Here is a 69,998-nt window from a genome sequence, read left to right on the forward strand (position 1 = left end):
TAAAGAAATACCCTTAACCAGTTTTAGGGAGTCACCCTCTTTAAAAACCTCAACATCTATTAAGATAGAACAAATGCTCAATAAGCTAGAAAAAGATAAATCAGTTCGTGTGATTAATAACCCACATGATTCTGAAACACCTTCCTCCACTCAGGGTTCAGAAGATGAAAGTGTTATTTCCATCCATCAAATGGAAAAAGCCTTTCAGAATCTTGAAGTAAAACGTCTTAACGTCAAAAGAACTAATCCTACATCCTTAACCAAAAACTGGTATCCCAGGCCAACACCTCCTGATCTTCAGTTTGAAGAAAGGAATTTCCACTCCCAATTCACTGTCTCTTCTGATAAACTCTATGAATGGAATATAGATGGTTTATCAGAACAAGAGTTATTAAACAAACTCCAACATATCTCCATGGTAGCAAATAGCTATATCAATAATCATGACCTTAGTCAGACTCAAATTGTAGACATCCTTGTCTTTGGATTCACCGGAATGCTTCATTCTTGGTGGGAGAAACACCTTACAGAAGAATCCCGAAATCTAATAAGAAATGCAGTAAAACAAGATGAAGAAGGAATACCTATCTTCGATGAACATCTCGGACGTGGTGTCCCGGATGCAGTCAATACCTTACTATATACAATCATACAACATTTCATAGGAATCCCTTCCAACATCACATCCAGAATTCATGACCAACTAAGCAACTTAAGGTGTCCAATCCTAAGTGATTTTAGATGGTATAAAGATGTATTCATGTCAAGAGTTATGCTTAGAGATGATAGTAATCAATCATTCTGGAAAGAAAAATTCATAAATGGATTACCAAACCTTTTCGCACATAAAATTAGGAATACCTTAGTAAACGAAGAAGGTATTATACCATATGATAACCTAACCTATGGACATATCATAAGTACTATCCAGAAAGAAGGATTAAAAATGTGCATAGATATGAAAATATCTAGACATGCACAATCTGAAAAGGCCATCGCCAAATATGAATTAGGAACCTTCTGTGAGCAATATGGTTTACCACCTATAGCTCCTTCCAACCTCAAGAAAAAATCAACAACCTTCAATAGATCTAAGATTTTTAAACCTCGTCCTAACTACTCCAAATATCGTAAGGGCAAGTATGCCAAACCAAACCCGTTCTACGAAAAACCCAAATCCAAGAGATGGAAAGGAAAGAGAAAATCCTCTGGAAATTTCCATTCTAAAGACAATAATCATAAGGGAAAATGTTACAAATGTGGCAAAGAAGGTCATTACGCTAATAAGTGTAAAGTAAAACAAATCATAAACCAGTTGAAGATTTCTGAAGAAGAAAAACTTCAACTTATCCAAACCCTAGAACTCCAGGATACTGACAATAGTCACTCATCCGAAGACGATCTTGGTTATACCTCATCATCTTCATATCAATCTGCTTCTAGTAAGCACTCTACCCCAAACATCAAGCTCGGATGTCCCGATGCTTGTTGTAAAAACATATCAGTAATAACTAAACAAGAAAAACAAGAAGAATTACTCTTAGAACTAATAAGCAATGTTGAGGATCCTAAACTAAAAAGGTTCTACCTCAAAAAGCTTAAAAACTTAGTCTCCCAAGAAGAAGTAGGCACTAGCCAACCCCAAATCCAGAAACCACAAATCTCTCTTAGCACTACACTAGCAAAGTTCAGTAAGACTAAGAAAGAAATTACGGTCAGTGACCTCCAAAAAGAAATTAATACGATTAAAGATGAAATTAGGCTTTTGAAATCTGGTAACCACGATATTCGTACACAACTCATTAAAGTCAAAACCCCTCACGAAGAAGAACTACTCAGTTCCTCTTCTTCCAGTAGTCACTCTGAGTCAGATTCTGATGCACTTTCAGAACACTTAGTTCTGAACCTCCTTCACAAAATTAGAATCCAAAAATGGTATTCTAAAGTGATGATAGTAATCGAAGATTTTCGTTTCGAAACCATAGCATTAATAGATTCAGGTGCAGACTTGAATTGTATTCAAGAATGACTAATTCCCACTAGGTATTTCCACAAATCAAAGGAAATCCTTAGTGCTGCTAATGAATCTCCAATGGAAATCAAATATGAACTTCCTAAGGCGCATGTTTGCCAAAATGAAGTTTGTTTCAAAACACCTTTTGTTCTAATTAAGAATTTATCTGATCCTGTCATATTAGGATTACCTTTTATAGCACTCCTTTATCCTTTCAAAACTCATCATAATAGGATTACCTCAAAAGTCTTAGGACAGAAAGTCACCTTTGAGTTCTGCTTAGAAACAGACCTAAAAAAACTTAGAAATCTTCAAAAGGATAGTACTTCACGATTCTTAAACATAATTTCTAATAAGACTAAACACCTTCAATTCTTGAAAGATGATATTCATCATAAAAAAACTGAAGAGCAACTCAAACAAGAGATTGTATTTCAAAAAATCTTTAAATTTGAGGAACAGCTTGTTAAGGAAGTATGTTCTGAAATTCCAAACGCCTTTTGGCATCGCAAACAACATATTGTTAAATTACCTTATAACAAGGAATTTAATGAATCAAAAATACCTACTAAGGCCAGACCTATTCAAATGAGTCAAGAAGTAATGGACTTCTGTAAAGCAGAAATCCAAGATCTTCTTAATAAAGGAATTATCCGCAAAAGTAAATCACATTGGTCATGTCCTGCATTTTATGTTCAGAAAAATGCAGAGCTTGAAAGGGGATCTCCCCGATTAGTTATTAACTACAAACCTTTAAATGAAGTTTTGGAATGGATTAGATATCCAATTCCCAACAAAAGAGATTTAATAAAAAGGCTTAGTAAAGCAACTATTTTCTCAAAGTTTGATATGAAATCCGGTTTTTGGCAAATTCAAATCCATGAATCTAATAAGTATAAAACTGCTTTTGTAACGCCTTTCGGCCATTACGAATGGAATGTTATGCCTTTCGGTCTAAAGAATGCACCATCTGAATTCCAGAATATCATGAATGAGATCTTTAATCCATATAGCCATTTTACAATTGTTTATATTGATGATGTTCTTGTTTATTCCAAATCTATAGATGAACATTGGAAACATTTACACTTGTTTGCTAGGATCATTAGATCAAATGGATTGGTTGTGTCAGCCACTAAGATTAAATTATTTCAACTCAGTATTAGATTTTTAGGTTATAATATCCATAGATCTACTATCCAACCAATTGACCGTGTCATCCAATTTGCAGATAAATTCCCAGATCAGATTACTGAAAAAACCCAGCTTCAAAGATTCTTAGGCTCTTTGAATTATGTTTCTGAATTTTATCCTCATTTGCGTCAACAGTGTAAACCTTTGTTTGATCGTCTTAAGGAGAATCATCCTGCCTGGTCTACCATTCACACTTCTATTGTTAAACAGATAAAAAATCATGTTAAGACTTTGCCCTGTCTTGGCATTCCAACTCCCAACTCTTTTAAAATAGTTGAAACTGACGCCTCTGACGTTGGTTATGGAAGTATCCTCAAACAGCAAACTTCTTCCGGATCGCCTGAACAGATTGTTCGTTTTCATTCAGGTGTATGGAATCCTGCTCAAACTAATTATAGTACTATTAAGAAAGAAATATTATCTATAGTATTATGCATTAGTAAATTTTAAGATGATTTATTAAATCAAAAATTTCTTGTTAGAGTCGATTGCAAATCTGCAAAACATGTTTTACAAAAGGATGTTCAAAACATTGCATCAAAACAGATTTTTGCACGATGGCAAGCCATATTATCAATATTTGATTTTGACATTGAATACATTAAAGGCAGCCATAACTGCATTCCAGATTTCCTAACCAGAGAATTTTTGCAGGGGAAGAATGTCTAATAAAAACACAACTTCTTCACAAGGCAGTAGCCAACAAAGGAGGCTTCCAGCCTCATTACCACCACCAAAACAGGAACCTATTCCCGGTTCCTCGGCCTTAGCCATTACCAATAGATTTACTCCATTAGGATCAACTCTAGGAAGTATCCGACCAAATTACCAAACAGCGTTAGTAAACCAGTATGATCCTTTCTCTTCTACCTACAGGCAATCGCCATCTCCCTCAGTAAGCTATACCAAAACATCCCCTTACGTTATTAAACCTTCCAAAGAGTATCTCTTCAGTATACCCCTCAACTACAAAAACCTGAAAACACCTGAGGTCATAGCCAAAAAGATGTTTCCAACCAATTCCCATTTTCAACCAAGTGAATTCCACAAAACCCTCAAATACTATACCACCATACTTAATGAGACTTCATCCATCACCATAAAACCAATTTTCGATAAAACCCCTGGTAACCAAAACAAAATCCTGTACCATTCCCTTACCATTAACAAATTCTTGATAGAATCAGAATGGGGAGTACCTCTCTTTCAACCCAAACCATTTAAAAGTAATACCTTTCCTAGCCACTCAAACCATTATACCTATTTTGATTACATTCAAGCTTGGACTAATATTTTCTTGCACCAATCAGAAGATTTTAGTCACTCATGGTTTATAACCTTTGATCGAAGTTTCAGATTGAATTTTCTTGCATGGTTCCCCAGATGGTGGTCAGATCATGGCCTTATCTCCGATCTCATGCCGGATGATTTCAAGCAAGTCTTATCAGGCATTTTCCAGAAGAAATTCGATAGAACACGTTTTGATGAAGGAATTCCTTTGTTCGCCCTATTCATGGCAAAGTACAAGGTCCCATGGATCCTCCGTTGGAACTACGAGATTGAATCCAATCAAGTCTTCCGACAAAGAATGATCAAGTGGTGGGACAAATTCAACCATCAGAAGATTATAGAAGTTGTGCTCAGAGACTTCCCAGCGGAAACCTCACCAATACCTGCAGTCGCAGCCCCATCTGCTGAAGCCCTACCTGAACCAACCAAGGAAGAAATTGAATCATTATCGGACATTAGTCATTCTTCCTCCCTAAAAGGCAAGGCCAAATCATCCAAATCTTCAAGCAGTTCGAAAAAGAAGAAGACTTCAAAGCTCAAGGCTCTAGCCAAAATCCTCATGAAAGAATTGCAAGAAGAAAATGAAGATAGTTCGGACTCCGACAATTCTTCAGACGCTTCATCCCAGTGCGCAGTAGCTACACAAGGAAATATTTTCCCTCCTGATTCTCAAGACCCTTACGAGTTTTGAGTTTTAGTTTAAAAATGTAATAGCATGTATCCCAATAGGGAATTTGTAAATTGTTTGAAGTACTCTCAGTAGAATACTTTGTATTTTGTAAGTAGTCGCAGTAGTTGCAGTTGAAGACAAAGTCAGCCGCAAGTGAAAGCAGCAGTGGCAGCAATCATTTCGGACAAAACTACAGTAGCATACCAGTTACTATTTATGAATAGTAAAATCACTTTTACTATTCACCTATCATCTCATCCACTCTCGTGATTCTACAGTCCTCGACAGCATCTTCTGCTTTCGGCCTCTTTACAGCAATAGCACATGGCAAACGGGAATCCCGCTGCTTCTTCAATGATTCTGCCGTCTCCCATCTATAAAAAAGGACCTCTCCAGTTCCTGGAGCGAGGAGCTTCTTTGGGAGAGAAAAACTCTGCGTATTCATTTTGAACAGAGTCTTTTATTTTGAATCGAACACTTGTATTTCATTTTGAAACATCTACAATTTAGTTTATCTTCAAAGATGCCTGCGAGCTCCCGATTCTGTTCTTAAAAATCGTCGGTAGACGAAACTTTTGTAAGTCTTTTGATTTTCAATAAATATATTTTCAATCGAATATCAGCATGATTAATTTTAATTCATTATCTTAGCATGAATACTACACATATTTTCAACCTAGTTTTATTTGTTTATGTTCTTATAATTGATTCTATGAATCTACAATTCCCAATTAACCCTAATATGATACTAATCAAATATCTTGAGTTTCTCATTTCCATAAAAGTGATTTTACTATTCATGAATAGTAACTGGTTTGCTACTGTAGTTTTGTCCGAAATGATTGCTGCCACTGCTGCTTTCACTTGCGGCTAACTTTGTCTTCAACTGCAACTACTGCGACTACTTACAAAATACAAAGTATTCTACTGGGAGTACATTCAAACAATTTACAAATTCCCTATTGGGATACAAGCTATTACATTTTTAAACTAAAACTCAAAACTCGTAAGGGTCTTGAGAATCAGGAGGGAAAATATTTCCTTGTGTAGCTACTGCGCACTGGGATGAAGCGTCTGAAGAATTGTCGGAGTCCGAACTATCTTCATTTTCTTCTTGCAATTCTTTCATGAGGATTTTGGCTAGAGCCTTGAGCTTTGAAGTCTTCTTCTTTTTCGAACTGCTTGAAGATTTGGATGATTTGGCCTTGCCTTTTAGGGAGGAAGAATGACTAATGTCCGATAATGATTCAATTTCTTCCTTGGTTGGTTCAGGTAGGGCTTCAGCAGATGGGGCTGCGACTGCAGGTATTGGTGAGGTTTCCGCTGGGAAGTCTCTGAGCACAACTTCTATAATCTTCTGATGGTTGAATTTGTCCCACCACTTGATCATTCTTTGTCGGAAGACTTGATTGGATTCAATCTCGTAGTTCCAACGGAGGATCCATGGGACCTTGTACTTTGCCATGAATAGGGCGAACAAAGGAATTCCTTCATCAAAACGTGTTCTATCGAATTTCTTCTGGAAAATGCCTGATAAGACTTGCTTGAAATCATCCGGCATGAGATCGGAGATAAGGCCATGATCTGACCACCATCTGGGGAACCATGCAAGAAAATTCAATCTGAAACTTCGATCAAAGGTTATAAACCATGAGTGACTAAAATCTTCTGATTGGTGCAAGAAAATATTAGTCCAAGCTTGAATGTAATCAAAATAGGTATAATGGTTTGAGTGGCTAGGAAAGGTATTACTTTTAAATGGTTTGGGTTGAAAGAGAGGTACTCCCCATTCTGATTCTATCAAGAATTTGTTAATGGTAAGGGAATGGTACAGGATTTTGTTTTGGTTACCAGGGGTTTTATCGAAAATTGGTTTTATGGTGATGGATGAAGTCTCATTAAGTATGGTGGTATAGTATTTGAGGGTTTTGTGGAATTCACTTGGTTGAAAATGGGAATTGGTTGGAAACATCTTTTTGGCTATGACCTCAGGTGTTTTCAGGTTTTTGTAGTTGAGGGGTATACTGAAGAGATACTCTTTGGAAGGTTTAATAACGTAAGGGGATGTTTTGGTATAGCTTACTGAGGGAGATGGCGATTGCCTGTAGGTAGAAGAGAAAGGATCATACTGGTTTACTAACGCTGTTTGGTAATTTGGTCGGATACTTCCTAGAGTTGATCCTAATGGAGTAAATCTATTGGTAATGGCTAAGGCCGAGGAACCGGGAATAGGTTCCTGTTTTGGTGGTGGTAATGAGGCTGGAAGCCTCCTTTGTTGGCTACTGCCTTGTGAAGAAGTTGTGTTTTTATTAGACATTCTTCCCCTGCAAAAATTCTCTGGTTAGGAAATCTGGAATGCAGTTATGGCTGCCTTTAATGTATTCAATGTCAAAATCAAAGATTGATAATATGACTTGCCATCGTGCAAAAATCTGTTCGGTGAATCCAAAGACAAGGATGTCTACAATTTGAGTCTGACTAAGGTCATGATTATTGATATAGCTATTTGCTACCATGGAGATATGTTGGAGTTTGTTTAATAACTCTTGTTCTGATAAACCATCTATATTCCATTCATAGAGTTTATCAGAAGAGACAGTGAATTGGGAGTGGAAATTCCTTTCTTCAAACTGAAGATCAGGAGGTGTTGGCCTGGGATACCAGTTTTTGGTTAAGGATGTAGGATTAGTTCTTTTGACGTTAAGACGTTTTACTTCAAGATTCTGAAAGGCTTTTTCCATTTGATGGATGGAAATAACACTTTCATCTTCTGAACCCTGAGTGGAGGAAGGTGTTTCAGAATCATGTGGGTTATTAATCACACGAACTGATTTATCTTTTTCTAGCTTATTGAGCATTTGTTCTATCTTAATAGATGTTGAGGTTTTTAAAGAGGGTGACTCCCTAAAACTGGTTAAGGGTATTTCTTTACTAAGAGGTTTGATCGACAAATTGTCAATTTTTGTTTCAATTTTATCCAACTGTTTTCCTATGGTATGTAGGCTTTGGTTGGTAAAATTGTTTTGTTCAATGACAGGTTTGACACCTGCATCTTCCTTTGGAAGTTTGAACGGTGATGCTAGGATTTGTGTATTCGCAGTACTAATAAGAATAGTTTCTTTTGGCGGGTGACTGGAGGAGACAATTGTCTTGTCTTCTTTAAGCCAATTTTCTTTGGTTATTACCTGTACTTGTTTTTCAGACTCATAATGGTTCTCAACGAAGTCGAAGAAAAATATTTCAAGTCTGTTAGTTTGCATGAAATCTTTCCATGCCTTATGGATTTTTAGTTTTTCTTTAGTAGTGTACTTACTCCTGAAGAAGTTTCGCCGAGAGACATTTTCTAAGGCTTCTATGTCTCTACAGAGTTTTTTACGATCATATTTAAAAGGTTCTTGTCTGGTTAATACCAATAGTTGGTGATGTACTGGTTCTGCATCAAAGTCAGAAGCAGTTGGGGATATTTGTTCTTCCTTATTAGGAATGGATGGGGTATGGTAAGTAGGCTGGACTACTTGGGCGTTTGTCTCAAGTGATTGAAGTTTAAAATTTAAAAGGTCATTTATTAATTCTTGATGGGTGACCAATGAGCCTGTATCTACTGATTTTAATTTCCTATTAGCTAAAGAATTGATTAATTCTTGGTCACGACCTTGCCTATCGTTTGGCATAGATCCAGAGAAAGAATTCCTACTGGAAGCAAAAGATTTAAGTGATCTATTAGAGTCGCAAGACTTTCTGGCAGGACGATCAAAATTAATTTTAACCGTTCTGTCAAAGTATTGTTCTATGTTGTCTAAATTGACGAGACTGTTTTGGATGGCTACCGGCCGACTTTCATTTATCAGACACCAATCTGAAGGAAGATTGATTTCTGACCACCTAATGGTTCTAGGTATTTTAATGTTGGCATTCTCTTGATTGGTTTGGATCAAGAGAGTATGATCCTTCGGACTTTTGGTTAAAGCCTGAAAGTTCATATTTGTGCCAGTGACTTTATAATAAATTCTGTAAATTAAGGCCAAAGGCTGTGTTCCTTCAAGGACTTTATATCCTGAAGTTTTGATATTTAGTGTAAGTGCTTTTAGCATGTGTGGGTCGGATAGACTTATGGTGAGATCTGGAAAGCAATCAAAATGGATAGGTCCATTACAGAGACTGGATTCAACCATACCAAGCGATGCTATATATATATATATTCCCATTCAACTCCACCGCCGCACCCCTCCCTCAACCTAACCCAAAATTCGATGACCCCTAACCACAAGTGTCTTTAGTAAAATGATAAAATCTGCCTAGTATGGCCTGTAACATTCTGTCCCGGTTGTCTGTTAGGTTTTTAGTTTATAAATAGTCAAGTCAAACAAGAAAAACATTTATCGCCACTTACTACTCAAAACTCTCTCAAGTTCATAGTTTCTATTAAACTATCTCTTTCTGAAGTAGGCATCAAAAATCTTTTCGCGGACACCCTTCCCCTTTTTTCTTAGGTGTCCGTCAATTAGGCTAATGATGATTCTTGTTTTGTAGGTGAAATTTCGTCAATTTAATCATGTACGAAATTTGCATCAACAATCACCAGCCAACATCAATAGCGACAACTAAAGTGGATTTAATTATAAAATAGCATTCATATATTGTATTTCTAATTATATTATGACTGACACACCCCGACCTAGAATGTCTACTTGGAACCCGAGTCGAGTTGTGATGGCCGACACCTGAAGGGTGACGAAACCATAAAGTGTAGTGTAGTGGAAATAGAATATGAATAATTTAAGCCTAAAGGTGCCTAATCAAGAGAGTGCACGGGTGAGAAAGATTGAACCCCTTTCACACGTGATGTCAGAGCATAAGAACAGTACAGTAATTAGGGTGAGGATTATACCACTGAAGATAACCATCTCCTGAGATTTGCCAGCATCCTCGTTTACACGTAAGCATAGCTACAAAACCTGGAGGGGCGAAAAACAAAGTTGAGTGGGTCAGCAAAACAATGCTTGGAAGAAAACCTTTATTTTCGAACATATTAACCCATTGCTGTAAAACAAGTATAGTTTCCTTGAAACATACTACGTAAGTATGTAAACAATAATACAACAACACTATAACCAGTAATATGCCAAGACATGATATATCGAATGCCACAGTAATATAATCATGAGATAATCAATTATAGCTAAGTGCTCATCAATCTATGCTAGCACACAAGTCGGAACTACCTAAGGTAATTCTACCTGACAGGCTGGGTGTAATAAATGCGCTCTAGTACTACGATCACGTGAAGCTGGTGCAGAAGGCACGGGTCACATACAAGTCGGATTGCCTAATGCAATCTACCCGACAGGCTGGCACCTAACTTGGATCCAAGACGAGCGAACGGTGTGGATGTTAAATATGGAATCGGGGCATCCAAATTAGCCTAAGATGGTCAGGTGGGGTCTCGGCCCACGCGCCTCCACACGCAGTGGCTAGCCGCCACAATTCGCCAGAAAATTTCACTATTTCTAAAAATTCTCAAATTTCACATAAATAAAGATCTCAAAGAGAGGAAAAACTTTCATACATGTGGCCAAGGCCAAAAGTGGACGGAAGATGATCAATTTTTCCCACAAAGCCGGTGGGTGCCTAAAGCTTCCTGGCGTCAATTAGTCGTCTACGGTGGTCCAACGAGGTCAAGGCTGGTCAGGATTTGCTCCTGGGATGATGGGCTACAAAGCCCAAGTGGTGGCATCAGCCATCGCTTTGCTGATTCGCCGAAAATTTCAAAAGAGTGACCGGAACACTGTTGATTTTCGTCAACTTTCGTGGCCTCAAAGCGCCACATACCGTGGTTAATCAAGGTGGTTCTTGGGTGGGTTTTGTAGAAGGGAATGAGATTTTCAAGATGGTGGTGGTGGCGTCAAAAAACTCCACCGGAGTTGGCCGGAATCGGCCTTGGAAAGTGGGTGGTCGAACTGGGTTGTGTGGGTCAACGGGAAGGAGAAGCTGGGAGCTTCTCTCCCTCTCCTTGATTGGCCCTTTTTTTTCTTTCCACTTTTCTGATTGGTCCTCAAAAGAAATAATATGATTGGTTCCTTATTTCCTTACTGAAAGCTGATTGGCTTCTTTCCCACAAGATGGGAGTTCAATTTATTTAACTAACTTTAAATAACCAATTTCAAATGTCCGTAACTATACCGTTATAATCAGGAATTGCAAACGGCTTTCGCCTATGCGTTCGTACCAACGAGTACTACGAGGATACGCTAAAAGAATAAGTCATACGTTCCTCTAAACAATGGTCAACGGAAGTCAAAGTCCTTGCCTCTAGGACATTTTCGTAAATCCATGCTTTTAAAATTAATAAAAACGTAAAATTAGGGACGAGTCGTCACAATGACTATTGGAGAATTTAGCATAAGAACACAAGCTTATAATATGAAAGAAGAATATAAAATTTTTGTGTAGGGTTAATCACACTAACACCCCTTGAGGTTTATCGTTTTTTCACAAAGCCCCCTCAGGTTTGAAACATTACACTAACACCCCTTTATGTTTTAATTCACTTTCACATCCACCCCCACCCCTTAAGGATGAAATCACCCTTGTAGTTAATTATTTAAAAATAAAAACTATTATAAATAAATAGGACAAAAATCAAAATAAGAAAATTATATTAAAACATTAAAAAAAAAACCCTAGATGCATATCTTATATTCAATGAATCCCTTCCTCCCTATCAATTTCTTAGCCAGCACCCTAAATGCATGCATCATATATCATCGCATCTCTTCTTCCCTTCCAATTTCTTAGCCTGCACCCACCCCACCCTCCCTCTCTTTTCAAAGAAAGAATATCAGCATTAAAACTTTGAAAACAAGGGATGCAGCGAACATCCTAAGCTACGAAAATATTTTCCTCTGTTGATCTCTTTGTGTTCACATGCTCCACCCAAGGACAAATGGGCATATATACAATGTCTTTTTTACCGAAGGATTCAATAACATGCATAGCCATTGCTTGTTTTGCTGTAAGGCTTTTGGTGATCATATCGAAGAAGCTTATCTAGAAAATCAATAGCCAATCAATAGCCTCTGGAGAAATCAGATGCCAATTTTTCACATTGATAAATCTTACAAAAGGATTTCTTTTGTTTTTTTCCTTTTAATGTTTAAATGTAATTTTTTGAATGTGATTTATTTATCTATAAATTTTTATTTTTATGTAATTAACTACAAGGTTAATTTCGTACTTAAGGGGTCCTTAAGTGGTGGATGTGAAGGTGAATTAAAACATGAAGGGGTTTTATTGTAATGTTTCAAACCTGAGGGGGTTTTGTTAAAAAACAATAAACCTCAAGAGGTGTTAGTGTAATTAACCATTTTTGTGTATTAGCTAATGTTTTTATTTATTTATTATTATTAAAGGGAATGAGAATGTTCAAAACTATTATAGGATAAGAGAGTTTCGAACACGAAACAAATAGGTAGAAGGCCAACACTATATCCATTAGGATATTAGATCACATGCAAATATAATCACAAGTATAGAATTTAGTTCAAACAACAAACGCTGGCTACATCTTCTGTGTTTCTCCTTTCGTTTTCGCCTGGACGAGGGTATCGGATCCTTTAGTCAAGATACTAACACAGACTGCGTGTGAATGAATCAACACCCTAAACTAACAAGGCTCTCCACATTGCGAGGGTTGGGTAACGTCTATTGTAGGCAGTCTTACTTCACTTTTGCAAATAGGTTGTTTCACTTTTGCAAATGGGCTGTTTCAACATATTTCACAAAGGAGCAACATGTTCGTAACGTCAAGGCTTACTCTCATTTAGAATCATTCTTGGGTCGATCCCGTTTAGTAACCAAATAAAAGATGTTGAGATGTGTCATTGACCAAAAGAATGCTTGTTTTACTGAACCAAAAAATTGGCTCATGTGTAAAGAATGCAAACATCAAAGATTATGTACCTTCTCAGTGAACCTTCTACTGTTAAAATATGCCTACAAGAAAGGACTAGCCTTCAATCATTTGAAGCCGTTAGTTCTTCCATAGAAGGCAACTAAGCTTCAGAATGAACATCGGCATACTGTGTAATCTTACGAGTGATTTTCCCTTGTAAGCCGTTCAAAGAGTCATAATCATGTTTAAATTACACATCAAAGCGAAAATTATCTTGACCTAAAACACCATTGCTATGAGCATAACTGAAAGATGAAAACTACGTTTATTCAGATAAACGAAAATAAAAGTACATTTGGGACAATGCTAAAGGTTTATAGGATTACCTGTATCATCAATACTATGCTCTCTGCTCACAAAGTTTATTTTGAATTGGTTGAATTACTACACCTCCAGACACCAAAATAGCCACCATCTCATCAGAATCAACTCCCGCATCAACTTGGTTGCGCCCCACACCCTCGAAGAACTCAATCCGCTTAGTAGTGAAATCAATTCTTTTATCCAATTGATGATCAAGTCCGATCAAACTTTCAAGACGACCAGGATCAAGAAAATTCTTACCTTCCAGTTTCAGGTATTCAATCAAAAGCAGCTTCTCATCAAGTTCTTGATTCTTAAATTTCGCTTTTTCCAATTGTCTGTTCAGCTTGGATATATTGTTCTTAAGAAAGGATTCTTGATCCACCATGAACTTACCTTGCCTTTCTTCAGGTAAATTCTTGAATTTTTCGAGTACATAAAATGCTTCCTATGGGAAGGCCACACATCCGCCTTGGTATCAGAAGTATTGTAAATAACAGCACATGCAATAACCCCGCATGAAGTTGTGATCTCATTCAGCTTTCTGAAGAAACTAGCCTTCCTCTTTTTTAAGGTTGCTCTCCTGCTTGGTTCATGAGAAATCAATTCATGCTTAGTCGTATTTTTAGCCATGCTTGGGAATACAAAGAAGCAGCAGGTACCTTCCGGAAGTTGCACATGAGATGGTTATATAGGGAAGTACTTCGGTGGCTGCAAGGAGTCAACTCAACCGTAATATTGCTCTTAACTGTAGCATCTTCAAGGATATAGGTATCACCTATAATTGGTCGGGAAAAGAGTAAGTATGGTATATAATTGAATAGGATTACTAAACAAGATTTTCAGCATTTAATTTGTCAACCAAATTCAGTTGGAAAATGACGTTTGTATTTCATTTAAGAGTAAACAACCTTCTAAAAGGATATTCAACATACGACTAAGATTATTTGCATGACCTAGTGCATTTGTAGAATACATGATACTCGCACTAGTGGTGGTAGTTCTTACAAGTTTTACATGCTGGTTTTGCATCCGAGAAAGAGAGATTTTGTTTTGTTTGTTTTGCTTTTCATTGTTATTTTCTTTTGCTCTTCTAATGCATGGTGTTCATTTTCTTTTCAAAGGCTTATGCATATTATAATATCTTTTTCCAAGTGGCACAGATTTAGAGTCCACATAAGCGTAAAACGTGGGATTCACAGCGTCCACACAGACACTAAAAAGACTTACTAACAGGCTAGTTAATGGAAGGATCAATTTGTAGGTTTTATTTTATTAGGTTTTATTTTATTTCGGGTAGCCGACCCCACTTAGTGGGAAAAGGCTTTGTTGTTGTTGTTGTTGTTATTTTATTTCGGGTATAAGTTTGAAAATGTGAAGGAGTACCTTGGAAACGATCCAAGAGTTTGGGGAGTTTTCTGTAGTTGATCCTAATAATAATAGAACTCTAAGAATCAACAAATAAAAAAAATTAATAAAAGAAGTGAATTTCCAACCCTTTGCTAATAAAAAAATTAATAAAAGTAGATGATCCTAATAATAATCAAAGATTTCAGTTAAAAGTCCAGAGTAAACAGAGAACTATCTTAGCCAATAAAAGTTACCTGAAATATAGATAAGTTTCTGAGGTCAATTGCTTGGCTTGAAGATCAATCTCCAACAAGCGTCTCCATCATAAACAATATGGACCTTCCTTTTAACAATCATAATCCCATAGGAGGAATTGCAACTGATCTGGCATCTTAAGGAAAACACCATCTCCAGTTTAGGACTTTTGAGTAAAGTTGTGTAATCTGAACGAGGAAGAACAAAAACTGACACATTTAGGAGAAGAAACCTGCCACAGATGATACTGTTCCAAGGTCAAATGCTTCTCTACCAAGCAATCAATCAATTGCTTCTCTACCTAGCATTTCCAGTAATAAATGAAAGTGCTAGAAAAGGAAACTAGATGAAAGCATATAACAGATGAAGGAAAGCTAAAAAATCAAATCTGTAAAGATTTAAGGAAATATGTTTCTATTAGGGGGGGCGGGGGGGGGGGGGAACAAACAAGGAAACAATTTCAAAGCATTTAGGGATTTTCTTATTCCACGGTTTTGTCTTATTGTGGTCTAGTAATGGTCTCAATTCAACATAATGAACAAATTATATAGTCTCATACTTTTTTCTAGACAAATATTTCCTGGAAAAACTAAGAACTTGTTGATATGTTAAAATAAATATAAAGTTAAAAGTCTACTCATGACTTTTTAGCGTACTATTTTCTATCGAAACAAACTGAGCCAAGGCAAATAACTTTGTCGCACTTTCCATTAAACTAAATTTAAATCATTGAGATCAATAAATTATACCTAAATATACCATGCTCCTTTGACATATTTGTGTACCGATGAATCCAAATTAGTTTCCCATACGATGTTTCCAAATCTGTTTTAGCTTCGTCCCATGTACCTTCTTCCAAATAGGATCCATTTATTCTGTGTCTTTGAGTTTTGACCGAAGGACTCTTGTACTTCCGCAAGAGAGCATTTATCCAGGTATCCAGGTAATAATCTCAATTCTCAATACATATTACATACACAATGCAGCTACCAATAATCTCTACAAGAACAAGCACCATCTCTGAAATGATGAAAACGAATAGGATCTCTTAGGATTATTTCTCTTTTTTCCACCTCAGAGAAGAGCTTCATTGTTGTATGACAATCACAGCAGACTCTCAAATTCTTCATCACCCTAATTGGAGCTGATGGTGGCAAGCTGATAATTCCAAAAGTTACAGCTAACTTTTACTGTGGTAGTTCACTTTGCTGTCCTTAAGTTACAGTTCAGAAGTAATCAACTTACCAACAATACAATCTATTTTCTGTATCTTACGCAACCAACCGAGTATATATTAATTGAACCATTTGGTGAGACCGATCGCCACTAACAAAAGAATGAACTTTGTTTCCTACCTCTATCCAACTTAGACCAGGTTCCTTCTTAACTCCTCGATTTTTCATCAGTTCCCTAATTCTTTTGGCCGGTAACTCTATCGCAGCATCATTGTAAATGTTGTACAGAAGAACATATGATGCAGCAGCTTGAGGTTCAAGATCAATTAGTTTTTCTGCAACACGTTTTGCAGCAACAGTGTCCATATAAACCCTGCAAGCACTCAACAAGGCTCGCCACATAACTGGATTATCCTCAAAAGATGAGTTGAAAATGAACTTCTCAGCATCTGCTAGCCTTCCTGCACGACCTAGGAGATCAACAACGCAGGCACAGTGCTCTACATTGGTTGACATGCCATAATCTTTCTTCATTGTTTCAAAATATCTGCATTAACAAGAAGAGTCAAGAAATTAACACACCCTGGAAGTGAGCATTTAAAGTGCATTCACAAGTGTTCATTTTTACAAACCAAATATTGGGTTGCAATTGAAAAGGCCTGACATGATGACCTAGAAACAAAACAACAACAACAACAACAAAGCCTTTTCCCACTAAGTGGGGTCGGCTGTATGAATCCTAGAAAGCCATTCCGCTCAGTTATGTGCCATGTCTTTCGTTAGATCCATGTACTCTAAGTCTTTTCTTAGAGTCTCTTCCAAAGTCACATGATGACCTAGAAACCACAAAATAAATTTCTAATGGCATACCTCTCCAAATGATTCCTATTCAATTATAAATTGATTCCCAGCAGTTCAACACTACAAAACAATACATTTTCCTCATTACATCTAAATGCTCCACGCTTTCTTCCCTTCATGACTTCTTAGATGGTTTACCTACGCTATTGTTAATTTCAGTTCCCTGCAACTTATCACCTCTTACTTTCCCAACCAAGTCCCAAATTCACGAAAATTACTTACTGAAAAAACTGAAGAGCAGAATATTAACCATTGGTGAATTGTGAACAAAAACAAGGAGTGAGAAGCATAAGATGAAGTTTGTTTCACTTTCAAAAAGATTTGAGCTAAAAGAAAGAACAAGAGATGTGTGAAGAAGGAAAACGGAGGGAAATTGTTTATGTTACTGTATTTGGTTCCTTGAAGAATACGTAAGGAAATTCTTACAAATATACATACTTCGTATCTTATTTCACATATTTTTCCCAGAAACTTTGAGAAGGAAAATGGAGTTATTTAATCTTGTTTCCTTATCTTTACGATTTTTATTTCAAATCAAACAAAAGCAATGAAATTTAAATTTTCAGTTTCTATAACCTACCGTAAACCTTCTTCTACTAGCCCTCCATGACTGCATGCAGTCAGAACTCCAAGGAAAGTGATGTGGTTGGGTGCAATTCCACAAGTCTTCATCAACTCAAAAAGATTCAAGGCTTCATTTGCACATCCATGTTGTGCTTTGCTACATATCATCACGGACCAGGAAACCACATCAGGATTCTCTATCTCTGTAAAGGAAAAATTAGCAGAATCAATATCTCCAGCTTTTGCATACATGCATATCTGTGAATTTTGAACAACAGTGAATTTCCCAAATCCAGCTTTTACAGCATATCCTTGGATCTGCTCTCCAGATCTTGCTGCAGCCAAATCAGCACACGCACCCAGCATGCTTGATATTATGAATTCATCAGGCTTCATTCCAGATTCCAGGAGTCTATAAAATAAATCAAATGCACTTTCAATTTCCCCATTTTGGATATAACCTGCAACCATGGATGTCCACGAGACAATATCTAGCCTAGGAGTTAAGTTAAAGCATCTCAACGCATAATTGGATAAACCCAAAGAACAATAGACATCAATAAGCCCACTTCCAATGAATTCATCTCCCTGTAGGTCATACTTGTAGACTTGAGTGTGAACTTGTTTCCCGTACTCAAGAGCTTCAACCGATTTACAAGCTCTCAATATGATTGAGAAAGTAAATGTTGATGGCTTGATTCCTAGCCTTTGCATCTCTGATAGAAGATTAAACACTTCATTTGCATGTCCATAAGAAAAGGTCTCTATTTGGAGGAACCCCGCAATCATGGCATTATACAAAACAACATTGCGGTAAGGCATGAATTTGAATATTTGTATCGCCTCACCTAAGCCACAAGTCTTTGCATACATATCAAGCAATGCCGTTCCTACTGCAACATCTAAGTCCAACCCCAGTTTGACATTGTATCCATGAAGTATTTTCCCAAATAGTCCTGAATTGTCAAGAATTTTGCCACACGCCTTGAGGGCACTCCCCAGTGTATAGGTATTCAAGCTCAACCCACACTGATGCATTTTCACTAGAGTGGTCAATGTTTCCTCGTTAGCACCAATTCGAGCATAGCAAGCAATCAAGGAATTCCATGAGACAAGGTCCAAGTTATCCGAACTCTGAAACAAATTCCTAGCATGATCAACTCGGCCACACTTGGAGTACATATCAATAAGAGAATTGGTCAGAACAACTTCTGAGCCCAACGCGTTGACGACTATCAATCCATGAACCAGCTTACCCAGCTCAAAATCACCGGTTTGACCACACACACTCAAAGCACCTGCATAAGTAAACCTATCAAGTTTTAAACCAGCCATTTTTGCTTCGTTAAAAACACCCATGGCCTTATCAAACAGACCCACCTCGTTATATCCAGAAATCAAGGAGTTGTACGAAATGAGATTCCGCTTAGGCATTCTATCGAACAGGTGGCGTGCACTGTCGAATTCTCCGAGCCTGGAATACATGGTGAGAAGATTGTTGAGTAAAAACATACAGGGCTTAAAGGAGGTTTTGATGATGTGGGCGTGGGCAAGTTTGCCGTGGAGCGAAGACCCAGTTTTGGTAGCGTGTTGGACAAGTTTTGTATAGGCAACATTGTCGAGAGAATAGTTGGGATGGCAAAGTTGAGAGCACTGCTGTGGAGTAGGTGCGGGTTGAGGCAACTTACTGGGTTCTTTTACTTGACCATTGGAAACCAGAGGGTAGAAAAGTTGAATGGAAAGAGGACACTCAGGTTTTGGGGGCCCTGATTTATGGAGCAACATGATTCAAGTCGACAGCTATTGCGGTTCTACGACGACATGGCGACGGCCGTCGTCTTCTTTCCCATGCTTTTCAATCAGCCGCTCTGCAAAGCTTTTCAAATTTAGCCTTCTCTTCTCGACCCATGGTCCAAAGTCCAAACTCGAAAGGACTTCTTTTTAGCCCGAAAACTAACAATGGTGCCTGCGCGTTGTTGCGGGTGTTAAAACTACTGGACGTAAAAATGCATAAAAAAACATGAGAATATGGTGTAAAATGATATGTAACCCAGTTTTGAACTGAGAAGGCAGGCACACATGTTAATCAAAGCGAAAAATGAAAAGCCTATGAATTCCATGTTGCAAACTGGGCTATTGAAAAGCCTCTGAATTTATAGCCTAAATCAGGCCTGATAAAGATAATTTTAAAGCTTTAAAATTTTACACCAATGATAAATTTGAAAAGCATAATAACCATAAAACCTTACTTTTGGACACATGCATTAGTCAGCCTAGAAAAAAAAGGACCAAAAAAAGTACAATAATTTAAAAACACCAACCAATATTTCACAGTAAGAACAAAAGTGACACTAAAACAAAATAAAAAACTATTAAATTCCAGACTATAAACTTTATAACCAAAGAAATTAAATTGATTTACTATTAAAATTGATAGCACAATTAAAATTTCATTATACCACCACAGTTACCGTCACATAGCCAATCATAATTAAAAGAACCTCAATTGTCAAATAAAAATTTTAAGCTATATAAAATCATAAATAAGAGAGCACGCAAGTAGGGAGCAATACTCGCCAAATTGATTTTTGTTGTTTAAAATGTAAACCCCAAACAAAAACCCAAGTAAAAGACCCAGCCATTTTCTTTGCTTTCTCTCAACTACATTTCTTCTTCCATTTCTCTCAGTTTTTTCATTCTCCCTTCCTCTAAACCCGAAGTAATTAACGATAATTTATAACACTACAGAATTATTCCCAATTCTCAACCTCACATAAAATTCAAAGCTCGAAAATAAAAACGTCTGAAAGATTGAATCTGAGAAGGGTAAAATGTGGAAAAATACCTAGATATTTTGTTGGAGGAGGAAAGAAGCCCAAGCAGCTGAATGACTGCGCTCACAGTGATTTTCAAACTCTGCAGAGTTTGTCTCTTGCAATTTTTTTAAAGATCTTGCTGCTTTCTTTGAAAGTTTGGAGAGTTTTTTTATGTTCGTATACTATTAAAAAGAAAACGCATGTTAGTAAAAAGAAAATATCATTGACAACTGCATAGATTATTTCAATTGTGCCTACTATAATCAATTAGGGAGAGAACCAATATAAAGTAATCGATACATTTTCAAACTGAAATATAAATATTTACAAAGCTCTATTACTGAGAAAGACCAACACCCTTATTTTTTGCACCATGATTGGTTTTAATGTTCACATTTATAAATATCACAGGTTTAAGTTCTAATTTTTCTCTCTCTGCCTATTTCAATTTAACTTCTTTTTTCACTTGGTTCAAATGATAGAAACTTACTGAAAGACACAAAGTTTAATTCAACTATAAACAATGTTATCCAATGAATTACATTAACCTCAATCAATTTACAGCGTTCTCAGTGCATGAGGAATGAAAATCGGAAAGAGCTTATTCGTGAAAAGAAAATAATGGAGTTCTTTCCTTTACCGCACTTCCCCTTCCAATTCTACTTTCCCAATTCCCATGTTCAAATGGACCACTTTTCCTAACAAATTTTTTTTCTCTATTGGCTTCCCCCAATAAGTACGGAACCAAACCTATCAATCAATCAACTTAAATTAGCCATTGTTCTCAACACCGTTGGCACATCTTTGATTTGAAAGAAAATTAAGCAATGCTATATATAATTGTGTTCTGCTCCCCTGTCCCCGTTTTTCATTTTTTAATAAATATGGCACCAAACCCATCAACCATTTATCCAATTCAGTGCAGAAAAACCCTATGAAAAGTTATAAAGCATAATTCAAGCATTATAAAAATAACTAAAAACATATAGATTGGTGATTCCACAGCAAAACACAATTTGTTCCACCAAGAATTTGAATAAAATTTTTTTATTCACCTCTCCATAAATGGGGGTAAGGCTAGCCGACATTCACCTCTTCCAGACCCTGCGTAAAGCGGGAGCCTTGTGCACTGGGTACGACCTTTATATTTTTCGTAGTTTTTGCATATCCTGAAAAAACTTATATTTTTCAAACTTCATTTTACTATAATCTATACTAATGTTAGCTTGAATGAATGACAAACAGTTGTTACCTTCTTGAATTAACAAAGATAAGTACCATTTTACATTAGTTGAAGGTAATATAAATTTGTTAACAAAAAAGACAAACATAAAAGTATAAAAAAAAAAAAGACAGCCATTAGTTGAGGAGAAACCAATGTCATGTTGAATCAACGACAAACAGTTGCTATCTCCTCGAATTAATGAAGATAACCATCATTTTTCATTAGTTGAAGGCAATATAAAAAGAGATTATACATGTGCAGTTTTAATATGCACAAATCCTATGCAATCAACCAAATCACTCGTGTCTTCTCAGGCAGGAAAATACAATGGAACAATCAGGAGGTTTCCATGGCTATCAAAAGACCACGACTACTCCAAATACAACCTCTACTTCTGGTAAAATTATTCTTCCTTAATTTTCTTAATAATTAACTTACCTATGTATAATTTCACATTTCTTACAATACACACACACACACACACACACTTTTCTTGATATATATATATGTGTGTGGTACCATTTTTATATATCTATTGCACGTATTAGATGTATGTATCTTGGTTAATTCAGAGCCTATCTGTCCGTTTGTCTTTGAGATCTATCTATAGTTGTATACTCTTAAGAAGGAAACACATGCATTTGCACAAAAAACAAAGTTTTTTGTTGGGTTAAATACTTATGAATCACTCTTAGCACTAATTAATTCTACAAAGTATGAATATCCTACCATTAATCCGAATTAAAAGATAGTTGACAAAATTCAGTACCTACAATATTTGTGATTCCCCAAGATTCTCAAATGCATATATTTTCGAACATATCCAGGCAAACACAAAATTCAAAACTAAATTCATAGTCAAAACATTTAAAAGAAAATCACATTGATAATATCAACCCAAATCAGCAAAGAAAAGTAATATTGGGAAATATCCACCACCACCTCAGACGGAAGCCCGTTTTCAATAATCCTTTGGTTGTTTATAAACCCTTTGATGGGCACACAGATGCCACGCACAGTCTTAAGGGTGATGCGACCACAACGCTAAAATTTCCTACAGAGATAAAAAGAAATCAACAAAATTTAGCCAACTCTAAATTCAGTAGAGGAAAAAAAAACCCTTAAAACAACAGAAAAAAAAAAAAAAAAAACCTCAAAATTCAAGAAAAAGGAAGGACAAAAATCACAAATCACATAACCAAAATTAATAAAACAATAAATAAAATAAGAAAAACCAACATCCAGAAACACAAAAATAATGGGTTAAAGCAAGGAAATCCATCTGTAAAAGAGTTTTTTCGCTTTGAACCTTGACAACTGAATCTCCTGAACAGTAACGCAATGATCAGAACGAAGCCGGAAAAAATTGAGCCTAGGCTTGACAAAATTGATCTACAGTGATATCAACGTTTTAAAGGGTCCAGCCGCAACCGGAATCAGCAAGACCAAGACAAAAAATAAGTTCTCAGAAAGTTACATGTTCTTATGAAATATGTGCTCGAGGTCAATTCGCTCCCTGTTTGAGATGTAACAACGTGCTCAGAAAGTTACATGTTCTTAATTGAGTTCTTGGGTCCAGGTATTCTAAACCTTATGTACAGATAGAACAATATTCTTTTTCCAAACAATCACGTAATTGCTAGATTCTCAATCTGATAACATCATAGTCATTTAGACTTTATGTGTATAATTGACAGTCTTAGTTCATAGATTGATAACACACACACACACACACGAACAGAGACCATGTATCATGGGCATAAATGTCCCACAGATATACAACGAAGAACCATTGAGAAACTAAGGGTGATATCTAGGCTCCATCTAGATTTAATAATTAAAAGAGAAATGAAAATATAAAGAGTTCAAAGGAAATCCCTTTCAAGCATCAGAACCAACTTTTTTTAGTAACTCCATTAGTTCCAATCTAAAATTAAGGAATAATCTTCAAGAATGAGAAAACCGATAAACAATTGAAACGGAAAGTCTGACTTTTGTTCACCAATACCCAAACCAAGGCACATGATCAAGCAGCCAAATTACCAACTACTATCTGCCATTCACAACATGTGTCAACAGTGTCATAACATTAAAGGATTCAAGATAGTATTATACTCACAGGAGACTTGGGAAAGATTTCCGCAAGCAGCTTCAAAACGCTACAATCTAACATGTATAGGTGCAATAAGAAAACAGAAACAGAAAAAAAAAACCCACAACAACAAATATCAAAAGAAAGAAGAATTCCCACATCCTTCTTACAACAACAACAACAAAGCCTTTTCCCACATCCTTCTTATTACAGAAAAAAAAAAGGAGGCTAAAAGGAGAAATTTGAGACTGCATTGATACAAAAATGAACCAAAATACAAACAAAAACTGCATCATAAGAAAAACAAACATGAAAAAAAAAGGATCACAGCCAAAATAAAAGCACAAATCAACGACTATTACTCTAAAAAGCAGAAACCAAGTAAATAATGATAACCCAGAACCGAAACTCACATAGAAATCCAAATGAACGTGTAAAGTTTTCACCTTTGAGAGAAGAAACAGAAGTGAGAGCGAAGAGCAAGTTCCAGAATGATAGAAAAGAGATCTGTGAAAGCAGCGGAAACAAATGGAAAACCCTAGAATCAGGACGGGAAACAGGCCAAATTAGCATAAAATTATCGGGAAAATTAAATAATAATGACTTGCCTGGTAGAACAAAAGGTTTTAGGAGGGTGTTGGAAGAGAGAATCTGACTGTGATTGGTTTCAGATCAGAGGAAGAAGAAGAGAGGAACCTTTGAGAAAGAGAGAGAGAGAGAGAGATGTGGCTTCGCTTTTGCATCCTCCTTCCCATTACGCGATGATCAACACGCGCACAACACGGGTAAAATTGTCATTTCACTGTGCAATACAGAAACTTAAGCTGAGAATCAGCAGAAGTGACAGAAGTTATATGTTATGTGATTTCTTTTGATAATTCTTTTTGGGGATGTTTGTTTGGCCTCACTAGCCCTCATTGGACTAGACTAGATTAAAGATTAGTGTAGTCTATTGTTTGTTAGCTGGAGGGACTAATTTTAATGGGATAAGGGGGGACTCGCCACGACTAAATCCATCGCTAAACGGTCTTAGCGAGGCACTCCGAAAACCAGCGGACTGCTACGACCATCGTTGCTCGCATCCTTGTCTTGCTTGATTGCGTCCCTGTACTACTCGACTTGGTCCTCTTCCTGCTCGATGCGTCCTCGTCCGGCTCAACTTCTCATTTGAGAAAGCAAAGAAAACCCCTAGACGGTCCAACGTCCTCATCGCCCATGCGTCCATTGTTCACTTTCCTGTTCATCTCTCTCTCATCCCTCTCTCTAACTTGATCATCATCTCCATTTTTGCGTCTAATTACTTGTTTTTTGGAATTGGGTTATGGGTTCTAGTTATTCTAGATTCTGGTTATTTTGCTTCTAGTTATTTTGGATTTTGTTGATTTGGATGAAATTTCGTTAATTTATGGGATTAAAATATGAAACTTGGAGTGGATTATGGGTTATTTTGCAATTTCCCCTTTTGGTTATGTAGGGATTCGTAGCCATAAATGGGGATTCTGGGTTTTGTTAATTGGATGAAGTTTCGTTAATTTTTAGATTAAAACTAGAAAAAGTGCCCAAGCGTTGCTACAGGTGTTAAAAATATTTTGGAAATATATCTATACAGAAAATAGAGGTTTCTTATCCTTTGAGTTTCAAGTTCTGAATCAAGATCACTAATTCTAAACTACAATTCGAAAAACTATTTCCAGACTGTTGGACATCAAAAAGAACACTAATTCTAAAATACAAATTCAATTTCTCTCCATGTTAAAAAGCATGTAAGCAGAGTCAAAGGACATAGTTTCTATTACCGGAACAAAAAATTGAAACCATATACGTTGAGAAACATGCAAAACTCACCTGGAAACGCTGGATTAGATCGGTCTCAACCAAGTTCAAAGCGAATCCAAAATGGGCAATAAATTTCTGAAATAAAAAACAAAAGCACATGAGATACTAACAAAAGCCATAAAAAAAATGGATAATCAAAACCTTGTGCGGCAACAAACATGCAGAACTTACTTCGAAAACCCAGATCAAACCAACCAAAAACCCAAAAATATTAACAGAATCAAACCAAAAAAGCAGAGAAATTAACAACCCTGACTACTAATCGAAGAACAACATATGCGAGCCATAATGAACCATTACACATATTTGAACCAACAATTTAGGAAATCAGTATATCACAAAGAGAAAACAATCTCACACTTGCAATGACACTTCTTATTAGTATAGCTAAACTACAAAAGCACTCAGCAAGTTATGCCGTGAACAACCGAGGATCAAATACATATACTCAGATCATGTCTAGAACTCAAGGACTCTAGTAGTGGAAGATCTTCGATCTAACATTTCATCTTTGTGATACGCAAAAGAAAACATACAATATAGCCTGAAGACCAATGACCATAAATCCAACTCACCAAGTGTTTCTTTTTGGCAGGGTCGTAAGAAGAAACAACACCTTCATAAAACCTGCAGACAGAAATTTCATGCAAGAAAATAATCATTTGGGGCTTAAAACTTCAGCGTCACAGACTTAGTGGGCCATATAAAAAAGCATTGAAAAATCGCATGAAGAATAAAGCATTAACCCAAGAGGGAGTTGACTCTTCTGGCAGTTTGGGAAGCCAAAAATTTCACCCATGGGGTATCTACTGAAGATCATAAAAAAAAAAGGTCGTACCCAGTGCACAAGGCTCCCGCTTTACGCAAGGTCTGGGAGAGGTGAATGTCGGCTAGCCTTACCCCCATTTTATGGAGAGGCTGCTCCCAAGTCTCGAACCCGAGACCTACCGCTCATGGGCGAAGGCACTTGCCATCGCACCAAGTGCGACCTCTTTACTGAAGATCATAAGCGGAAACAAAATAACACATGAAAACATCCTGCAAGTCATGGTCAAGTTACTGACTTCTTGCATTGGGTCAAGAACAGAGATATGGTTTCCGCAGCAAATAATGCAAAAAAAGGAGGTTTCATGGTCAAGTTACTGACTTCTTGCATTGGGTCAAGAACAGAGATATGGTTGCCGCAGCAAACATTACACAAAAAGGAGGTGGGTTCGGTCCACATAATTCAAATTTTCCAAGCAAAATTTAATCCTAATCTCTCACCATATATACCCCTTTTCTCCTCGCTCCCTCTCCCACACCACCACCTCTTCCTCTCTCTCTCTTCCCAAAACCCAAGACTCTCTGTTTCTCCAAACTCGGCTACCAAACAATGGACACCACCACCTCTTCCTCTCTCTCTCTCTTCCCAAAACCCAAGACTCTGTTTCTCCAAACTCGGCTACCAAACAATGGAACCCAGATCTGCTCCGAACCCAGATCACCAATGAATGCCTATTTTTCAACTAAATAGGAAATTTTCCCACGAAACCGAAAGCTAGGAACTTTGAACAATGAAATTAAAGTTCAATTAAACCAATTTACAATCAGATGAGATGGAAAATTAGCTAATTAATGCGATTCGATCCTTTTCTGGACGGATTTCCCAAATATTTCTTGGAAAAAAAAAGATTAATTAACGATTTAATCAAGCAATTGGAAACTTTAGCATAAAAATACGAAAATAGAATGAGGAGCACAAAATAGGGAGAGAAATAGAGACCTTGATTCGAAGAGAAATGGTGAAGCCCTAAATCGAGGTGCTTGGTGCAGAGAAGAGAGGCAAGGAGGGAGACGGGGAGAGCAGAAGTCGAGAAGCATCTATAGAAAAGCTGGGTCGACATATAAGAAGGAAGGGCAAAGTTGAAATAACAAAAAAAAAGCAGGGGTGAAAATGGAAGAACACTGTTAATGAACAGTGTATTTTGTGTTGGGTTTTAGTATATGTATAATTTGAAACTTGGAGTGAATTAGTATGTAGGGATTTGTAGCCAAAAATGGGATTGCAATGAAAGGCAGAGAACCTCTGTTCCTTCCTTACACTCCCAAGGCAACACAAGAATTGGGAATGTAAAGGATAAGTGGCTCAGAGTCAACTGTTATATTTTCTGGAATTGTTTCTTTGTTTTCTCAATTTCGTTTCCAAGAATTGCTTATGTTTAGCTTTGTTCCTCGATTTTTTTATTGCGGATCTGCTACTTTTTGTTGGATTGAAGCAAATAACATTAATATTTTGTTATATATCATCGGTTATTTTTTTTTTCTTTTTTTTCTTCATTATCCTGCTTCTTAGTCCAACACTGCATCAAACGCTTCACTAAGCTAGTCCAGCTTAGTCTAGTCTAAGCCAGTCCAACTTAGTCCCTACAACTAGTCCAGTCCGAGACAGTCCGGTGCAACAACCGCACCCTTTAAGTACTAAATTTAATAATATAAGTGTTGCAGTCCCTATTAGAATAGGAATGTGATTGTGTAAATCTTAGTAGATATGTATCTTATATTCCTATTAGGAGTAGATTACCTATTAAATATTGTAATCCTAAAGGGTAATGAATTAACCTTCCCTACTACTATAAATAAAGGCACAATGGGGTGGAATAACACACACCCCACAATTACACATCTCTCTCTTCTTCTCTACTATTGCCGCACCTTTCTCTCTCTATGGCCTCCATAATTGTTTAAATTATGCCTACAACACCTTATCAGCACGCTCTTGACGCTGCGCTAAAGAAAGTTTATTCTTCAATCAGGAGAGTATTACGTTTTAATTATTCTTTTTATGATTAATTAATTGTTTTATTGAATTGATCTAAATGTTATTGATTCAATTTAATTTTTCTTTGTTGAACGTGATACAATGCATTGGAGATACAATTCCGGCTTTCCGAGAAAGATCTTCTACAAATTCAAAGGCTTTTGTTGTTTTCTGCCAATCAAGTACGCTTAAAATAAAGTAAGATATTTGAAACGACCTTGAAGCATGAAAACATTCCCCATTATGCATGAACCCCTACACCTCGAATGTGTCACCTTTGAGTATACCTTTGATCGTCCATAAGTTATATGCAAATGAGACCCTTGAAAAGGTTATGGAATCCGAAATTCCATATCTAAAGTTCAACTTTGCGCTTCGTTGTACTTAGCTCATTGTATTTAGACAGGACATCTCCTTCGCTGTTGATCTTGGTAAAGATGCAGCACCGCGCCTACACGCAACCACTGAATTGGTATTAAAGACGTACCCTGAAGGTACTACGAGGGAAAATCTCAACGCATCTCGAGCGGATCCAACCCCCTTGATCCTCGGAATGATGTTTGCCTTGTTTGTTATGCTGACGCTGGTTACTTATCAAACCCGCACAAGGAAAAATTCTCAAATGGTTATGTCTTTACCGTTCGGGATATCGCAATATCTTGGAGGTTCACGATATGACCTTAGTTGTGAAATCTTCGAATCGTTCCAAAACTCACCTCACTTCACTACGCCACAAGTGAGACATAGTTAGGAGTTCTTGTTGAGCATATTCGAAGTACTTGTTGTGTTTTCGTCCATCGTTGAGTCCCAACGACGATCCATGAAGACTATGCCGCATGTATCCAACGAACCAAGCCATGATACATCAACAAAGTCAACGCCAAGACATATTGCGTCTATATCTACATCAGCAAACCATCAGGAGATTGAAGTCATACAAGCCGATCCCAGACAACCTTGCCGACCTCCGACCTCTACACGACGTCACTGCCGAAGTCAACCTTCCAGAAGCTTGTCCGAGGAATTGGTATGCCTAACTATCATATGCAATGCTTGTAGTTCTCATTTGGAAGTTATGTCAAACTCAGGGGGCAGAAATACAGTCCCTAGTGAGAAAATAAGCAACAATAAAAATTATCAAGACGTAAGTTCATAAATACCAATTCCCTAGTGAGAAAATAAGCAACAATATCTCAAGTAGGCATACAACAATAAGTTATGCCTACAACAATAAGTACTAAATGCGGTGGATTTTGAAGAGAACACAGGTATATGACAGAAGCTATATGTTATGTGATTTCTTTTGATAATTCTTTTTAATTTTAGTGTATTTGTTTTTATTGTTGCTTATTTTCTCACTAGGGACTGTATTTATGCCCCCAAAGTGGTCCTTAGGCTATCATCAATGCCGTTGGTTACATAAATACCAATTCTCACTAGGCATACCAATTCCAAAGTGGTCTCACTAGGGACTGATAAGAAAGTTCAAGACGTAAGTTCATAAAAAATATCTCAAGTTAAAACTCACACTCTCTCTCTCTCTCTCTCTCTCTCTCTCTCTCTCTCTCTCTCTCTCTCTCTCTTCCTTAGGCTATCATCCATGCTTAGTTTTCTCTCACTTTCTCTTGTTGGTTACATGTTTCGTCAAATACAGTTTCAAATACTATGCCATCAATTGTTTCTGGTGATACGGACAACATGTAAATGAGCTTGACAACTAGAATCTCACCAGTTTTACATCATAGTTATGTAAATTCTTTGACACATATAGTTAGTACAAATTTCTATAGCCGCATGTGATCAATTTGCATGATCATTGACCGGCACTTGCAGATTACAAGAACATTTCGAGAGAAGGGTATTCCTTGTGACGTCATATGGATGGTTATTGATTACATGGATGGCTTTCGTTGTTTCACTTTTGACAAGGTATGCATTCCGTTAAATGTTCTTTATTAGTGACAATACATTGGGTGGTTTCCATCACGTCATGTTTTCTGATTAGCTTGGTGCTATTTTGAATGAGTCGTTCCGACTGGGTTCATTTGTGGAATTTTGCTGGATGTCTTTGACTTTTACTTCTAGTGTGAGTCGTCTCATTTTATGTTACTTTTGGAGGTGTAGAGAGAATTTACATGGACATATTTAATTGGCTTGTCAGACCCGCAACTTATGTGGTGTGAAGTGTAAACATAAGTGTAGCTTGTTGGCGTGTCGCTGTGGCATTAATAACCACACAAGAAACTAGTAACATGCGCTGAAAAGACAAAAAAAAAAAAAAAAAAAAATTAAAGTTACAGAACAACATCTATGAAATGTCCCATTTTATGATTGACTGAAACTAACCATTTGAATCCATCTGTAGCGTACTATATTAATTAATATGTTGTTATTGGCTTCAACCTCTGAAGCTATGAGAAATAGGATCAACTAGTAATGGTACCCGCGCGATGCTGCGGACATGAAACTAAACATGTTTCAATGCATTCTTAAGTGAATCAATTTGAATGTAATTTATGAAAGCATAGATTGTAGCATACCTTGTAATTTGTCCAAGGTGGAATTATTTTGTGATAAGGTACTGAAAAAATAAAGTTTTAACATGTTATAGAAGAATATTTAAATCAAATGAACGAATGTTGAGATGTTGAAACAAATTAGTAACATAAACTTTGCATGAACGGGTTTGTCTATGTACACAAAAACATAAACACATCTGTAACATCACTTAAGCCACTAATTTTAACAGCATAAAGAAAATGGAGGTACTAATTTGAAATGACATGTTTGATTCATTGAAAAAGTAGAAAAAAAAAGGATTCTTAGTTGGCTTATATAATCTTTTATACAAAGGCAAAACCACTTACAAATATATAGAATGGCCGATCAATTTGATAGACAAAAATCAGCTAAGTGCCGAAGAATTCTAATCCGAATTCACACGCCGTAGAGATTTTTCTACGCTGATATTGATCCGCAGACAATTCCAAAGAAAAAAAAGATAAAATCTCAACAGAAACATAAACAAATCTGTAACATCACTTAACCCACTAATTGTAACAGCAGAAAGAAGATTGAGGTGCTAATTTGAAATAACATATTTGATTCATTGAAAAAGTAGGAAAAAAAAGGATTCTTAGTTGGCTTATATAATCTTTTATACAAAGCCTTAAAATGCTATGCTCAATTCATTCGAAAGTAGAGAAAAATGGGGCACTTAAGCCACTCGTTGTAACAGCAGAAAGAAAATTGAGCTACTAATTTGAAATGACATGTTTGATTCATTGAAAAAGTAGAAAAACAATAGGATTCTTAGCTGGCTCATATAATCTTTTATGCAAAGCCTTAAAATGTTATGCTCAATTCACTCAAAAGTGGGAAAAAATGGGGTTTTTGCAATGAAATTGTCATGTTTTGATTCAATAGTTTAGACCACATGGACAAAATTTAAATTGCATGCTTCATTCATTCAAAAGTAGGAAAAAAGTCGGATTTTTAGTTGGTTTACATAATTATTTTATAGGAGGTGTTAAAATGGCATGCTTAATTCATTTAAAAGTAGGGAAATGGGATTTTTTCAGTGAAATTGTCATGTTCTGGTTAAATGATTTAGGCAAAATGGACAAAGAAGAAAGAAAACACACCATTTGGTTAAAAGTATTTTTTTTCCTTTTGATTTTGGCCAAAACAAACGGTTCTACCTAAACAAAGTGTTAGTGCTCTTCTTCCCCTGGTTTGGTACTTTGCAAAATAGCTGCTCAAGCGTGATTTCTAAATGGGTAATGCACATCAGACTAAAATTACAAAGAAATTTTAACCTAACATCAAATTTACCCAAACTCCAATCATTCCTCTGATTTGTTCCAAAAAATTACAAACACACTTAATCTAACACTTATCAACGGGTTCCCAGACGTACAAAAAAACGATGACAAAAACTCACCCAAAAATTAAGCTACCAATCTCTCAAGTACGTACTTGATAAAAGTGAAGCATATACATATGTAAAATATAGATGAAATATGCAACAATTGTATAAAAACATGCATAAATGATAAACCAATCTTACAAACATGATAAATAAACAGAAGGTATATAATAATAAAGAAGAAGAAGGAGAACGAAGTACTAAAAATAGCAAGGAAATTGTTTTTGGCGGAAAGAGATTTACCCAAAAAATAAGAGGACCGCCATAGACACTGCCAAATTTGCGATTGATCAACGCCGAAACCAAAATGCAAAAATATCCTCTCAGCGAGGAAAACCTAGTACAGGATCAGAACCAACCCAAAACAAAATGGTTACAATTTCATCCAAATCAACCAAAACTCAAGGTTACACTGTAGGAGTGTTTCCTAGGCCCATTGTGTATTTTTTTATGGTCCAGGTTGTTTTTTTGGCTGTATTTTATTGGTCTTCTGTTCAATGTTTGTATTGCCTGCCCATTGTGGTGGTTGTGTTTAGTGATCCCTCTATGGACTGCTGGTTCACTGTTCGTGTTATTATATAAAGTTGTTGTCTTCCTATTAACAGAATGGGCATTGGACTGTCATTCCTTACAAAAGAATTTCATCATGACGATATCTTTCAGGAACATTGTTATGTTCCTATAAACACAATGGATTCTTAGTTTCATTCCTTACAAAGCAATTTCATTTTGATGATATCTTTCAGGTGCGCTTTCCAATTCCGAAATCATTGGTAAAAAGGTCTAAATCAAGGCTGCTAGTTCTGCGAAATTCACAAATTGTCAGCGCCGGGTTCGGTCATAGTGATTATATTCGTGAGAGTATAAGCACGCCGAACTAGTACCAAACTATATGGACACCAGTACTCGAAAGAGATGTACGTCTTGATTGTAAATGTGGTTCGGCCGTCGGAATGCCGAACTCTAAAAGATACTTGTGAATATCCAATCATAAAATAACTCGGCGTTCAACGTGCCGAGCCTAGTAACCTGTAACACCTCACTTTGCTGAGAAGGCTGATGAGATGACCTCTGCCAACAAAGACTCGAAAATCCTTGTCGTCCGAGACTTGGATAAATAACCAGTCGATCTCGAAGCAGTGCTGTTTATCCAAACTGAAGATGCTCCTTGATCGGCTGATTCTACAGCTCCGGTGCTGTTTATCCAAACTGAAGATGTGTTGGCAGAAAAAAGAAAATAAAAAATCTCAAGATGTTTGAGAGGTTTACGCAGGGCGGTTGTGTATTGAATTGGAGGGGCCTTGAATGATGCATTATATTCTCTATTTATAGTAGCAAACCCCATCATGGCCGAGCTAGAATCGTACTCAGATTAGAACTTCTCAACCTAATATGATTAGGTCTCGGCCAATCCTAACTTCAATAGGATTTTGAACCAAGCTAATTAACAAACTAGATTCATCTCCTAAATCTCAGCATCCTTAACCTATTAAGACTCCTCATTGCACTAGGTCTCGACTACGGATATCCTAATCTAAACCAATTCGTCTTGCCATAGGATTTGGCCAATCCTGACTGGACGGCCCGCGATGACTGGACAACCCATAATAATTATAGAAAAAGATTACTAGGCTGAGAACAACTCCAAGCTCGGCCCAAAATAACATTTTGGGCCCAAACTGGCCCTTTAGCCCGCTTGATTAGAGATGGTATATAAATATGATTTGACACTGTTTATTAAAAAATAATTTCTTGCAAGACTATAATATGGACATAGACTAAACATGATCCTCTCGGTTGGAGATGGCCTTTAGCTCACTTAGACCGGTTCGCACATTTTCGGGCTAAAAAGAAATCCTTTCGAGTTTGGACTTTGGACCATGGGTTGAGAAGAGAAGGCTAAGGGGGGTGTATTCAATTGGAATTTTAAGGGATTTTAATTCTTTTAATGAATCTAGGGGTATTCAATCAGGATTTTAAGTGATTCTCTTAAATTTTAGGTGTATTCAATTAGAATTTTAAGATAGTTTATTAAACTCCTTAGAAATCCAGGTGTATTCAATTAAGATTTTAAAGAAGTTTATAACATTCCAGGTGTATTCAATTAGAAATTGATTTTAAAGAATTTGAGAAAGTTGAGGAATTAGAGGGAATTGGAGAGATTTCGTAGTGTATTTTAAGTATCCACAAATCTCACCTCTTCCCATGAGATTTTGAGGGAATTGAATCAAAATTTTATATGGAATATCTACAAATCAATTAGGGGGGTGTATTCAGTTGGGATTTTAAGAGATTTTAATTCTTTTAATGAATCTAGGGGTATTCAAGCAGGATTTTAAGTGATTCTCTGAAATTCTAGATGTATTCAATTAGAATTTTAAGATAGTTTATTAAAATCCTTAGAAATCCAGCGGTATTCAATTAAGATTTTAAAGAAGTTTATAACATTCCAGGTGTATTCAATTAGAAATTGATTTTAAAGAATTTGAGAAAGTTGAGGAATTAGAGGGAATTGAAGAGATTTCGTAGTGTATTTTAAGCATCCACAAATCTCATCTATTCCCATGAGATTTCGAGGGAATTGAATCAAAATTTTATATGGAATCTCTACAAATCAATTAAACTCCATAAAAATCCACGGATTTATAAATCAATTAATATCTCTCACATTCTCAATTGAATACACCCCTTAAACTCCATAAAAATCCATGGATTATAAATCCATTAAAATCTCTCAGATTCTCAATTGAATACACCCTCTAAATTTGAAAAGCTTTGCAGAGCGGCTGATTGAAAAGCACGAGAAAGAAGACAACGGCCGTCGCCATGTCGTCGTAGAACCGCAATCGATGTCGACTTGAATCATGTTGCTCCATAAATCAGGGTCCCCAAAACCTGAGCGTCCTCTTTCCATTCAACTTTTCGACCCTCTGGTTTCCAATGGTCAAGTAAAATAACCCAATATGTTGCCTCAACCCGCACCTACTCCACAGCAGTGCTCTCAACTTTGCCATCCCAACTATTCTCTCGACAATGTTGCCTATACAAAACTTGTCCAACACGCTACCAAAACTGGGTCTTCACTCCACGGCAAACTTGCCCACGCCCACATCATCAAAACCTCATTTAAGCCCTATATGTTTTTTCTCAACAATCTTCTCACCATGTACTCTAGGCTCGGAGAATTCGACAGTGCACGCCACCTGTTCGATAGAATGCCTAAGCGGAATCTCATTTCGTACAACTCATTGATTTCTGGATATAACGAGGTGGGTCTGTTTGATAAGGCAATGGGTGTTTTTAAAGAAGCAAGAATGGCTGGTTTAAAACTTGATAGGTTTACTTATGCCGGTGTTTTGAGTGTGTGTGGTCAAACATGTGATTTTGAGCTGGGTAAGATGGTTCATGGATTGATAGTCATCAACGGGTCGGGCTCAGAAGTTGTTCTGACCAATTCTCTTATTGATATGTACTCCAAGTGCGGCTGAGTTGATCATGCTAGGAATTTGTTTCAGAGTTCGGATAACTTGGACCATGTCTCATGGAATTCCTTGATTGCTTGCTATGCTCGAATTGGTGCTAACGAGGAAACATTGACCACTCTAGTGAAAATGCATTAGTGTGGGTTAAGCTTGAATACCTATACATTGGGGAGTGCCCTCAAGGCGTGTGGCAAAATTCTTGACAATTCAGGACTATTTGGGAAAATACTTCATGGATACAATGTCAAACTGGGGTTGGACTTGGATGTTGCAGTAGGAACGACATTGCTTGATATGTATGCAAAGACTTGTGGCTTAGGTGAGGCGATACAAATATTCAAATTCATGCCTTACCGCAATGTTGTTTTGTATAATGCCATGATTGTGGGGTTCCTCCAAATAGAGACCTTTTCTTATGGACATGCAAATGAAGTGTTTAATCTTCTATTAGAGATGCAAAGGCTAGGAATCAAGCCATCAACATTTACTTTCTCAATCATATTGAGAGCTTGTAAATCGGTTGAAGCTCTTGAGTACGGGAAACAGGTTCACACTCAAGTCTACAAGTATGACCTACAGGGAGATGAATTCATTGGAAGTGGGCTTATTGATTTCTACTGTTCTGTGGGTTTATCCACTTATGCGTTGAGATGCTTTAACTTAACTCCTAGGCTAGATATTGTCTCGTGGACATCCATGGTTGCAGGTTATATCCAAAATGGGGAAATTGAAAGTGCATTTGATTTATTTTATAAACTCTTAGAATCTGGAATGAAGCCTGATGAATTCATAATATCAAGCATGTTGGGTGCGTGTGCTGATTTGGCTGCAGCAAGATCTGGAGAGCAGATCCAAGGATATGCTGTAAAAGCTGGATTTGGAAAATTCCTGTTGTTCAAAATTCACAGATATGCATGTATGCAAAATCTGGAGATATTGATTATGCTAATTTTTCCTTTACAGAGATAGAGAATCCTGATGTGGTTTCCTGGTTCGTGATGATATGTAGCAAAGCACAACATGGATGTGCAAATGAAGCCTTGAATCTTTTTGAGTTGATGAAGACTTGTGGAATTGCACCCAACCACATCACTTTCCTTGGAGTTCTAACTGCATGCAGTCATGGAGGGCTAGTAGAAGAAGGTTTACGGTAGGTTATAGAAACTGAAAATTTAAATTTCATTGCTTTTGTTTGATTTGAAATAAAAATCATAAACATAAGGAAACAAGATTAAATAACTCCATTTTCCTTCTCAAAGTTTATGGGAAAAATATGTGAAATATGAGACGAAGTATGTATATTTGTAAGAATTTCCTTACGTATTCTTCAAGGAACCAAATACAGTAAGAGGTGATAAGTTGCAGGGAACTGAAATTAACAATAGCGTAGGTAAACCATCTAAGAAGTCATGAAGGGAAGAAAGCGTGGAGCATTTAGATGTAATGAGGAAAATGTATTGTTTTGTAGTGTTGAACTGCTGGGAATCAATTTATAATTGAATAGGAATCATTTGGAGAGGTATGCCATTAGAAATTTATTTTGTGGTTTCTAGGTCATCATGTGACTTTGGAAGAGACTCTAAGAAAAGACTTAGAGTACATGGATCTAACGAAAGACATGGCACATAACTGAGCGGAATGGCTTTCTAGGATTCATACAGCCGACCCCACTTAGTGGGAAAAGGCTTTGTTGTTGTTGTTGTTGTTTTGTTTCTAGGTCATCATGTCAGGCCTTTTCAATTGCAACCCAATATTTGGTTTGTAAAAATGAACACTTGTGAATGCACTTTAAATGCTCACTTCCAGGGTGTGTTAATTTCTTGACTCTTCTTGTTAATGCAGATATTTTGAAACAATGAAGAAAGATTATGGCATGTCAACCAATGTAGAGCACTGTGCCTGCGTTGTTGATCTCCTAGGTCGTGCAGGAAGGCTAGCAGATGCTGAGAAGTTCATTTTCAACTCATCTTTTGAGGATAATCCAGTTATGTGACGAGCCTTGTTGAGTGCTTGCAGGGTTTATATGGACACTGTTGCTGCAAAACGTGTTGCAGAAAAACTAATTGATCTTGAACCTCAAGCTGCTGCATCATATGTTCTTCTGTACAACATTTACAATGATGCTGCGATAGAGTTACCGGCCAAAAGAATTAGGGAACTGATGAAAAATCGAGGAGTTAAGAAGGAACCTGGTCTAAGTTGGATAGAGGTAGGAAACAAAGTTCATTCTTTTGTTAGTGGCGATCGGTCTCACCAAATGGTTCAATTAATATATACTCGGTTGGTTGCGTAAGATACAGAAAATAGATTGTATTGTTGGTAAGTTGATTACTTCTGAACTGTAACTTAAGGACAGCAAAGTGAACTACCACAGTAAAAGTTAGCTGTAACTTTTGGAATTATCAGCTTGCCACCATCAGCTCCAATTAGGGTGATGAAGAATTTGAGAGTCTGCTGTGATTGTCATACAACAATGAAGCTCTTCTCTGAGGTGGAAAAAAGAGAAATAATCCTAAGAGATCCTATTCGTTTTCATCATTTCAGAGATGGTGCTTGTTCTTGTAGAGATTATTGGTAGCTACATTGTGTATGTAATATGTATTGAGAATTGAGATTATTACCTGGATACCTGGATAAATGCTCTCTTGCGGAAGTACAAGAGTCATTCGGTCAAAACTCAAAGACACAGAATAAATGGATCCTATTTGGAAGAAGGTACATGGGACGAAGCTAAAACAGATTTGGAAACATCGTATGGGAAACTAATTTGGATTCATCGGTACACAAATATGTCAAAGGAGCATGGTATATTTAGGTATAATTTATTGATCTCAATGATTTAAATTTAGTTTAATGGAAAGTGCGACAAAGTTATTTGCCTTGGCTCAGTTTGTTTCGATAGAAAATAGTACGCTAAAAAGTCATGAGTAGACTTTTAACTTTATATTTATTTTAACATATCAACAAGTTCTTAGTTTTTCCAGGAAATATTTGTCTAGAAAAAAGTATGAGACTATATAATTTGTTCATTATGTTGAATTGAGACCATTACTAGACCACAATAAGACAAAACCGTGGAATAAGAAAATCCCTAAATGCTTTGAAATTGTTTCCTTGTTTGTTCCCCCCCCCCCCCCCCTAAATAGAAACATATTTCCTTAAATCTTTACAGAATTGATTTTTTAGCTTTCCTTCATCTGTTATATGCTTTCATCTAGTTTCCTTTTCTAGCACTTTCATTTATTACTGGAAATGCTAGGTAGAGAAGCAATTGATTGATTGCTTGGTAGAGAAGCATTTGACCTTGGAACAGTATCATCTGTGGCAGGTTTCTTCTCCTAAATGTGTCAGTTTTTGTTCTTCCTCGTTCAGATTACACAACTTTACTCAAAAGTCCTAAACTGAAGATGGTGTTTTCCTTAAGATGCCAGATCAGTTGCAATTCCTCCTATGGGATTATGATTGTTAAAAGGAAGGTCCATATTGTTTATGATGGAGACGCTTGTTGGAGATTGATCTTCAAGCCAAGCAATTGACCTCAGAAACTTATCTATATTTCAGGTAACTTTTATTGGCTAAGATAGTTCTCTGTTTACTCTGGACTTTTAACTGAAATCTTTGATTATTATTAGGATCATCTACTTTTATTAATTTTTTTATTAGCAAAGGGTTGGAAATTCACTTCTTTTATTATTTTTTTTTATTTGTTGATTCTTAGAGTTCTATTATTATTAGGATCAACTACAGAAAACTCCCCAAACTCTTGGATCGTTTCCAAGGTACTCCTTCACATTTTCAAACTTATACCCGAAATAAAATAAAACCTAATAAAATAAAACCTACAAATTGATCCTTCCATTAACTAGCCTGTTAGTAAGTCTTTTTAGTGTCTGTGTGGACGCTGTGAATCCCACGTTTTACGCTTATGTGGACTCTAAATCTGTGCCACTTGGAAAAAGATATTATAATATGCATAAACCTTTGAAAAGAAAATGAACACCATGCATTAGAAGAGCAAAAGAAAATAACAATGAAAAGCAAAACAAACAAAACAAAATCTCTCTTTCTCGGATGCAAAACCAGCATGTAAAACTTGTAAGAACTACCACCACTAGTGCGAGTATCATGTATTCTACAAATGCACTAGGTCATGCAAATAATCTTAGTCGTATGTTGAATATCCTTTTAGAAGGTTGTTTACTCTTAAATGAAATACAAACGTCATTTTCCAACTGAATTTGGTTGACAAATTAAATGCTGAAAATCTTGTTTAGTAATCCTATTCAATTATATACCATACTTACTCTTTTCCCGACCAATTATAGGTGATACCTATATCCTTGAAGATGCTACAGTTAAGAGCAATATTACGGTTGAGTTGACTCCTTGCAGCCACCGAAGTACTTCCCTATATAACCATCTCATGTGCAACTTCCGGAAGGTACCTGCTGCTTCTTTGTATTCCCAAGCATGGCTAAAAATACGACTAAGCATGAATTGATTTCTCATGAACCAAGCAGGAGAGCAACCTTAAAAAAGAGGAAGGCTAGTTTCTTCAGAAAGCTGAATGAGATCACAACTTTATGCGGGGTTATTGCATGTGCTGTTATTTACAATACTTCTGATACCAAGGTGGATGTGTGGCCTTCCCATAGGAAGCATTTTATGTACTCGAAAAATTCAAGAATTTACCTGAAGAAAGGCAAGGTAAGTTCATGGTGGATCAAGAATCCTTTCTTAAGAACAATATATCCAAGCTGAACAGACAATTGGAAAAAGCGAAATTTAAGAATCAAGAACTTGATGAGAAGCTGCTTTTGATTGAATACCTGAAACTGGAAGGTAAGAATTTTCTTGATCCTGGTCGTCTTGAAAGTTTGATCGGACTTGATCATCAATTGGATAAAAGAATTGATTTCACTACTAAGCGGATTGAGTTCTTCGAGGGTGTGGGGCGCAACCAAGTTGATGCGGGAGTTGATTCTGATGAGATGGTGGCTATTTTGGTGTCTGGAGGTGTAGTAATTCAACCAATTCAAAATAAACTTTGTGAGCAGAGAGCATAGTATTGATGATACAGGTAATCCTATAAACCTTTAGCATTGTCCCAAATGTACTTTTATTTTCGTTTACCTGAATAAACGTAGTATTCATCTTTCAGTTATGCTCATAGCAAAGGTGTTTTAGGTTAAGATAATTTTCGCTTTGATGTGTAATTTAAACAGGATTATGACTCCTTGAACGGCTTACAAGGGAAAATCACTCGTAAGATCACACAGTATGCCGCTGTTCATTCTGAAGCTTAGTTGCCTTGTATGGAAGAACTAACGGCTTCAAATGATCGAAGGCTAGTCCTTTCTTGTAGGCATATTTTAACAGTAGAAGGTTCACTGAGAAGGTACAGAATCTTTGATGTTTGCATTCTTTACACATGAGCCAATTTTTTGGTTCAGTAAAACAAGCATTCTTTTGGTCAATGACACATCTCAACATCTTTTATTTGGTTACTAAACGGGATCGATCCAAGAATGATTCTAAATGAGAGTAAGCCTTGACGTTACGAACATGTTGCTCCTCTGTGAAATATGCTGAAACAGCCCATTTGCAAAAGTGAAACAACCTATTAGCAAAAGTGAAGACAGACTGCCTACAATAGACGTTACCCAACCCTTGCAATGTTGAGAGCCTTGTTAGTTTAGGGTGTTGATTCGTTCACACGCAGTCTGTGTTAGTATCTTGACTAAGATGAAGGATCCGATACCCTCATCCAGGCGAAAACGAAAGGAAAAACACAGAAGATGTAGCCAGCGTTAGTTCATGTAACTTCACATAAGAACAAGTGCAGCATTCTGACTCCATATCTATCATTATAACTATGGAACAAGTATTGTATCGAAAGTTACCAAAAATATCAACTTTACAAACGCAAAAAAAAAGAACAGCATTAAAACACATAATTATCTGCGACAAGCAAAGAGATTCTCCGAATCCAAGTCCTTATCAACAGCATGAACTGGGGAGGTGCTGAGCAAGATACATTAGCTTTTACTGAAGAAGTTTCAGGTAAAACACACAAACCTAGACGATTGGAGTTTATAATGTATTGCACTGTACATACTATGATTTGAGCTAAATGCCTGTGTTTTGTCTTGTAGTGCATGCTCAAAAATAATTTAACTTATAAATTGGGTAGTGTCATCGAGTGCCTTTTAATAGTTATTGTCTATAGGTTTTGTTTTCATCATATTCATATGCTTGCTATGAAATGTTTGAACTAAATTTTATACTTATGATTATATTTGCATGTGATCTAATATTCTAGAGGATAGAGTGTTGGGCTTCTACCCATTTGTTTCGTGTTCGAAACTCTCATCCTATAATAGTTTTGAACATTCTCATTCCCTTTAATAATAATAAATAAAAACATTAGCTAATACACCAAAAGGGTTAATTACACTAATACCCCTTGAGAAACCCCCTTAGGTTTGAAACATTACACTAACACCCCTTCATGTTTTAATTCACTTTCACATCCACCCCTTAAGGACCCCTTAAGTACGAAATTAAACTTGTAGTTAATTACATAAAAATAAAAATTTATAGATAAATAAATCACATTCAAAAAATTACATTTAAACATTAAAAGGAAAAAAACAAAAGAAATCCTCTTGTAAGATTTATCAATGTGAAAAATCGGCATCTGGTTTCTCCAGAGGCTATTGATTTTCTAGATAAGCTTCTTCGATATGATCACCAAAAGCCTTACAGCAAAACAAGCAATGGCTATGCATGTTATTGAATCCTTCGGTAAAAAAGACATTGTATATATGCCCCTTTGTCCTTGGGTGGAGCATGTGAACACAAAGAGATCAACAGAGGAAAATATTTTTGTAGCTTAGGATGTTCGCTGCATCCCTTGTTTTCAAAGTTTTAATGCTGATATTCTTTCTTTGAAAAGAGATGGAGGGTGGGGTGGGTGCAGGCTAAGAAATTGGAAGGGAATAAGAGATGCGATGATATATGATGTATGCATTTAGGGTGCTGGCTAAGAAATTGATAGGGAGGAAGGGATTCAATGAATATAAGATATGCATCTAGGGTTTTTTTTAATGTTTTAATATAATTTTCTTATTTTGATTTTTGTCCTATTTATTTATAAAAGTTTTTATTTTTAAATAATTAACGACAAGGGTGATTTCGTCCTTAAGGGGTGGATGTGAAAGTGAATTAAAACATAAAGGGGTGTTAGTGTAATGTTTCAAACTTGAGGGGGCTTTGTGAAAAAACGATAAACCTCAAGGGGTGTTAGTGTGATTAACCCTACACAAAAATTTTATATTCTTCTTTCATATTATAAGCTTGTGTTCTTATGCTAAATTCTCCAATAGTCATTGTGACGACCCGTCCCTAATTTTACGTTTTTATTAATTTTAAAAGCGTGGATTTACGAAAATGCCCTAGAGGCAAGGACTTTGACTTCCATTGACCATCGTTTAGAGGAACGTATGACTTATTCTTTTAGCGTATCCTCGTAGTACTCGTTGGTACGAACGCATAGGCGAAAGCCGTTTGCGAGTCCGGATTATAACGGTATAGTTACGGACATTTGAAATTTGTTATTTAAAGTTAGTTAAATAAATTGAACTCCCATCTTGTGGGAAAGAAGCCAATCAGCTTTCAGCAAGGAAATAAGGAACCAATCATATTATTTCTTTTGAGGACCAATCAGAAAAGTGGAAAGAAAAAAAAAAGGGCCAATTAGGAAGAGGGAGAGAAGCTCCCAACTTCTCCTTCCCGTCAACCCACACAACCCAGTTCGACCACTCACTTTCCAAGGCCAATTCCAGCCAACTCTAGTAGAGTTTTTTGACGCCACCACCACCATCTTGAAGCTCTCATTCCCCTCTACAAAACTCACCCAAGAACCACCTTGATTAACCACGGTATGTGGCGGTTTGAGGCCACGAAAGTTGACGAAAATCAACAGTGTTACGGCCACTCTTTTCAAATTTTCGGCGAATCGGCAAAGCGATGGCCGATGCCACCACTTGGGCTTTGTAGCCCATCATCCCAGGAGCAAATCCTGACCAGCCTTGACCTTGTTGGACCACCGTAGATGACGAATCGACGCCGGGAAGCTTTAGGCACCCGCCGACTTTGTGGGCAAAATTGACCATCTTCCGTCCACTTTTGGCCTTGGCCACAGGTATGAAAGTTATTCCTCTCTTTGAGATCTTCATTTTTGTGAAATTTGAGAATTTTTAGAAATAGTGAAATTTTCCGGTGAACTGTGGCGGCTAGCCATTGCGTGCGGCGGCGCGTGGGCCGAAACCCCACCTTACCATGTTAGGCTAATTTGGATGCCCTGATTCCATATTTAACATCCGATTAACGAAATTCCATTGTTTGGGTATAATTTCTCTAAGGTCCGCTACTTGGACATTATGTGAATCGACGATCCGACCGTTGGATCATCACCAAACCTTAGTACTTTGTAGTATGTAATATTTGAGGATCATAGGAACTTACGGATCAGGAATCCGACGTACGGATCTTTCCAAATTAGATTTGTAAGTTCGTAAAATAAAACGTCGGCCGCCACTTAATTGTAGCAATTGGTGGAGATTCGACTGTTGGATCGTTCCAAAACTTTAGGATGTTGTTCTAGAAGCATAATGTGGATCTTTGGAAGTTACGAATCGGAAATCCAAGGTACGGATCTTCCGGATCGAATTACGTAGGGTGTGGGGCGCAACCAAGTTGATGCGGGAGTTGATTTTGATGAGATGATGGCTATTTTGGTGTCTGGAGGTGTAGTAATTCAACCAATTCAAAATAAACTTTGTGAGTAGAGAGCATAGTATTGATGATACAGGTAATCCTATAAACCTTTAGCATTGTCCCAAATGTGCTTTTATTTTCGTTTACCTGAATAAACATAGTTTCCATCTCACTTTTAATTGCTTCCTTCCATAAAGGAGCCCCAGAAGAAGACATTGCTTCTTTAAAAATTCTAGGTTCATTCTCGGATAAGAAAGCAATGAAATCTGGTCCAAAGTTTTTAGAAACTTTGATTCTTTTTCCTCTTCTTGGCTTCATCATGACTATGATCATGAACTCTCTTTGTATTAGAACCAGATTCCTTTTCTTTGTAAGGGAATATATCCTCAAAGAATTCTGCATCCGCTGATTCTAATATAGTGTTAACATGTATGTCAGAAATCGAAGATTTCACAAGAAGGAACCTATAAGCAGCACTATTATTTGCATATCCAATGAATACGCAATCAATAGTTTTAGGTCCTAGTTTCGTTCTTTTTGGTAACGGAACTTGCACCTTTGCTAAGCAACCCCACACTTTGAGGGTTTTATAAGTGGGTTTATGTCCTTTCCATATCTCATAAGGTGACTCATCAATCTTTTTTAGAGGAACCTTATTCAATATGGTATTTGCAGTAAGTAAAGCTTCACCCCACAAACTGTGTGGAAGCCTAGAACTATTTAACATGGAATTAATCATATCTTTGAATGTTCTATTTTTTCTTTCGGCAACACCATTTTGTTGTGGTGTGTATGGAGCCGTTGTTTGATGTATAATTCCATGTTGTGCACAAAAATCTGAGAAGGCAGTAGACTCATACTCTCCTCCTTTATCGGATCTAAGTGCTTTGATTTTTCTCTCAAGTTGATTTTCAACTTCGGCTTTATATGTCTTAAACATATTCAAAGCTTCGTCCTTGCTATGAATCAAATAAACATAGCAATACTTACTGCAATCATCAATGAAAGTGACATAATAATTCTTTCCTCCACGACTTGGTGTGGATTTAAAGTCACAAATATCACTATGAATTAATCCAAGTAATTCATTTGCTCTTTCCAAAATTGACTTTCTCGTTTGCCTAGCAAATTTTGATTCAGTACATGTTTCACACTTATGATTAAAATTAATTTCGAATTTAGGTAATAATTCTAATTTAACCATTCTATGCATAGAACGAAAATTAAAATGTCCTAATCTAGCATGCCAAATATTAGAAGACTCAACAATATAAGTAGAAGCATTTATTTTATTAGCATCATCAATGGCAATTACATTGAGTTTCACAAGGCCATCAGCCACATAACCCTTGGTAAGTACAAATTTGTTGGATTCCATTACAAGTTTAAAGCCCTTAGCAATTAGAATTGGTCCAGAAACCAAGTTCCTCCTCATTTCAGGAACATGCAGCACATTCAGCAAGGTCAAACTTTTCCCAGATGTGAATTTGAGTACCACCTTGCCATATCCCTCCACCGCAGATGAGGCAGAATTGCCCATATACAGCTTTTCTCCAGGGGCAGCAGGGTGATATTCTGTGAACAGATTTCTGTCAGCGCAGATGTGCTTTGTAGCACCAGTATCCATCAACCATTCACTCACATTGGAGACCATGTTAACCTCGGACACAACAACAACCAATTCTTCATCGGTGATTGCCAGGTTAACATGGTTGTTGTTGTTTCCGTGGCCATGATTTCTATCCTTGCGATGATAACAATCTTGTGCCTTGTGACCAGATTTGCCACACACATAGCAGGCGCCCTTAATCTTCTTCAGATTCTTGCCTTTAGGAGCAAGGGCAGATTGCACAAACTGCTTGGTTTTCGGAGCAGGAGCCTTATTTTTTTTCGGCTTAGCTTTGGAGTTTCCTCCCTCAACATAATTCGCATTGGCTTCAATGGCCGCAAACCCTCCAGAACGGTCTGCCTTTCTGTGGTCTTCTTCCACACGTAGCCTCAGAATCAAATCCTCCATATTCATCTCACGACGCTTGTGCTTGAGATAAATTTTGAAGTCATTCCAGGAAGTTGGCAATTTCTCGATTATCACCCCAACTTGGAAATGCTCATTGATCTCGCATCCCGCAGAATGCAATTCATAGATCCTGGATTTCTTCGACCTGAGAAACAACAGATTTGGAATCTACCATTGTATATTTGAGAAACTTACCGATAACAAATTTCTTTGAACCGGCATCATCAATCTTATACTTTTTCTCTAGGGATTCCCACAACTCCTTCGCTGTCTTGCACAAAGAATAAATGTCGTAGAGATTGTCATCCAAACTATTCAGGATATAGTTTCTGCAACAAAACTCGGAATGATTCCAAGCTTCAATTGCCATGACAGTCTCTCTTGTTATTGGATTCTCATCCAAACTATTCAGATTTTTATCTTCTGAGTATTTTGGCACAGCACCATTCACATTTACAGATTGTTGATCCATAAATTTCTGTTTCAAGATTGTTGGATATAAGTCAACAATCTGTGATTTAAATATAGATATGCTAATAAACAATAAATGCAAATATAAAAATTAACAGAGTATCAAAAAACAAAAATATAAAACAAATAACTTGAAGATCGAGGCTTGCGTACCGCAATGTCCTTGAAACAAAAATTTCGTCCCTACTCAGTGCTTGTAGTTCTACGGACGTCTGCTTCACCAGGATTCAACGATCTAAGTCAAAAATTCCAGCATCGGAAAATTGACTTCTGGCGAATATTAATGTGGTTCTCTCAGAAATGATGTTTATGATTGCAGGAGAAGATTTATGATTTTTCTGTGTCCTAAATGCCATGCAGATGGATGTATATATAATGTGATTATACATGTTCGCAACAGGTATGAGGAAGGGATGCATCTGTTGGGAGACATCTGCTGAAAATGGTGTTTTTGTTTCTGCGTTTTCACACTTCAGACTTCATCTGAAAAGATGAGTCTGTTGGAAAAAATAATTAATTAATTAATATAAATTCGAAATTAAAAATAATTAATTATTTCCGAAAATAATTAATTAATTTAATTGTTAGAGCCTAAAGCCCCAAGGCCCAAGGCCCATCTTTTGACAATTAAATATATATTAAATATATATTAATTATAATTAATTATATATATTAATTACCAATTAATTAGTACACCCCAAAGCCTAACCCCAAGGGTGAGCCCAATTTTAGTCTCTAGGCCTATTACTCCAATCACTTTCTATAAAGGACAAAGCCTTATAAAGTGATAAAATCTTTTGAGAATGGCCAATGTGGGACAAAGAAATTTCTACTCAAACTGCTCAAATTTCCAACAAGGTGTTTTAGGTTAAGATAATTTTCGCTTTGATGTGTAATTTAAACAGGATTATGACTCTTTGAACGGCTTACAAGGGAAAATCACTCGTAAGATCACACAGTATGCCGCTGTTCATTCCGAAGATTAATTGCCTTGTATGGAAGAACTAACGGCTTCAAATGATCGAAGGCTAGTCCTTTCTTGTAGGCATATTTTAACAGTAGAAGGTTCACTGAGAAGGTACAGAATCTTTGATGTTTGCATTCTTTACACATGAGCCAATTTTTTGGTTCAGTAAAACAAGCATTCTTTTGGTCAATGACACATCTCAACATCTTTTATTTGGTTACTAAACGGGATCGATCCAAGAATGATTCTAAATGAGAGTAAGCCTTGACGTTACGAACATGTTGCTCCTCTGTGAAATATGCTGAAACAGCCCATTTGCAAAAGTGAAACAACCTATTAGCAAAAGTGAAGACAGACTGCCTACAATAGACGTTACCCAACCCTTGCAATGCTGAGAGCCTTGTTAGTTTAGGGTGTTGATTCGTTCACACGCAATCTGTGTTAGTATCTTGACTAAAATGAAGGATCTGATACCCTCATCCAGGCGAAAACGAAAGGAAAAACACAGAAGATGTAGCCAGCGTTAGTTCATGTAACTTCACATAAGAACAAGTGCAGCATTCTGACTTCATATCTATCATTATAACTATGGAACAAGTATTGTATCGAAAGTTACCAAAAATATCAACTTTACAAACGCAAAAAAAAGAACAGCATTAAAACACATAATTATCTGCGACAAGCAAAGAGATTCTCCGAATCCAAGTCCTTATCAACAACATGAACTGGGGAGGTGCTGGGCAAGATACACAAGATGCCAGCTAAGAGCCATTAGGTCATCTCCAACCGAAGAGTCCAGAGGGCCGAAAATAGCTCGAAAACCGTCTCTAACAGAGGGCTAGGCCAAAGGGCTTGTGGGGCCGACAGAATCTGAAAGAGCCAAAAGGCCAGAGGGCTGGCTCCTTCCAACCAACCAGCCAGCCCTGGGCTGGCCAGAATTTTGCTTAAAACTGTTGGATTTCCTGTCTGATATAACCGACAGGAATAATTTACTGTCGGTTATAACCGACACGAATAGTAATGGCTAAACAGGAATTTTTTTTATTAATTGCACTTGTGTCGGTTATAACCGACACGAATAGTAATTTGAATTGCAATCGTGTCGGTTATAACCGACATGAATAGTATGAAAAATTTGAATACAACGGCTAGCTGAGTCAGCTAGCCGTTGTATTCAAATTTTTTTTTTTTATGAATTTAAACCTTTTTTTTCTATTTTTAAATTCTATTTTTTTTTCTATAACTTCCTATAACTTCTATTTTACAAAATTTGTTTCATATTTTTTTTAAATTCTATTTTTTTCCAATAACTTCTATTTTACAAAATTTGGTTCATATTTTTTTTAAATTCCATTTTTTTTTCCTATAACTTCCTTTTTACAAAATTTGTTTCATATTTTTTTAATTCCATTTTTTTTTCCTATAACCTCATTTTTACAAAATTTGTTTCATATTTTCTTAATTCCATTTTTTTTTCCTATAACTTCCTTTTTACACAATTTGTTTCATATTTTTTTAATTCCATTTTTTTTTCTTATAACTTCTTTTTTACAAAATTTGTTTCATATTTTTTTAATTCCATTTTTTTCCTATAACTTCTATTTCACAAAATTTGATTCATATTTTTTTTCAATTCTATTTTTTTAAATAATAAATTATATTTGGCCATATGACCCTTTGACCCTCTTTTGGAGATGGTTTTTTGTGACAGGGCTAAAACGAGTTCTATGGCCCTTTGACCCTCGGTTGGAGACGAAGGCAAATATGGCCATGTACTGTTCATTAAAATATTAATATCTTGGAGGGCCAGAGGGCTAAAACGAGCCATCTGGCCAGCCCTCGGTTGGAGATGGCCTTAGTGACGCGATGTTGAGGAATGAAGAAAATTTATTTAGCTTCTTCAGCCTCTCACGCATCTCGTTAAGCCTCTCAATATCAGGCTCAACCACCTGTTGCTCCCTCCTCGAGACTTGTGGAGGCGTCGTGATTGAGTGTTCACCTTCAGTGGTAGTCTGCTGCTGCTGCTGGTGGCCAGCCTCCCTGCTGATTCTGGCATCAACATGTACCCTCTCTCTTCCTCTTCCTTCTTCCTTCTCGATCTTCATTCTCTCAAACATCACCTGCACGCACATTCTATGCAATGAGAGCAAATACACACGACCAAGTACACGCGCAATGCCATAAAAGAATTACTTGGAACACTGCAGATAGAACAAGACTGAAAATGAAGGCGAGACAGCGCGAACACTTGGCGAAAAAAGCGAAAGAAGGGAAGGAGACTGCGGAGGAAGCAGTTGGTAAGGTGAAGGCTGGAGCGGGGGAGCTCAAAAGTGACTTGGCGGAAAAAGCAAAAGAAGCTAAAGAGACTACGGAGGAAGCAGCTTTTAAGGTGAAGGCTGCAGCGGAGGAGCTCAAAAGTGACTTGGCTGAAAAAGCGAAAGAAGCGAAAGAGACTGCGGAGGAAGCAGCTGGTAAGGTTAAGGCTGGAGCGGAGGAGCTCAAAAGTGGGACCCAGAAGAGGCTGCATCAGTTGAAGGACAAAGGAAGAGAGTTATGGTACGGTGCATTCAGGTCCATAGCATCGGGTGACTTACTGGAGGGTTTGATGTCCGTGGCGCATCTGTTCGGGCTGGCTACGGCTTACGGGATGTGCATGTGGATTACGTTGGTGTCGAGCCACGTGTTGGCGGGGAGCCTGCCGCCGCAGCAGTTTGGGATGGTACAGAGCAAGATTTACAAGGTTTATTTCAAGGCCATGGCGTACAGTGTTAGGATGGCATTGTTGGGTCATTTGTGGAGACATAGAAGTTCGTTGTTTCGAGGGAAGTCGGCGGATATGTTGCATAACTATAACCTTATCGCTGCCCTTTCCATGATCTTATTCAATATGATGTACTTGGAGCCTCGATCCACTAAGGTAATCGTCAACAAAAAATTATTTAGAATCATATATAAGTTGTACGTCTAGTGTATTAACCACTAGCTTTTTATTATTTTGTATTTCGGAATCACGGAACAATTAGTGCTCTGATATTCTTATGATTTTACCCTGATGTAGATTGTTTTGATATAATTACTTTGTTTATGCTGTGATATCGTTCGGAGGATTTTGTCTTCCAGCAGATTTGGCTCTGGTGCGTGTCATTGCATGATCCCCTTCACAGGCATGATTGTTAATTGTCAATACGTTCTTTTGGTTAAATGTGGGTAGTATGTGTTTATTGTTCGACAAGAGCACTTGAAACAACTCGCGAGTCTAGAACCCTATATTTTTCACAGTTTGTGCATTACAATTATTTGGAGCCATCGGCATAGTTCATTGTGTTGAAGGTCTTTCTACTTTTTCTACTGATTTAATGATAGAGATTTCTATAACTACGAGACATAATTTAAAAGAGCCTTGTATGTTAATTACTCGGCGTTTTGGATGGAATTTGGTTGTCCGTGTTTTCTTGTTTTTAGTCTCCTAAACTCGCCTTCATTTTCAGTCTTGTTCTACCCGCAGTGTTCCAAGTAATTCTTTTATGGCATTGTGCGTGTACTTGGTCGTGTGTATTTGCTCTCATTGCATAGAATGTGCGTGCAGGTGATGTTTGAGAGAATGAAGATCGAGAAAGAATAAGGAAGAGGAAGAGAGAGAGTACATGTTGATGCCAGAATCAGCATGGAGGCTGGCCACAGCAGCAGCATCAGACTACCACTGAAGGTGAACCCTCAATCACGACGCATCTGTTGGATATAAGTCAACAATCTGTGATTTAAATATAGATATGCTAATAAACAATAAATGCAAATATAAAAATTAACAGAGTATCAAAAAACAAAAATATAAAACAAATAACTTGAAGATCGAGGCTTGCGTACCGCAATGTCCTTGAAACAAAAATTTCGTCCCTACTCAGTGCTTGTAGTTCTACGGACGTCTGCTTCACCAGGATTCAACGATCTAAGTCAAAAATTCCAGCATCGGAAAATTGACTTCTGGCGAATATTAATGTGGTTCTCTCAGAAATGATGTTTATGATTTTAGGAGAAGATTTATGATTTTTCTGTGTTCTAAATGCCATGCAGATGGATGTATATATAATGTGATTATATCTGTTCGCAACAGGTATGAGGAAGGGATGCATCTGTTGGGAGACATTTGCTGAAAATGGTGTTTTTGTTTCTGCGTTTTCACACTTCAGACTTCATCTGAAAAGATGAGTCCGCTGGAAAAAATAAATAATTAATTAATTTAAATTCGAAATTAAAAATAATTAATTAATTCCGAAAATAATTAATTAATTTAATTATTAGAACCCAAAGCCCCAAGGCCCAAGGCCCATCTTTTGACAATTAAATATATATTAATTATATATTAATTATAATTAATTATATATATTAATTACCAATTAATTAGTACACCCCAAAGCCCAACCCTAAGGGTGAGCCCAATTTTAGTCTCCAGGCCTATTACTCCAATCACTTTCTATAAAGGACAAAGCCTTATAAAGTGATAAAAAATTTTGAGAATGGCCAATGTGGGACAAAGAAATTTCTACTCAAACTACTCAAATTTCCAATAATACCCCACATTTGAGTTGAAATTTCATTCAAACTCCAACAATTACCCCACATTTGAATGCAAATGTAAATGCAAATGGATGATTAGGCTGCCTAAAACTGAGAGAGAATAGACATGATATGCATCGGGTGAAGTGTCTTTTGGACTTGAACTTACCCTAGTGAAAACATATCGGGTTTACTTGGTGACGCAGTGGATGTGGAAGATCTTGAACTGTTCACCGTAGTAGTAAACCGAGACAATATGCTACACACCTATCATGTCTGCCACACGTCAATTCATACGGTTGTGTTCATTTCGGCCCTGAACAGATCCCGGATTTCATAGGAGCTTTAGAGAATTTAGCCATGTTAATTCTCATAAATGTGGCCCCATTTACTCCTATATAGGTGACATTAATTAAGAATAGTCTGTCATATTCCTCTTGATAACAAGATATTAATGTCATTAAATGTATAAAACATAACCCCTCAAACATCAACAGACAACACACATTTTATCATAAGAATGGGAAAGTTGTGTGTTCAACTTTTGAATCAAACTCAACCAGTTTGCCTATTGAACCTAGACCATGGGATCTCCAATCAGCTAGGTTAGGTTTCCGCCCAGTTCGATTCATTGAATTGGCTTGAGACCCATTTCCCTCGATGTAAATAATATTTGCTCTCTTGGTAGGCCTTTTGTCAAAGGATCAACTATATTTTCCTTTGACTTCACATAATCAATGGATATTATTCCATTGGAGAGCATCTTCTTAAGAGTATTGTGTCGACGTCTGATGTGACGTGACTTCCCATTGTATACATGACTTTTGGCCCTTGATTGAGCGGCCATACTATCACAATGTATACATATAGTCGTTACCGGCTTTGTCCACATTGGAATATCCTCCAGAAAATTTTTGAGCCACTCGGCTTCTTCGCCAGCCAAGTCTAAAGCTATAAACTCGGATTCCATGGTGGACCGAGCTATACATTTCTGTTTAGAGGATTTCCAAGATATTGCTGCACCTCCCAAGGTAAAAACATATCCACTTGTCGACTTGGATTCTGTAGTGTCAGAAATCCAATTGGCATCACTGAAGCCTTCTACAACAGGTGGATATTTTGTGTAGTGTAATCCGTAGTCAAGTGTATTTTTCAAATACCTTAACACTCTTACTAAAGCATCCCAATGCTCTTGTGCCGGATTACTTGTATATCTACTAAGCCTACTTACTGCATACGCTAAGTCGGGCCTAGTTGAATTCATCAAGTACATTAGACTTCCAATTACTTGAGAATATTCAAGTTGAGATATGGCATCGCCTTTATTTTTCTCCAACTTGCATCCAACATCAAAAGGAGTTGCAGCAGATTTGCAGTCAGATTGACCAAACATTCGTAATATTTTTTCTGCATAATGGGATTGTGTAAGGACATATCATTCACTATTTCTCTTAATTTGAATTCCTAAAATGGCATCGGCTTGACCTAAGTCTTTCATGTCAAAACTGGAATTCAACATTTTCTTTGTTTTGTTTATGACATCTTTATATTTCTCGTGCCATTGTTTTGGTGCTTGTTTAAGTCCATATAATGACTTAACTAATTTGCACACTTTGCTTTCTTGTCCTTTAAGCACAAACCCTTCAGGTTGTTCCATGTATATTTCTTCATCTAGTTCTCCATTTAAAAATGCTGTTTTTACATCCATTTGATGTATATCAAAGTTATATACAGCCGCAATCGCTATTAACGTCCTAATTGACGTTATGCGAGAAACTGGAGAATAGGTGTCGAAATAATCCAACCTTTATTTTTTGCGATAACCTTTGGCTACTAAACGTGCCTCGAACTTATCAATGGTTCCATCCGCCTTAAGTTTCTTCTTGAAAATCCATTTATGGCCAATTGGTTTACTACCGGGAGGTAAATCAACCAATTCCCATGTGTTATTTTCCATAATGGATTCCATCTCACTTTTAATTGCTTCCTTCCATAAAGGAGCCTCAGAAGAAGACATTGCTTCTTTAAAAGTTCTAGGTTCATTCTCGGATAAGAAAGTAATGAAATCTGGTCCAAAGTTTTTAGAAACTTTGATTCTTTTTCCTCTTCTTGGTTCCACATCATTTCCTTGGACACCAGAAGAAGAGGCTTCATCATGACTATGATCATGAACTCTCTTTGTATTAGAACCATATTCCTTTTCTTTGTAAGGGAATATATCCTCAAAGAATTCTGCATCCGCTGATTCTAATATAGCGTTAACATGGATGTCAGAAATCGACGATTTCACAAGAAGGAACCTATAAGCAGCACTATTATTTGCATATCCAATGAATACACAATCAATAGTTTTAGGTCCTAGTTTCGTTCTTTTTGGTAACAGAACTTGCACCTTTGCTAAGCAACCCCACACTTTGAGGGTTTTATAAGTGGGTTTATGTCCTTTCCATATCTCATAAGGTGACTCGTCAATCTTTTTTAGAGGAACCTTATTCAATATGGTATTTGCAGTAAGTAAAGCTTCACCCCACAAACTGTGTGGAAGCCTAGAACTATTTAACATGAAATTAATCATATCTTTGAATGTTCTATTTTTTCTTTCGGCAACACCATTTTGTTGTGGTGTGTATGGAGCCGTTGTTTGATGTATAATTCCATGTTGTGCACAAAAATCTGAAAAGGTAGTAGACTCATACTCTCCTCCTCTATCGGATCTAAGTGCTTTGATTTTTCTCTTAAGTTGATTTTCAACTTCGGCTTTATATGTCTTAAACATATTCAAAGCTTTGTCCTTACTATGAATCAAATAAACATAGCAATACTTACTGCAATCATCAATGAAAGTGACATAATAATTCTTTCCTCCACGACTTGGTGTGGATTTAAAGTCACAAAGATCAGTATGAATTAATCCAAGTAATTCATTTGATCTTTCCAAAATTGACTTTCTCGTTTGCCTAGCAAATTTTGATTCAGTACATGTTTCACACTTATGATTAAAATTAATTTCGAATTTAGGTAATAATTCTAATTTAACCATTCTATGCATAGAACGAAAATTAACATGTCCTAATCTAGCATGCCAAATATTAGAAGACTCAACAATATAAGTAGAAGCATTTATTTTATTAGCATCATCAATGGCAATTACATTGAGTTTCACAAGGCCATCAGCCACATAACCCTTTCCAACAAACATCCCACCCTTGGTAAGTACAAATTTGTTGGATTCCATTACAAGTTTAAAGCCCTTAGCAATTAGAATTGGTCCAGAAACCAAGTTCCTCCTCATTTCAGGAACATGTAGCACATTTAGCAAGGTCAAACTTTTCCCATATGTGAATTTGAGTACCACCTTGCCATATCCCTCCACCGCAGATGAGGCAGAATTGCCCATATACAGCTTTTCTCCAGGGGCAGCAGGGTGATATTCTGTGAACAGATTTCTGTCAGCGCAGATGTGTTTTGTAGCACCAGCATCCATCAACCATTCATTCACATTGGAGACCATGTTAACCTCGGACGCAACAGCAACCAATTCTTCATCGGTGATTGCCATGTTAGCATGGTTGTTGTTGTTTCCGTGGCCATGATTTCCATCCTTGCGATGATAACAATCTTGTGCCTTGTGACCAGATTTGCCACACACATAGCAGGCGCCCTTAATCTTCTTCAGATTCTTGCCTTTAGGAGCAAGGGCAGATTGCACAAACTGCTTGGTTTTCGGAGCAGGAGCCTAATTCTTTTTCGGCTTAGCCTTGGAGTTTCCTCCCTCAACATAATTCGCATTGGCTTCAATGGCCGCAAACCCTCCAGAACAGTCTGCCTTTCTGTGGTCTTCTTCCACACGTAGCCTCAGAATCAAATCCTCCATATTCATCTCACGACGCTTGTGCTTGAGATAAATTTTGAAGTCATTCCAGGAAGTTGGCAATTTCTCGATTATCGCCCCAACTTGGAAATGCTCATTGATCTCGCATCCCTCATAATGCAATTCATAGATCAACTTCTGGATTTCTTCGACCTGAGAAACAACAGATTTGGAATCCACCATTGTATATTTGAGAAACTTACCGATAACAAATTTCTTTGAACCGGCATCATCAATCTTATACTTTTTCTCTAGGGATTCCCACAACTCCTTCGCTGTCTTGCACAGAGAATAAATGTCGTAGAGATTGTCATCCAAACTATTCAGGATATAGTTTCTGCAACAAAACTCGGAATGATTCCAAGCTTCAATTGCCATGACAGTCTCTCTCATTATTGGATTCTCATTAGACTTCGAAGCTTCTTCCTTAAGAACATGAGTGAGATTCATTGTTGTCAGGAAGAACAACATCTTCTGTTGCCATCTCTTGAAGTCCAACCCTTTGAACTTCTCAGGCTTTTCTGAGTATTTTGGCACAGCGCCATTCACATTTACAGATTGTTGATCCATAAATTTCTGTTTCAAGATTGTTGGATATAAGTCAACAATCTGTGATTTAAATATAGATATGCTAATAAACAATAAATGCAAATATAAAAATTAACAGAGTATCAAAAAACAAAAATATAAAACAAATAACATGAAGATCGAGGCTTGCGTACCGCAATGTCCTTGAAACAGAAATTTCGTCTCTACTCAGTGCTTGTAGTTCTACGGACGTCTGCTTCACCAGGATTCAACGATCTAAGTCAGAAATTCCAGCACCGGAAAATTGACTTCTGGCGAATATTAATGTGGTTCTCTCAGAAAGGATGTTTATGATTGCAGGAGAAGATTTATGATTTTTCTGTGTCCTAAATGCCATGCAGATAGATGTATATATAATGTGATTATACATGTTCGCAACAGGTATGAGGAAGGGATGCATCTATTGGGAGACATCTGCTGAAAAGGGTGTTTTTGTTTCTGCGTTTTCAAACTTTAGACTTCATCTGAAAAGATGAGTCTGTTGGAAAAAGTAATTAATTAATTAATTTAAATTCGAAATTAAAAATAATTAATTAATTCCGAAAATAATTAATTAATTTAATTATTAGAGCCCAAAGCCCCAAGGCCCAAAACCCATCTTTTGACAATTAAATATATATTAATTATATATTAATTATAATTAATTATATATATTAATTACCAATTAATTAGTACACCCCAAAGCCCAACCCCAAGGGTGAGCCCAATTTTAGTCTCCAGGCCTATTACTCCAATCACTTTCTATAAAGGACAAAACCTTATAAAGTGATAAAATCTTTTGAGAATGGCCAATGTGGGACAAAGAAATTTCTACTCAAACTACTCAAATTTCCAACAGCCTCCACAAGTCTCGAGGAGGGAGCAACACATGGTTGAGCCTGATATTGAGAAGCTTAACGAGATGCGTGAGAGGCTGAAGAAGCTAAATAAATTTTCTTCATTCCTCAACATCGCGTCACTAAGGTCATCTCCAACCAAGGGCTGGCCAGATGGCTCGTTTTAGCCATCTGGCCCTCCAATATATTAATATTTTAATGAAAAGTACATGGCCATATTTGCCTCCGTCTCCAACTGAGGGCCAAAGGCCATAAGGCTTGTTTTAGCCATATCACAAAAACCCGTCTCCAACCAAGGGTCAATGAGCCATAGAGCCAAACATAATTTATTATTTAAAAATAGAATTGAAAAAAAATATGATTCAAATTTTGTGAAATAGAAGTTATAGGAAAAAAATGGAATTAAAAAAATATATGAAACAAATTTTGTAAAAAAGAAGTTATAGGAAAAAAAATGGAATTTAAAAAAAATATGAAACAAAATTTGTAAAAAAGAAGTTATAGGAAATGGAATTTAAAAAAAATATGAACCAAATTTTGTAAAATAGAAGTTAAAAAAAATATGAACCAAAATTTGTAAAATAGAAGTTATAGGAAAAAAATAGAATTTAAAAAAAATATGAAACAAATTTTGTAAAATAAAAGTTATAGGAAGTTAAAGAAAAAAATAGAATTTAAAAATAGAAAAAAAGGTTTAAATTCATAAAAAAAATTTGAATACAATGGCTAGCTGACTCAGCTAGCCGTTGTATTCAAAATTTTCATACTATTCGTGTCGATTATAACCGACATGATTGCAATTCAAATTACTATTCGTGTCGGTTATAACCAACAAAATTGCAATTAATAAAAATAATTCATGTTTAGCCAACAGTAAATTATTCTTGTCGGTTATATCCGACAGTTTTAAGCAAAATTCTGGCCAACCCGGGGCTGGCTGGTTGGCTGGCTGGAATGAGCCAGCCCTCTGGCCCTTTGGCACTTTCAAATTCCGTCGGGCCAACGAGCCCTCTGGCCTAGCCCTCAGTTAGAGACGGTTTTCGGACTATTTTCAGCCCTCTGGCCCTCTGGACCCTTCGGTTGGAGACTCGTGTGGCCAAGTAACTCTACTTCCCAAAACTTCATCAAGTTTTTAAAATTCACGTGAACTCCTGAACAATGGTACTTCAAGGCACAATTTCGTTAACCCATAACTTGTAGCAATCTGCCCAAGTGGAGTGTGATGTACCAGTGAAACTAGGATTTGCATCGACAATTTCTGCCCTTGCCACTACTTTGCCTTTTTCAGTCCAATGTAAGTTATTGCAGTTGACATTGGTGAGGTTCTAATAAGCAAGGACTCGGGTGCCGCCTTCGTGAACTGATAAGAAACCAATTTATCATTTACCAGTGAAGTTCCAACTTGTGTAGGTGCTCTTTTATGAGTAGAATGCTTCTCATTCTGTGGAAAAAAAAAGAAAGAAAATATACATGGGTGCAATGCATCATTCTATAAAACTAGCATTGACAAAACTTAGTATGAAACCTGGCCACACTGGTAGATGGAGTAAAGGACCAGGGATTGCCTAGGCCTATTCTGACTTTCTAAAACAAATATATATATTAGGGAATTATGCATCTTTCTATTGCTTCAAGTCCTGCTTTCCACGTTTCAAGCATAACCCCATCTCCCAATTAGCTTTAATATTTTATCTATCTCCTTAACACAAATTAATAGCATTTAAAATCAAAGCAATATTTTGCCTTTCTTGGAAGAGAAAACTTTAGTTATAAGAATTTTAAAAATTTCCTTTTTTTTTTTGAAATCTTATACATTTTATCATCCTAAATTCGATACCTATTCAACAAATAAGTTTTAAATTTCTTTGATTCTCTATTGTTTCTTCTCTATTCTACATATTACATGAGAGTTATGTTTCGTAAAGTTTTTATTTATCTCATTGAGTTTAATAGTATAGGCAACGAGGTTATAATAAAATGATTTTAAAATATACAAACTCGTTGAAGACAATTATAATTTTTGTGAGTATGTAATATTATCTATGCATATCTTGTTTTGGACATTTGATTTTGATACACACACACACACACACACACACATACACACACACACACACACACATATATATATATATATATTATATTAGATTCGTAAATACCATCTGTTAAAAAAAAAACACCTTTATGAAAGAGGCCCCTCCTCACTGAAAATTCTAGCTCCGCCATTGCCTGACCGTACATCTTATTATTATACACTCATGTAGAAACTTTTGTTAACCTAATACAGTTTCTAGTTTATTGTTCATGAATTGCTTCCATGAGCTGTTTATAATTTGAGCACCTAACTTTGAAGGTGTAACCCCAAATCCATAAGCTCTAACATGACCAACATATTCCCTTTCAAGAACTTGAGCCAATGCATCCTCTTTCTTTGGAAGAGCCCCCATCAACTGAAACTTCAGACATATTTTGTTCATTACCCTTCTAAAAGATAATTAACAACATTTGTAGCTCACTCTAGGAAGTTTGGAGAGCAAGTCAATAAGTATATTTTATTGAAAACAAAACATTTCATTTTTTTATTACAAACGATAAGATAATTTATTTTAAATTTATCCAAGCTACAGGAAGGAAGATTTGAACACAAGATCTCAAGTGCATGGTTGACAATTGAGCTACAAGCCAACATACAAAAACTTAAAACATTAAGAAGAGAACCTTTCTAGATCCTATAATTGAGGAAGCAAATTACCAAGTAATTTACCAAATGGAAAACTAACCAAAAACCCCAAAAAAACTTTCTTTTTAATCGTCAGGACATAAATTTTCAAAAATGCCAATCATGCCCTTCAAGCATCTGTACAAGATGGCTTAGTATTCTACAAAATTCACGTGGTTTCACCAAAAGAAGACAAGAAGGCCTGATAATTGCATAAAACATTGGGATAAAAGGAAAAGGTGGCAAACATTTCAGCAGCCAAGACAACATAGATTCACATGACCTCCTTTAAAGTAAAGACAAGTCTGTCAGTTTTCAGAAACAGTGCTGACAACTTTCAGAAACAGTGTGATGTCATTACTCAAAAAAGTTGTAAATAGTTGAAATGTTATTTTGTCTTTTAAGAATTAGATCTTGTATATAAGGGAGTTTTTCCTCCCATGCAGAACACACCTCAACCACTCAATACATGAACACCCTACTCTCATACTTACACCATCTTCATACTCTCAAGCATCCGTAGTCTTCACAGCATCCTTGTAAACACTTCCTTGTAAACACTTTCTTGTAAACAACTATCTTTGTAAACATTCCATATATCAATAAAAGTTCAAGTGTACATATTCAAGCAATCTCCAAGTATTAAGTAAGCTTTCTTTTCTTTCTTTAGTGTACTTGTTTAATTAGACTTCTAGTCCAAAACAGGGAAACATTATTGTAGTTATATTGTTAACCTGCTAAACTGATGATTATACTTTGTTCGAGCACTCTGTTATAGTTGAATGCTTGCCATACAAATAACTGGACATTAACCAGGGTACCTCTGAGTTCTTCATACCTCTGAGTTCAGCCTTTAAGGCCTTATACTTGTACTGTGAGCGGCCGTCATGTTGAAACATGTCGAGTTCCATGTGCAAGGTCTTGTGTCTAGTTGTTATAATGGTCATCCGACTATTTAACCAAGCTTACGTTGCGAATTTGGTATCAGAGCCAAGTTTAGCATTTTAATAGTATAATTATAATAGTAAAGTACCTTGAGAATGGAAGTCATTGATACAACTGATATCACACTTGTTTATTTTGTATGAATAACATATATTATTGTCCCTGCATACCCTGTCAACCACAATTATTAGATATTTATTGTCCCAGACACCCAACTATAAATAGCATAAAGAGAAGATTAACATATATATCCAAAAGAATAAGCAGGACCTTGAAGAAGCAAAAGTTTTATCTTGGTTATATTGAACATCCTTTATTTATTCGTAAATATAATAACACAAAAGTACAGCATAAAGTTTTAGAAACAAAAAGAGCAACATATCAAGCTTTAGAGACCTTGAGAAAAGAAAGAGAGTTTCTAAGAAACCAGTTAGCAATAACTTTAGAGAAAGGTAGATTGTAGTTTATGATAGATTATCTTAATTTAGAAATTAGTGAACCTCAAAAAAGAAAAATAACCTTAGACCAAAATAGTTTAGTTTGTTATTTTCCATTGAGAAAGCATAATAATATTTTGCATAGTGAAGAAAAGCTACAAGCCAATAGTATTGTAGATCTTATTATTAGTCGAGCAGAAAATATAAAATTAGAAAATAATAAGCATAATCATTTGTTAAACCAGTTGTTAGAGCATTTTTAGAAAAAATTCCATAAAAATAATTAGACAAAATTTAGATTATATTACATCTCAGTTAGAAGATAATAATAAAAATATTCAAAGGTTTCCTAGTAAAAGAGAGATAAAAAAGCTTGTCGATCTCATAGATAGTAAGCCGAAGCAAGTAGAACTTAGATCTTTAGAAATAGTTGAGCAGCTAAAATTAGAAGTTCAAAAAATTCAATTAGTACAAAAAGAGTTAAGTGAACAAGTAGATAAGTTGCATAATAAAATAAATAATTTATTAGTTTAATGACAGATTCTAGAAATAGCAGAAAATATATTCAAGCTTTGAAAGAAATTAGTAAATTAGATAAAGAACCAGTAGGTTTAACAAATTTTTCAACACAAGTATCCAGTAGTAATATTCCCATTAGGCAAAATAATTTAATTATTCAATTAGTTTTAAGTTTGGCTGACAAATTAGATCAAGTTGAAGAACAAATAGCAGAAATAAACCAGGTTTTACATAACGCATCTTCATCACTTTCACCATCTTTCCTAGATAAATTAGAAAATTTAATTTTAAGTGCAAATAATAATAGAAGACCTAAGCTAAATCATTTTGATAATAGAAAATGTAACTCTTTAGGAAAAAAATGAAAAGAAGTAGTTAGAGCTGAAGATATTTATCCAAATGAAGAAGAAACACAAGAATTTATTCGAAGAGGTTTTGAGAGAACACAGAAAAATAAATATAACTTGTATCAATTAGGTTTATTTGAAAACAGAAGTAGAATTGTAAGTAGCATCAGTCAACATGAAGTTAGCTGTATTGATAAAGAAGTCACACTTAATCTAATTAGTAAAGAAGCAGTTACTCACTTGAGAAAATCACATTTTAGTCAGATTCATATAGGAACAATATTAATTGGAATAATAGGATTAACTAGAGCACAAGTAGGTACAAAAGCATTAGTATACATATATGATGATAGATGAGATAATCACCAACAAGCAGTAATAGCAACAGCTAAAGTAGATTTAAGTTCAAACTTAGCAGTCATAGGTTATATTCCAAATTATGTTATGACGATTAATGAATTTAGTAAATATATTAAAGTGAGCATAAGAATGAAAAATTATAATATGAAATGAGAGTATAAAAATTTGTGTATTAGCTTAATGTATATAGGTAAAATGTTTGATAGATATAATCATAAGTTTAATTAGAGTTTCAAAATTTAGTTCAAACATTTGGTAGTAAACATGTAAATATGATAGAAGCAAAACCCGTAGATAACAGCTTTTTAGAAGGAATTCAGTGGACATTACCTAATTTACAAGTAGTAACAAATAGACAACCAGATAAAGTACAAATATATGAAACTAATACAGGTTAAGCAACAATTAGGTTTAGTAACTATAAGCAACTGGAAAAAATAGAAGAAGATGAAAGTGAAATAGAAAATGAGAGTATACATATGGCTTTTGATAATTTAGATATTAATTTAGTTGAGCAAAACTTTGATCATATTGTAGATAAGCTTATGGAAGATATTGATCATTTAGATGAAGAACAATATTTGGAAAAATATAAGACATATGATTTAGGACTACATAGAATTTCGGACGAAGAGATGAAAAATTTAATCTTAGAAATAGGAATAGAACATATTTTAGGATCAAAAGAATATAATAATTTATTAGAATTGAAAGCAGAATGTAATCCAGAAGAAGAAAGTAGTACATCAGGAGTAGAAAATCCAGGACACGCAAGTAGAACTGATCAACAATTTTTGAGACCAACAAATGAACAATATAATGAAAAAGCAAAAGTAGATTATATAGAAGAAAATATGATAAAACCTAGAAAAAATAGGATTCCATATTTGAGAGAGTTATAACAAATTAATATACTTGGTAATATATTAAATTTAGATAATGTAGATCCACAAGATTGGGAAAGAACGATTGAGAGATGGGAAAAAGGCTGCGTACATGCAGCATTAATGTTATATTTTAGTAATGCACAAAATATGTTAGATTACTTTGAGCATACTTTGGATGATTTAGTTTTTTATTATTTCTAGTCATGGAAAGTCCAAAATCCAGAACATCATAAGGCAGCTAAAACACATTTTAATATTGATGGTTTTGTTACTTTGATTAAACAAGAGTTTTTAGATCATAATAGGTTAGATGGCAGAAGCGAACAAGAACAAATAAAAGCAATTAGAAATTTAGAACAATTACAAATTTGTGATTTACAGTATATAGCTAAGTATACCACATATTTCTTTAAATATTTAGGAAAAACATGTAGAATTAGTGATATTAATTTATTAGATACTTATATGACAAAAATAAAAGGACCAATATGTGAAAAGATTTGGAATGAATGGCAAAGCATCCAAAGAAGAATGATATTGCAATAGGACCTAGAATTCAACATGTATATGATATACTTAGACAATAGTGTAGTCAAATAAAAGCTAAGAGACAAATTAGGAAACAATTTTACAGAGTTGTAAAAATATAGATTTACCACAACAATATGGTTGCCATAAGAAAAATAAGCATAAGAAAATATACAAAAAGAAATATAAGTCATACAAACCCTACAAACAACATAAAAATTTCAATATAAGACCTTCAAGAACATATAGGAAGAGAAAATATATTCCAAAACAATTTAGAAAAAAAAGTGGCAGACCTTGGATTAGAAAATATAAAGCGCCAAAAGATAAGAGTAGTTGTAAATGTTATTCATGTGGAGAAGCTAGACATATTAGACCTAAATGTCCAAAATTAGGTAAACACTCAAAAGAAAAAGTACATTTGATGGAGTTGTTTAAGTTAGAAGAAGATGAGGATATTCAGTCAATATACAGTTTAGATGATTTAAGTGATAATGAGAGTATTTATAGTATAGAGAATATTAACATGATAGATTCAGACTTGGAAGTTTCAAGTAGCACAAATAGTAATCTAGATGAGTATATGTGTGCATTCATAGAAGAACAACATGAAGAAGAATATAAATACATTAACTTAGGTTGGCCAGAAAAATGTCATAAGTGTAATAAATTAGTTGCAAATAAATACTATAATACATATTCAATATTATGTGAAAAGTATTATTAGAAATTAATTCAGCAGAATCAACAAAAAATACTGAAATATTAGGAAATATTGTTCATAGTATAGAAAAACAAAAAAATAGCTCTTTAGTTACCATAAATTGTGAAATAGAATTAGCAAAAGAACATAAGATACAAACAACAGTTATGATAGATACAGGGAGTACAAAGAGTGTCATAAGAGAAGAGTTAGTACCAGAAAAATATAGACAAAAATTAGCAAAACCAATGAGAATAACACAATTTGATGAGAGACCAGTTTACTTAACACATTGTATAAATAATAAAGTAGAAAGACAACAATTTAATTTACCATTAATATTTGTTTTACCAGTAGTATCATATCCATTCATTTTAGGTTTAAACTTTTTGAAAAGTTTACAAGGTTTTTTATTTATGAACCCTAACATAACATTTTTCAAAAGAGGCATTACAATAACTGACCAAAGTAATGTTGTAGAAGCATACAAAAGCATAAGTATATACGAGTCTAGTGGCCAAGATAGTTATCATTTAGAAAACTCAAAAGAAAATGATGAGCATAATAACGTAAAAGAGTTTGATGAAGACATATTTGAACATGAATATCCGATTTTAGAAGAAAGAAACCGTATATAAATATTACAGTTAAGTAAACCAAGGAGTTTAGAAGAATTATTACAATTACCAGAACAAACTAGAATTATAGGAGAAGACCCACAGTTACATTGGAGTAAAAATAAAATACTAGCAAAATTAGATATAATTAACCCAAATTTAACCATTAAAACGATTGATATGCCTTGTAGTTTAATAGATAAATAAGAGTTTGAGCAGCAAATAAAAGAGTTGTTAAATTTAAAAGTAATTAGACCCTCTAAGTCTAGACATAGATCATCAGCATTTATTGTGAGAAAACATTCAAAATTAAAGAGAGGTAAGGCTAGAATAGTTTATAATTACAAGAGATTAAATGATAATACATATGAAGATAGTTATAAGTTACCAAATAAGGATGAGCTTATAAATAAAATTCAAGAGAGTAAATATTTTAGCAAATTTGATTGTAAATCGGGATTTTGGCAAATACGATTAGCAGAAGAATCAATTGAGTTGACAGCTTTTACTTGTCCAGAAGGACATTTTGAGTGGCTAGTTATGCCATTTGGACTTAAAAATACTCCTTCAATCTTTCAAAGAAAGATGGATCAAATTTTCAAAAAATATGATAATTTTTGTAGCGTTTATGTAGATGATATTTTAGTACATAGTAAAAATAAAAATGAACATAGGAAGCATTTAGAGATAGTATTACAAGAATTTATCAATAATGGAATTGTGATTAGCAAAAATAAAATAACATTAGAAAAGCAAGATATAGAATTTTTAGGAATGTATATCAAGTCAGGTACAATACAATTACAAGATCATATAGCTAAAAAGGTGTTAGAATTTCCAAACAAATTAGAAGATAAGAAACAGTTACAAGCATTTTTAGGATTGTTAAATTATGCAAGAAATTTTATCCCCGATTTAGGAAGAAAAATAGCAATATTACATAGTAAAACTAGCAAAACAGGACAAAAATATTTTAATAGTGAAGATATTAAATTAGTTCAAAATATAAAAGAAGAAATAACTAAACTTAAGCCATTAACATTACCATTACATGATAGTTACAAGATAGTTGAAACAGATACTTCATCATTAGGATGGGCAAGTATACTATACCAGAAAAAGCATAAGGAGTCACCAAAGACTGACGAACAAATTTGTAGATATTAATTAGGAAAATTTAATGATGTACAGTCAAGATTACCATCAACAGATTTAGAAATTTTAGGGATAATTAATTCACTTAAAGCATTTTCTTTATTTTTACATAATGAAGTATTTACGATTAGAACATATTGTCAAAACATAGTTTCTCATTATAATAAGATACATGCTAATAAACAGGCAGCCCGAAGATGGGTTAATTTTATGCTCGAAGATGGGTTAATTTTGTTGATTTAATTACAGGAAATGGTTTTAAACCAATTTTTGAACATATAAAAGGTAATGACAATACATTAGTCAATATCTTATCAAGAGTTGAATAGGTATGGAATATCGTGGACCATCATTAGCAAATAACACAAGGCCGCAAGGCAGAAAAGCTTCTTTCAATAGCATAATGATGCACCATCAACCTCCACCATTCAGTGGATTTCAAAATAGCATAAACAGACCATCATCACCACCAGTACCTACTTTCAACTTTAATGGCAATATTGTTGAAGGAATCAAAAATCTAACCCTGAGATATAGGTCAAGAGCACCATGACTTTCTGATAGGCAACATGTTCTCTTAGATAATTTTTGGAATATCCAAATCAAGCAGCCAAGCATGAGGTTAGGTCATGAAAACTTAATTAGAGCCTTGGAACAAGAGTTTGATAGTTTTAATTTTAATTTCCATCAAAGCCAGCATCATATTCATTATCTTGAGCACAACCTTCAAGTCATTTTTAGAGAACACGAGTCTTTACTCAGTAAGTTTACCAAATTGAACGAAGAACTCAAAGCTTTTATAATGCAGCATAAGACAAGTGACACCCTGAAAAGAGAATTGAAAATATGTTTAGAAGTTGATCAGCATAAGAATAAAGGAAAAAATGTTATTGAACCCATAGAACAAGAGGCTAATGAGCCCATAGAAGAGATTAAGATTGAGCTCTTAGAAGAAGACATTGAAATGGAGCAGCATCAGCATCTGAGTGACAAAGACAAAAAAGAAAAATATGAAAGTTTTCTTAGGAATATATCTTTAGACTTAATATTAGATGATACTTTATTAGAAGAAATTTCAAAAGCAAAACTAAGAATAATGCTAACAGATATGCAAAATGAGATTCTGAGCAGAACATCACAATCCATGAAAGAGTTACAATTACAATGACAATGCGCCTTGTATCAGTCCATCTTTGATCCAAAACCATGGATGAATATTATTACAAAGATGTATCCTCCATGTCTTTGTGATAGTACATAGAATTGTATTTGTAAACCAGAGGTTAGCATAGCTGTGGCCAGGATTAACATGAGAGATTTTAGACCATGGCATTTTAGTTATGAGTATCAGAAAAAGCATAATGTGGTAGAAGTTACCCCTGCCTTACTATTAGAGTTTGGTTATCTTGATAAAATATTCATTAACCGTATTTCCCAACTAGAATGATTTCTTGAAAAACTTATAAAAGTAGCAAAAGATTATCTGGAAATGTGGAAAGAAATTTGCATAAGCTTTATTAGTAGTCCTCCAAATTGGTATGTACATATGCATAAGGAGAAAGCTAGGCATATAGTTATGATTAATGAATAGTCCTTTAGACTACCCCTATCTCCTCGCATAAGTGGACTCCTTCATACAAAGATATTTTAAAATTTAGAGGGATCCAAATGTTTGCCTTAGCTGAGTTTGAAGATTTTAGGTATGATATGATATTAGTAGCAGAGGAAGAAGAGATGTATATTTACAGCAAGACAAGGATCAGTTATCAGCCTTATTGGAAGCCTCAAAATTTCAAAGAAGAAACATCAGAAATGTACCACAAGGTGAAAGAAGATAGAGAAAGAGATGCAGAGCTAGTAAAAGGCAATGAACAGTACTGGAATAATTTGACAGAAGAAGTGCTACATAACATCAACAACATGATGGAAGCATGAAGAGCTGGCTAAAAATTAGCATAAGTTTAATAGTATAATGTAAAATAATGTTTTCCCAGACAGAAATGTTAACATCATTGTGGACCCTGCTATAATGGCATAAGAGTAAATAAAGAAAAAATGCTAATTCATTATGGACTTTTCATACACAAAATATTTTTTTGATTAAGAATGAATAATGACAGACCATTTTCGTTAAAACTTCCTTTGCCAAATTAGGTGTAGATCTTTGCCAAATTAGGTGTAGATATGTCTGAGATTCGGAATCCATCATCTGATGGGGACATCAAAACGAAGCACATAGTTTACATGGTATAACACCACGTGGACACGTATTCTTGCTAAAGTAATATATATGGAGCTCAGCTAGCTAGTATTATACTAATTTGGATTGGAGGGGTCCGGTCAGCTCAGGTGAGACCAGATCAGGTCAGGCCCTTCACTGTTGTTAGTCATATAGTTTCAACCAGGCTGTCTCTAGCTAAGCTTGACGACTGCCAGCTGGTTCGTCATCCATGGATCACTTTGTCACCAACAACCTAGGAAAATATGCATGCAATGATCGAAACAACTTTTTGAGTTGACTGAATGGATCCCGCGCACCGTCCCTTGCTGTACCCGACGTACGGTTTACGCGTGAACCGCCAGACCCTGCTTGACCATGCATGTCTCTGTCTGGGAGTAGGATTTTCTTTCTTATTTTTTTTCCTTTCTTTTCATCGTCTCTCATTTGAACGATTACGGTTAAGTTATGTCAATATCTTATATTAATTTTATATAAAAAGAAAAAAACAAAATAAAATATGTAAGAGGAAAAGAGGAAAGAAAATGAAAAGAAAATTAGAGAGAATCCTAATGGTTGATCGAGAGGCTCTCTCTCTAAATCTTCCACTTTGGCAATGCATGATTGCATGGGAGTCATGGGATGTAGAAAACCAAATCGAATTGGTAGGGA

The 69,998-nt window shown here is 35.8% G+C and overlaps 6 protein-coding genes across 29 annotated transcripts; 3 read left to right on the forward strand and 3 right to left on the reverse strand.

The window, feature by feature from the left end:
• Positions 1-5,914: 5,914 nt before the first annotated feature.
• LOC139192441 (uncharacterized) lies at positions 5,915-13,582 on the reverse strand. Its single transcript, XM_070814573.1, has 3 exons — positions 13,446-13,582; positions 10,057-10,123; positions 5,915-7,492 (listed from the first exon to the last, which is right to left on the reverse strand). The coding sequence occupies exons 2-3, from the start codon at positions 10,110-10,112 to the stop codon at positions 6,166-6,168; spliced, it is 1,383 nt and encodes a 460-aa protein (XP_070670674.1). The 5' UTR covers positions 10,113-10,123; positions 13,446-13,582; the 3' UTR covers positions 5,915-6,165.
• On the reverse strand, positions 13,120-32,664 carry LOC114821763 (pentatricopeptide repeat-containing protein At3g13880-like). Of its 24 annotated transcripts, none has more exons than XM_070814569.1 (13): positions 27,362-27,457; positions 26,172-26,223; positions 25,606-25,671; positions 24,369-24,562; positions 24,207-24,267; positions 22,611-22,722; positions 21,499-21,612; positions 20,473-20,625; positions 17,644-19,593; positions 15,777-16,749; positions 15,027-15,215; positions 14,085-14,200; positions 13,120-14,005 (listed from the first exon to the last, which is right to left on the reverse strand). In XM_070814569.1, exons 9-10 carry the CDS (start codon positions 19,410-19,412, stop codon positions 16,299-16,301), a joined length of 2,220 nt encoding a protein of 739 aa, XP_070670670.1. In that variant the 5' UTR covers positions 19,413-19,593; positions 20,473-20,625; positions 21,499-21,612; positions 22,611-22,722; positions 24,207-24,267; positions 24,369-24,562; positions 25,606-25,671; positions 26,172-26,223; positions 27,362-27,457; the 3' UTR covers positions 13,120-14,005; positions 14,085-14,200; positions 15,027-15,215; positions 15,777-16,298. The 24 variants fall into 24 exon arrangements, with proteins under 24 accessions (XP_070670670.1, XP_070670669.1, XP_070670653.1 ...); XM_070814568.1 differs by having other exon boundaries at positions 15,027-15,259; XM_070814552.1 differs by adding an exon at positions 23,788-23,834 and having other exon boundaries at positions 13,120-14,200; positions 15,027-15,259.
• Positions 13,460-14,055, reverse strand: LOC114821430 (agamous-like MADS-box protein AGL86). Its single transcript, XM_029093531.1, has 2 exons — positions 13,819-14,055; positions 13,460-13,735 (listed from the first exon to the last, which is right to left on the reverse strand). Exons 1-2 carry the CDS (start codon positions 14,053-14,055, stop codon positions 13,460-13,462), a joined length of 513 nt encoding a protein of 170 aa, XP_028949364.1.
• A 2,875-nt stretch (positions 32,665-35,539) lies between the features above and the next one.
• Positions 35,540-38,236, forward strand: LOC139187680 (pentatricopeptide repeat-containing protein At3g13880-like). Its single transcript, XM_070813031.1, has 6 exons — positions 35,540-35,793; positions 35,956-36,670; positions 36,715-36,956; positions 37,649-37,756; positions 37,823-38,015; positions 38,213-38,236. Exons 1-6 carry the CDS (start codon positions 35,540-35,542, stop codon positions 38,234-38,236), a joined length of 1,536 nt encoding a protein of 511 aa, XP_070669132.1.
• LOC103416303 (agamous-like MADS-box protein AGL80) lies at positions 36,815-40,966 on the forward strand. Its single transcript, XM_070814574.1, is given in 5 exon segments — positions 36,815-36,956; positions 37,649-38,621; positions 39,120-39,367; positions 40,132-40,451; positions 40,454-40,966. Coding segments are annotated over 2 exon segments (594 nt in total). The 5' UTR covers positions 36,815-36,956; positions 37,649-38,621; positions 39,120-39,367; positions 40,132-40,276; the 3' UTR covers positions 40,873-40,966.
• A 9,300-nt stretch (positions 40,967-50,266) lies between these two features.
• Positions 50,267-51,115, forward strand: LOC139191990 (uncharacterized). Its single transcript, XM_070813032.1, has 2 exons — positions 50,267-50,959; positions 51,101-51,115. Exons 1-2 carry the CDS (start codon positions 50,267-50,269, stop codon positions 51,113-51,115), a joined length of 708 nt encoding a protein of 235 aa, XP_070669133.1.
• The last annotated feature ends 18,883 nt before the right edge of the window (positions 51,116-69,998 follow it).

Source organism: Malus domestica, chromosome 15 (genome assembly GCF_042453785.1).
Source record: "Malus domestica chromosome 15, GDT2T_hap1".
Lineage (NCBI taxonomy): Eukaryota > Viridiplantae > Streptophyta > Magnoliopsida > Rosales > Rosaceae > Malus > Malus domestica.

Bases quoted from the DNA above. Each gene is read 5' to 3' on its own strand.
- LOC139187680 (XM_070813031.1), top strand. From the start codon at position 35,540: ATGCCTAAGCGGAATCTCATTTCGTACAACTCATTGATTTCTGGATAT. The intron at 36,671-36,714 runs GTAAAAGCTGGA...CAAAATTCACAG, and splicing joins AGCAGATCCAAGGATATGCT to ATATGCATGTATGCAAAATC. The intron at 37,757-37,822 runs GTTCATTTTCAA...GAGTGCTTGCAG, and splicing joins AGGCTAGCAGATGCTGAGAA to GGTTTATATGGACACTGTTG.
- LOC139191990 (XM_070813032.1), top strand. From the start codon at position 50,267: ATGAAGGCGAGACAGCGCGAACACTTGGCGAAAAAAGCGAAAGAAGGG.
- LOC114821763 (XM_070814572.1), bottom strand. From the start codon at position 19,412: ATGTTGCTCCATAAATCAGGGCCCCCAAAACCTGAGTGTCCTCTTTCC. The intron at 16,750-17,643 runs GTAGGTTATAGA...TTGTTAATGCAG, and splicing joins CTAGTAGAAGAAGGTTTACG to ATATTTTGAAACAATGAAGA.
- LOC139192441 (XM_070814573.1), bottom strand. From the start codon at position 10,112: ATGCTTACGTGTAAACGAGGATGCTGGCAAATCTCAGGAGATGGTTAT. The intron at 7,493-10,056 runs GTATAATCCTCA...GAATTTTTGCAG, and splicing joins GGAGATGGTTATCTTCAGTG to GGGAAGAATGTCTAATAAAA.
- LOC114821430 (XM_029093531.1), bottom strand. From the start codon at position 14,055: ATGGCTAAAAATACGACTAAGCATGAATTGATTTCTCATGAACCAAGC. The intron at 13,736-13,818 runs GTAAGTTCATGG...GCGAAATTTAAG, and splicing joins TTTACCTGAAGAAAGGCAAG to AATCAAGAACTTGATGAGAA.